At 36.5% G+C, this 72089-nt stretch overlaps 1 protein-coding gene across 1 annotated transcript; it reads right to left on the bottom strand.

Annotated features, from left to right (window-relative positions):
* Nucleotides 1-22571: 22571 nt before the first annotated feature.
* Nucleotides 22572-24221, bottom strand: LOC149253750 (uncharacterized). The gene has a single exon (XM_089456911.1). It carries the CDS (start codon nucleotides 24158-24160, stop codon nucleotides 22703-22705), a length of 1458 nt encoding a protein of 485 aa, XP_089313037.1. The 5' UTR covers nucleotides 24161-24221; the 3' UTR covers nucleotides 22572-22702.
* Nucleotides 24222-72089: the final 47868 nt, after the last annotated feature.

Raw genomic sequence — 72089 nt, 5'->3', positions numbered from 1 at the left:
GATTTACAATTGACATGGGTTACAGCATGTGCTGTGGTGGTCTTATCGGCGGACAACTGTCCCTGCTCGAGATCCTGGAAAGTTACTTGGCTTGGGTTATACCCTGTTCGCGCCCTTTGGGTTATTATTGTTACTTGGTTGTTTAGCTCTGCAATCTGTGCGATTTTTCGTTTGTATTTGTTGTATTGTCTGCGGTGAAAACACAATGCGGTTGCTGCCTGCCGTGATACTCTGGGTTTCTCTTACCTGCATGGGTTTTATGGAAATTTCTATAAATGTCGGTTTCAACCACCATGTGACTTCCTTATCATTTGGGTCGAGACGACCTGGGTGAAGCTATGGTTCTTGGTACAGATTGAGTGGCAGTCTTTTGTAGTTTGAACTGTTTTTGCACATGAAGATCTAAATAAATTGGGGTTTTTGAACTGTTTGAAATGTTAAAATATTGAAGATTGCAGTCTGTTTTGTAACTGCACGGTTTCCTATCTTAGGCGTGTATTCAAGGTTTTTCGCTTGTATAATTTATGTGTATGTTTACTTTGGTCCATAATGTTTCTTTAAGTTTGTAATTCTGTTATGGATGTATGAATATTCGACTCTGATATTACTCCTAGAACGGAAGGTTGCTTTGTTAACAACTCTGTTAAGTTCATTTAGTTAGTGTTAAGTTCATTTGCTTTGTTAAGAAGTGCTGAATTGAAGGTTTGCTATATTGGTACTAGATGTTGCTCGTTTGCTGTTGTTTATATATTGGATGAAATGTTTCGTTTGCGAAAATTATAAGCTTTTCCGTGATACTGAGGGTTTCTCTTACCTGCATGGGTTTTATGGAAATTCCCGTAAATGTCAGTTTCGAGCACCATGTGACTTCCTTGTCATTTGGGCCGAGATGACCTAGGTGAAGCTGTGGTTCTTGGTACAGGCTATGTTGTGCATGAATATGGTCTAGACGAGAAGGAATTTGAACGGTCGGCTTTGTTCCAGGTACGGTGTTATTCGACTAATTGCTTTTTGTCAATTTTTCTATTAATTGCTTTTTGTGAATTTGTTAGGCTTTTAATTTTTGCATTGTGTAGGTTTATGGTTCAGTTACTCTAGATTTATAGTCGAGTTACTCTGTGATTGTTTTAAAAAATATATATATTTAAGCTGTATTCAGTCATTTATATTTTTTGTCTCATTCAATTATATTGGAATTCAAATCTGAAATTGTCATTGTTTATTCTGTGTTTACATTAATATTAATATTAATATTATCAATTGTTATAATCATAACAATAATATTATTTGAGATGATCCCAACAAGTAGAAGTTGAGTAATGCATGCAACTAGCTCCGTATAATGATGTATCAAGACATTTTGTCTATTTAAACCTTAGATTAAAATCTCATGTTAGCTACTTATAACCAGATTGCTTCTGATATGATGTTTAACTACCTTATTCTGCTCAGAGAGAAAAAATTATTTTATTATGAAAACAAAATTACATTTATTATATATGTTTCTGCATTTCACAGATATCCTTAAGCATAGGAAGTGATAAAAGTATTGCTGGGAACATATCTTGCTTCATAAACAGTTTTCAAAAATGTCAATATGACAGCCCTATCATAGTCATTCTAACATATATCAGAGCTTTGAAGCCAGTTTTATCTCATAAGAAATTAGCTCCTACATATGTCCATAAACAGTCCCATAAAAAAATATAGATATAGAGATATGCTTAAGCATAGGAAGTGATAAAAGTATGGCTGAGAAGATATGTTGCTTCATAACCAGTTTTCAAAAATGTCAATATGACAGCCCTGTCATGGTCATTCTGACATACATCACAGGTTTGAAACCAGTTTTGTCTCATAAAGAATTAGGTCCTAGATATGTTCATAAACAGTGCCATAAAAAATTATACATATAGATATTGACATTTAAAAGACATTCCATCAGCTCTCCTTCCACTCTCTGTTGAATGACCCAAGCTCATGCTACCAAGTGTAATCTTGCTTTTGACAGTCCATCAGTTTCCATGTTCCTGTCTTTGTAAACATGTTCAAACATAATGTGTTAAATACTCTGTTTAAGCAAGTCGAATCTCCTGAAATATAGGTTGAAGTTTATAATTATCCAATGAATTTGTTCCATTCATCCAATTCACCACAATTTGTGAATCATCAAAGATCTGTAATTTTTGGGCATCTTCTTTCACATGCCACAATTGCCAACAGTCTTGGGACAATTTGCTTAGGCAGATTGTTGCTGTGTTTGCCAAAGCTGTCCTTTGAACATATTACATGTTCATCATTTATATGGATCATACCTGCAGCGTCCCATAATGATGGATCTTCTTGAGAAGCGTTATGGAAGTACGCTTATGCACTACTCGTATCTGGTTCTCAATGCCTTGTTTGCGTTCCTTGATCCTTGAATTCTGTTTAGATCCATATAGTATAACCATAGGCTGATAACGAATAGCAGGAAACTTTTTACCTTGGAATATGTTGGAGTTGCAATCTAGCACAAATCAGAGACGATACTTTTTATATTTTGACAGTTGAATTGGTGCACCACTTATGTAAAACTCATAAATAGCCTCATGGTTATTTTATTTGACAAATGCAATTGACAATGATGTTAACTTTCAGAAATATTCTTAAAGTTCTGTTGCATTTGTTCATTTTGTCTTTCCATTGCTTCCTTTTGTTAACTTCATTTTGTGTTTCGATTGTTCCCTTTTGTTAACTTGCACAAATATTCTTAGAATTATGCTCCATTTTTTTCATTATGTCTTTGCATTGTTTCCATTTCCAATTTCTTTGTTATTTATAAATATGGCTTGTTGCTAGAAATTTGATATTTGTTTACCAAGATAATGCAATAGCCTATTTTTTTAATATACATACATTTTGTTCAAAACAATCATGTTTAGTTTTTGCTAACTTCATTAATATTTTTTGCAAAGTCGTACAAGACAATTGCAAAAGCCAACTCTGGTAAGCAATTGCAAATGATGGAAGAAATAATAGATGTTGACAATTACAAATTCAGATTGCAATGCATTTTGCCTGAGAACATTGATATTGTATTAAAAAGAAATGGTCTTTTTAGACTAAATGCATTTTCATATACTGTAGGAGATTGTCTATTTGACTCGTTCGAAATGCTTCTACATTTTCGTTATACTTCAAATGAATTGCGAAATGGGTTAATAGACCACTTTCTTTTTTGCTTAAAGAACAATGACGTTGAAGCAATACAGTCATATCAATATGAACTAGCACCTGAGTTCCTATACGAGTTACATGGTGTTAATGATATTGGTACATATCTTCATAAAATGCGTTATTCTGCATCTACAAATATAAAGGAGTCTGAACGAGGTTTATGGGGTGATACCTTTTGCATACGTTGGCTAGCTAAATGGCTAGATATATCAATTGCAGTTTGGTCATTGACAAGAAAAACGAGATATTTGCTCTTTAATCAACATGAAAATGCAATTCCATATTGCATTCTCTTTCACGATGCAAATCCTGTTAGTGGTCATTATGAACCATTGGTTTACCAAAAGTTTCCAATTTGCATTTGCAACCAGTCTAATATATACCTATCACCTATTTGAAAAGATATTGAAAGCAATTGGATGCACATTGCAAATAATATGCTTTTAAATGGACTAACAATTGCAAAGCAAGTGACATCTAATTGTGGTGACAGTCTCTTTAATGCAATTTGCTATTTAGTAGCAACAGAATTCAATGCAGAGTGTTTGCGACTTTACATTGTGCAATCTTTTTGCAATGCAGTTATGCATAAGAATCAAGAGGCATTGCATTGTTTAGAGCAATACCTAGTAGTTGATGCGATACACTATACAATGAATAGCAACTGGCAACAATATCTGATAAATATGGCAATGCCATATGAAAAAGGACAAGTGGAAGGCGGGCCATTTTGTCTACAATGGATATCTGTCATATTCAAAGTCAATATCCAAGTATGGTCCTCTGTTACTAATAGCTTTGTCAAGTACAGTTGCGCTTATTCGAGATGCAATGATATTGTTAACATCTTGTCATTCATGACAAATACATCACATATTCACTATCATGCAATGATACAAGAATATGTTCACAATTCTCAACAATTGTGCATGAAAGCAAATGATGTTTGTAATCAATTGCGTCATGAGCATGTACTAGAAAAAGAGCAATGTATATCTCAAGTACATTTTAGCAATAATATTGCATTTGAGATAGCATGTCATTTAGAGCAAATGCAACCAACTAAGGATTGTAGGCTTAATTATCACAAGCTAAAGCAATTCGTACGTACAAAACGCAAATGCAATGACAAATGCAAAAAACCATTTTCTAATAAGAAGTCAAGAAAGAAAAATGCAATACAAATTTATATGGAAAAAGTCGAAGACACGCCTAGGAATACATGTGCAGTTTGCAACAAATTGCATTTTGCAAAAAATATTAGGTTCTTCACTACAGATTTGCAAGAAAAGCATATGAATTTGACGTTGAACAATAGGACCTTTAGCAATGAAAACATATGTGTTTCTTGCAAGAAAGCACTCGAGAATGGAAAGCTACCACAATTTGCAGCACCTGAACAAATAAGACGTAACATTTCATTGCCAACTGTAAATATACTTTCAGACCTAGAAGAAAGACTTGTGTCATTGAGAATTGCATTTGCACAAATCAGACAATGGGGACATAGACGGTCACAAATTGGCTTAACAGGATCAATTATCAATGTACCAGTTCATATGGACAATGTGCAAAAAGCATTGCCACAATATCTAAATGATACAATGACAATTGCAGTTGCATTGAAAAGACGATTGCAATACAAAAATGCATACCAAACAGGTAAAGTACGTCCGATTATTGTCATGAAGGCATTGAACGAACTATGTTCTAGAAGTCTTTATAAAGCTAGCAACATTTGTATAAATGAGAATTGGGCCCATGTTTTACAAGAGGATAATGAATACATTGTACAAAATTCAAACAGTGACAATGAAAGTGATACAGATAGTGATGCAAATAATGAAACACCTACTGAAACATTGGTGCATGGATTAATAGAATCACAACGCATCTACGATCTGCAAGACAAGATTATTGAAGTGGCCCCTGCTGAAGGACAACGACCATTAGGCATCTTCAAGGACAAATATGCAGAAGAAATGAACTTTCCAACATTATTTTATGGCGATGCACGTGATCATGACATCATAAATAGGTTTAGTTACCAAAAAATTGTACAATGGGAATTGTTACAAGCAAGTGGTGACTTCCAATATCATACAACAAGTTTGTTTTTCAAGACAATGCGAATAATAATTGATAAAGTTCTTTCTTGCATATGGGTGCGAATAAGAAAAGGACAACTAAAAGGCAGGAAAATATTAGCAAAAGATGTCAAGTATCGAGCAAATTTGGAAAAGTTATTGAAGTCTGACATTGGATACATAGATTTCAAAAACATTCGCATATCTTCTGACCATTTGGAACAAATTAGGAAAAACATATTTGCAATGATACGACAACTGGGCCCTCCAACTTTCTTTGTGACATTCACAAGTGCAGAACATCGATGGAAACCATTAGTAGATACACTTGTCACATTGTTTAGAAATAAAGCAAATAAAAATGCTATTGATATATTAGAAGATGATGACATTGACTACCTTATAAGAAAATATCCAGTCACATGTAGCCAATACTATAGACATAGAATTAATGCTATAAAGCGATTGATATCTCAAGATACTACATTCTTTGGAAAAATATCTGATTACTATTTTGTAACAGAATTCCAAAATAGAGGAACTGAACATGAACATGGACTGTTATGGATAGAGAATGCTCCAATATATGGAAAAGAAAGCAACTCAGAAATTGAGAAGTTTCTTGACAATTACATCACTTGTAATACAGATCATTTGGAGCCAGATGTTGCTAAATTGCATAAACATCACCATACAAAAAGTTGTAAGAAGCGAAAAAATTCAAATTGCAGATACAACTTCCCCATGCCACCAATGAAATCAACAACGATCATTGAACCAACCAATGCAGAAAATAAAAAAATTGTAGAGAAATCAATATCGTTTTTTGCATTCTTGGAGCAAACAAACTACAATGATTCAACAACACATGACGATTTCCTCCTAGAAATAGGCCTACTACAAAATGAGTACATAGAACTATTACAACATACAGTAAAGCAACCAACAATTTTCCTGAAACGAAAACCTTCTCACATTTGGAATAACAGTTTTGCAAACGGTATCCCTGCTTTATGGAATGCAAATACAGATGCACAATTTGTGCTAAATGCATATGCTGCAGCATCATATTGTAGTTCATATATGACCAAAATTGACAAGTCTATGACAAATGCATTTAGAAGAATACGGAAAGAGCATCAGAAAGATGAAATTGACGCTATGCAAATGATTCGTAAACTTGGAAATACATTACTCAATCTACAGCAAATGTCAGCTCAACAAGCAGTGCATATAGCACTTTCATTGCCATTGAATTCTAGTTCAAGGGAATGTATATTTGTGAACACGTCTCCAGTTGATGAACGCACGTTTATGCTTAAACCGCCTATTCTTTTGAAACAAGAACCTGATGATTCAGAAGATGTTATGTGCCATTCCATTGTTGACTACTACATTGGACGACCAAGTTCCATTAGCAAAATCTGCCTTGCAGAATTTGTATCAAATTACAAGAAAAATGGCAAACCCATATCTAAAAGGAAAAAACCAAATGTTATACGATTTGTCAAATATAACAAACACAATGATATTGAAAACTTTTGTCGAGAGAAATTATTGTTATATATGCCATTTGAAAATTGTGAAGATACATTGAAACAAGAATTGCCTACATGGCTCTCTGCATATACATTACATGAAAAAACAATTCAAGTTAATGAAGCCAAATTTACATATAACATCAATCCAACATGGGGTGATTTAGAGACTGCAACAAATGAGCAAATTAGTTCTTTGAATACTAACGAAATGAATATGCAAAACCAAGAGAACAATTCCCATTATGAGGAATATGATTTGCAATCGGACTTGCAATTTCCAAAACAATTTGAAATGAAGAAAAAAATCAATCTTGGATTTCAAATTACTGCCCATCCATTTTTAATGGAGAACAATGAATATTACAAACTTAGAAGAATCTTGAACAAAGAACAACAAGCAATTGTAAAAGACATTGCAGTTAAAAAAAAAAAAACCCCAAGGAACCAATTTACCTTTTTATTACAGGTGGAGCAGGTGTAGGTAAAACGCTCACAACAAAAGCGATTTTCCAAATGCTTATACGAATTTATGATTCACAAAACACAACTGATCCTATGAAACCAAAAGGTCTAATATTAGCATACACAGGAAAAGCTGCATATAATGCAGGTGGAACAACAATCCATTCTGCATTGCTAATGCCTTTTAACAAGTCTCAACTGTTCTCACTGAGCAAAGAAGTATTGGACAACTTATCAAAGCTATATCAAGAATTGCAAGTAGCTTTCATAGATGAGATCTCGATGATTGGAAGTCGGTTCTTATATTCTATTGACAATAGACTCAGAAACATAAAACATGTCCAAACAAAATACTTTGGGAACATTGACATCATATTTTGTGGTGATTTCTATCAAGCACAACCTATTCAAGACTCTCTTATTTTTGAACAACCAACAATCAACAATCAAACAATAACACATGATTTCTAGAAGGATAATGTCAAGTGCTTCCAATTGCATATGACGATGCGACAAACAAATAAGAGATTCATATCAGTGTTAAATAGAATGCGAACAAATTGTCAAACATCTGACAATATAACATACATGAATACAAGTTGCATGTGCCCTGTACCAAATGATCCAACATTTCCCTATTTATTTTACAAAAACAAAGATGTTGCAATGCATAACAAGAAAATGTTGATGCTAATGCCTGGCAAAGAAATTTTGATTAATGCAATTGACGAAAATGAGGAGAATAGCGACAATTTTGTAGCTCATCAACATACGGCTATTTTGCCTCCGCAGCTTTTGATAAAGTTGAACATGTTAGTTGAAATGTATGCTTGCAATTATGATGCACCAGATGGGCTAGTGAATGGTGCAGATGGAATAGTTAAAGCATATACCCATACAAATAAGGTCGATGTTCTATGGATTAAGTTCCATGACCCTAATATTGGTCATCGACAATCTAGAAAACTAGGTCATTTGTACACTTCAGAGATAGCACATGATTGGACACCAATATTGCGAATATCAAAACCAATGCCTATGACATCAAAGATGGCGCCATTGAAAATACGAAAACAATTTCCAATTCAACTTGCATGTGCACGCACAATACATAGATCACAAGGCTTAACCTTGGATAGGCTTGCATTCGACCCTACTGGAGTACAAGTGCATGGCCTAGTATACACAGCACCATCACGTGTCAGAAACATAGAATCATTGTATTTGCTTAACCCTCTTAAACATAGTAACTTCAAGGTCAAGCAAAAAGTAAATTCTGAAATGCAACGTTTGCACACCACTGCAAAATGGCAACTAGAATATGACTGTTCATCAATACAATCATTGCGATCCATCTTTATTCTTTCATTGAACACTCGCAATCTTCATGCGCATCTTACTGACATATGCAATGACTATGACACAATGCAATCTGATATCTTGTGCTTACAAGAAACACATATGTTGCTGTCTATGCAAAATGAATACTTCAAAAATTTCAATTGCATCTCAAGTTGCATTAAGCATGGAGTAATGATATTGATAAAGAAAAATATCATTATCCTTGAACATACCCATTTTGAAGACTGCTTTGTAGAAGCATTGTTTGCAAAAATAAAAGTTCACACATTACAAATTGCAATACTCAATATATATGCATCGCCACATGCAAACCTAAACAATATCCTCAACGTCATTGCAAAAGCCTTATACTAGTTAGATCTAAACAATATCATAGTTATATTAGGGGACTTCAATATTGATATGGTGCATTGCAATCAAAAAACAAAGCAGCTAGAAACCTACATGCAAAACTACAATCTTCATTTCCTAGTTGACAAAACTAATAGCATGCACAAATCATTGATTGACCATGTTTGGGCAAATCTAGGCAATATAAAGTATAGAATTTTCGTATTGGATGCATATTGGTCTGACCATGATATAATATCTCTTGTCCTTGACCTATGATATAGACATGAAACAGTTTACAAAATTCCAAATTTTGACATTTTTGCAATACCTCATTGGTTTTACCATATCTATTTTACTAAAGCATACTACAATATCTTTTGTGGTAAACGAAGTGATAACAGCATACATACTATGCATTCTATTCTACATTTACATATATGGCGTTCTGTATTGATCAATGCAACTTATGCCAAAGACAGCCTTTTCAATTAACCAACACAACTATCCTATCATAAATTTGCAGATATGACCTCATCTATTTATGCATGCAGATTCTGCTAGTAAAACCCTTTTCAATTGAACAGAACGACCAAGAAAAAAGAACAACAACATGCAACATAAACAAACAGAGTATATTCTTTTTGCCTTTCCTTTTCTATGGATCTTGTCTTCTTGTTCAAGTTTTACTTTTATATGTTCTTTTGACTTGTACTAAATATGTCTTACTATTCTATAACATAGCATAAATCTTGAAAAAGGAAATGAAACAATTGAAGAAATAGAATGCATAAGCCAATTAGAAAGCGCAAACCAACCACTTGTTTTGCAAAGGTATGTCTATGAGAACTACACAAAAATGGTAATTTGTATTTAGAATATTAATGTCTACTATATATGCATTCTATTTTTATTTTTACATATGTATGGTTCTATGGCTTTAATGTTCTTGTTCACTTTTTACTTCTAGTTTGCACTAAATATATGTTACTATTCTATAACATAGCCTAAATCTTCAGAGACGAAAAGAAACAATTGAAGAAATAGAATCCATAACGCAATTAGAAAGGGCAAGCCAACTACTTGTTTTGCAAAGGTATGTCTATGACAACTATACAAATATGCTAATTTGTATTTAGAATAATAATGTTCAGCAAGGTATGTCTATGACAACTATACAGACATGCCAATTTGTATTTAGAATGTTAATGTTTAGTATATATCCATTCTATCTTTACATATGTATGGTTCTATGGTTTTAATGTTCCTTGTTAACTGTTTACTTCTATATGCTCTTTGAAATTGAACTAAATATATGTTCCTATTCTATAACATAGCATAAATCCTGAAAAAGGAAAACAAACAACTGAAGAAATAGACCACATAACTCAATTAGGAAAGGCAAACCAACCACTTGCTTTGAAAAGGTATGTATGACAACTATACAAATATGCTATTTTCTATTTAAAATATTAATGTTTACTACATATATCTCCTCTTTTTACATATCTATATTTAAATGTATATATGTCAGATTAGTGTTTACTATATATATCTTCTCTTTTTACATATCTATATTTAAATATATATAAATTAGAAAATCTTGGACGAGTGAAGAAAGCACTAGTAGTAAGTCCCCCCAAACAATGCAGCAAGACGACATGTACAGGTTACATATCACAATTTCTTTATTGATTGCTTATCACAAAATACATGTGATAATATCCACATCATATTGAACCATGCGTTTGCCTGTGTTAGACCAACTGAAACAATCGCAGCCAAACTTCATTCAACAAACGTGCAAAATGATACATCAAAAAGGTATGCATATGAAACACAACACTCTAATCTATTTCTAGTTATTCAGTCTTTAGGAGAAACATAGTATTCTACAAATGTTTATAGCAATTTCTAACTAGGCAATTTTAATAGGCAAAAACAGATACTGCCAATTAAAGTATCAATTGAAGATCTCAATAGTCGTAAAATTGGGCAGCTATTTGTTGGAGACATAATGGTTGTCTATAGTGCATTCCTTAATAAAGCAAACAAATCACGTCAAGTATTGCGAGCTGATTTGACAGATGCTCAAGGAATGATGACTATAACGTTGAGTGTACCTGCACATTTGGTGGAGCGACATGAACACAAAATTTTGCAAGGCAACAGCATCTCAATTACAAACTTTAGGATATTGCCTAAAAGTGTTTATGATCGCGGTGACTGTGACAAAATAATATTGCTTAATGAATCAAGTATCATAGAAACTGTACCTGAAGTTTGCAAAGAATATCGCTTCATTCCCAATACGACCATTAGGCAATTTGCAAACAAAAAAGAAATGTACCCAATTGGCACAATCGCTGCTGCTGTTACACTTGCCAAACGAGTTGGATTGCATTACATACTCCATATCAAAGATGGAGATTCTGAAAACGACAATGCAACTGTATGTATTCAGATGTTACTTATTCCTAATTGTCAGTAGATAACATGCATCACTTCAATACATAGTTGTTGTAATTTGTCCATAGTTTTTGTAATTTGTCTTCTGCAATTGCAATTTTTCAATGCATACGAACAATGTAGTTGCATATTACTTTTTGTATTTTTCAATACATAGCAATTTTTGTTCTGCAGTTGCAACTCTTTGACACATATGAACAATTTTTCCTTTCAATGGAAAAACAATTGCAAAAAAGACACTTTCCGCTCATTCTTTTCAAAAATTTAACAAAAAAGGTAAACACAACAGAAACAATATTCAGAGCATCGAAGTCAACGTTCATGACTGAACTTAACACAGATGCACTCAACAATCTCACAAAACTAACTACATCTACCTATGCTGTAAGTATAGCAATAATAATGTTTTTGCTGCATTTGCATTTGGCATGTAATAATGTAAATTAACGTTTGAATGTTTTATAAACAGGTCGAAGGTATTCTGACCGCAACAAATCCATATTCAACTCCTTTCGAACCTGTTTGTGCAATTTGTAACTGCCCAGTGAATTCATCCATAGCAATAGCCAATGAAACAATTTTCTGTTCACAATGCAATGATAATTGCCCTTTCCTCTACAAGCATTGTATAAATGCTGTAATAGAATCCATTACAAATAACTTTGTCCAGTGCATTATCAGGGAGCCCTTATTACATGAGTTACTTCCTGATTTAAAATCAATGTCATATGAGACATATTTGCAATAGAAAGCTACCACTGTTTACATCTTACGTGACTTCAAAATTCAGAGCAAGTTCACACTCAATGAAGATAGTGAGCTATTACATGTCAACTAACAAATGGAAGGTACATCAACATATGCCTTAACATGTTTTCTCTCAAATATGTCCTCTCTTCAATTTACACTGTTATCATTTTGTTCTAACTAACCGTTTGTTATACAGATTACAAAATCCAGGAGCATGGCAGCCTTCACATCCATAACAAATGCAAAAGTAATATGAATATGTTTCTTCATATTATGCTCTCACGATAATACAAGTATTTGACTTGCAATTTTGAGTCATTTACAAAGAATATGTGACGCAACAGTTGATGAAAAAAGGCTAGAAAGTCTTTATGCATATGTGTTTGTAGTGTTTCTGTTTCTGTTTTCTATCTCAAATGGAACGCATTCTGCATCATGCTTCAAGCTTGACAACGAGAGATTGTCTTGCCAGCTTTTGTATGTATATTTTTGTCGCATCTTAAAAAGTACCATGTTTGGTTTAAATTATATCATTGAATATAGCAAATGCAACATCAGATCAACAATAATTTTGTATCTACAGCTGCTGAATGCAAACACCAAAGATTCCATAGATTGATTAAATGACAAATTGTATATTGAATCGGCTAGTCATTTCTGTCTCCTCCTATGTTATGGCTGAATGCTATGTTAGTTTTTGTTTGTTGCATAGTGTAGCTAACGATTCAGGAAAGAGGCCTAGAAAGTCTTTATACATGTCTATTTGTATTGTTTGTGTTTCTGTTTTGTATTTGAGATCGAACGCATTCTACAACATGCTTGAAGCTAGACTTTATAAATAGCATCAAACTATATGGACTTTAAAATGAATATATGTTGTTTGAAAATGCAATTATGACATAATGCATTTGGTATTATTAGTCCTTCCCTGGGACTATATGCAATCGATCAATTGCTGACCGTTGCTTGATCCGCATGATTTTTCATTATAATAGCATTATAACCTTAAGCCAAATGAAAGTTTTGGGCTCGAAAGGTTTTGTTTTACATTACCTATGTTTCTGTTTACTGTTAGCTCTACAATTTGCTTAAATTTTTTCCATGTTCCTAAACACATCTGATTCAAAGTCAAACGTAGAGTTATATTTTCGAAACAAATGCTACAGGGTAACTGCTTTGCATAAAATCTGGTAACATTACCAGGAAAGAATTTATCCCACAGACCATGTGAATATGCCATATATCTGGAGACTGCTGACATGATTTGCAGTTTACAATCTGAACAATGCTCACATGGTTTCCAATCTACAAAGCACAAAGGACACAATGGCTGATATACATTTCTGGTAGCTTCCACTCATTCCATTGGTATTCTTGCTCGGACTCAATGCTGAATTTCAAACCAGTAAGTTTATCTGAACCCATTTCATTTTTTATATCATTTGAAGTCCAAACCTTATTTCAGAAGTTTATGACTTTGTAGGTTCATGGTTTTGATCTCTCCTTGTGCATTGCCATGTTTAACTAGTTAGCATGAATATGAAGTTTGTATTTGTTGTTGGTGGGGTTCCTGTTCTGCTTGTTTAGCTTGATCTTATTTTGAAATTTTGTTGTCTAATTAGCAGCACTGTTGCAATGACTTCTGAAATGAAGCACAGAACAGCTCCCAATATTAGAATATTACCAAGAGAACGCCTTGCTCAGTGTGCTTTCGAAACTAATCAGTTGGTTCAGGTATATACAATACTGAGTTTGTAATAATTTTTTTTTCAAATTAAAACAGATCTCGTCAAGATTAGAAAACTGGAACAAGCCATGTTAGAGATCTGTTTTACTCTTATACAGCCATAAGTATTGCAGAAGAAGCCTTAGTTCAGATAACTCCTTAACATGTTTTCTCTCAAATATGTCCTCTGTTCAATTTACAATCTTATCATTTTATTCTAACCAACTGTTTCTTCTACAGATTACAAAATGCAAGAACATGCTGGCCTTCACGTCCAGAACAAATGCAAAAGTAATATGAATATGGTTCTGCATTTTCATGTTTAGCTAGTTAGCATGAATCTGAAGTTTGATGGCAGATACAGTTCTCTAACCAGTAATAGCATTGCATATGATAAAATACGTTTCAGCAGCTTGATCTTATTTTGAAACTGTGTTGTCTAATTGGCAGGGGTGCTGCACTGACTTCTGATATCAGGCACACAACAGCTACCAATATTACGGTATTACAAAGAGGAGAGCTTCCTCGGTGTGCTTTCGAAACTGATCACTTGGTTCAGGTATATACAATACTGACTTTCTAATAAATTGTTTTTGCGAATCAAAAAAGATCTTGTCAACATTGCAAAGCTGCAACAAGCCATGTTAGGCATCTGTTTTAGTCTTATACAACTTTAGTCAATCAAATACTCCTTTTAATCTTAAATAAAGTACGTTCGAATAACTTGATCTTATTTTGAAATTTTGTTCTCTAATTAGCAGCACTGCTGCAGTGACTTCTGAAATCATGCATACAACAGCTGCCAATATTAGAATATTGCCAAGAGAACAGCTTCCTCGGTGTGCTTTCGAAACTGATCAGTTGGTTCAGGTATATACAATACTGAGTTTCTAGTAAATTGTTTTTGCAAATTAAAAGAGATGTTGTCAAGATTGGAAATCTGGAACAAGCCATGTTAGAGATCTGTTTTACTCTTATACAACTTTATTCAATCAAATACTTTTTTTAATGTTAAACAAGATTTTGACACATTGTACATGATATAAGGATTGCACAAGAAACCTTAGTTCACATAACTCCTTAACATGTTTTCTCTCAAATATGTCCTCTCTTCAATTTACAATGCTATCATTTTATTCTAACTAACTATTTGTTCTACAGATTACAAAATGCAGGAACATGCTGCCCTTCACATCCAGAACAAATGCAAAAGTAATATGAATATGGTTCTGCATTGTCATGTTTAGCTAGTTAGCGTGAATCTGAAGTTTGATCGCAGATACAGTTCTGTAACCAGTAATAGCATTGCATACGATAAAATACCTTTCAGCAGCTTGATCTTATTTTGAAATTGTGTTGTTCCCTGCTCACATGAGGCAAGCACAATCTGCAACTATTTGATGCTTCTTTCTGTTTGCAAGTATTTCAGGTTTTTTTGCAAATACCATATCCAGACATCTTTGTTTTATTTATGGATCAAGATATTATTAGATGCAAAATTCAGTTGAGATGTTTTAGGTTACACTTCCATGTTATTTCAGTCTTGCATAATTTGACTACTGTTTTGACTCAACTAGTTTATTTGCATGGGCAAGTGCAGTTGATGATATAAAGTGCAACTCGTGACAGAGCATCATGATGATGTCACATGTGTTTGTTCTTTCCCAAATATTTCTGTTAGCTTACCTAAGTTGTCAAATTTTTCCATCGCATGGAGCACCGCATCAAATTCTGTTGGATTCGGATATAGATAGAAATGACTTTTTTGCAATTCTTTATCTTCTAAAACAGAACCGCTCAGAGTTCAACGTGAAAGTACGTTTATTTTGTGCTTCAGTTGGTTTTACATATATGTCTCTAAAACTTTCCTACGTGTTAGTCTGGATTCTGTGTGCATTCTGTTTTAGTTTAATTGCATTCATTTGACTCGAGAATAAAAAAAGAAAGATCATGACACATAGTTATTTAGAAATAATAAATAAAATGATGCAAGCTTTTAAAATAAGCATGATAAAGAATGTCCAAGCAGTAAGTTTACCTCAACCCATTTCATTTTTTATATCATTTGAAGTGCACTTCACACACAGTGTTGTGTATGCAGAAGCTACCTTTGGAGTACTTCGGCAAGGGGACTTAAACCTTTTTATGAAACCCGTGCCTAAAATTTCTAGTTGGTTCTTTGCATTTAATTGCCTACATCCTCAACATTGTGCAATATTTTCAGCCAATGTTTCTATTAGACCTCATTGAAAAGCACGTGCTACAAGCCTTGTTCCAGAAGTTTATGACTTTGTAGCCTCACACTTTTGATCTCTCCTTCTGCATTCTCATGTTTAGCTAGTTAGCGTGAATCTGAAGTTTGATCGCAGATACAGTTCTGTAACCAGTAATAGGATTGCATATGATAAAGTACGTTTCAGCAACTTGATCTTATTTTGAAATTGTGTTGTCTAATTGGCAGGGGTGCCGCACTGACTTCTGATATGAGGCACACAACAGCTGCCAATATTAGAATATTACAAAGAGAACAACTTCCTCGGTGTGCTTTCGAAACTGATCAGTTGGTTCAGGTATGTACAATACTCACTTTCTAATAAATTGTTTTTGCAAATCAAAACAGATCTCGTCAACATTGCAAAGCTGCAACAAGCCATCTTAGGCATGTGTTTTAGTCTTATACAGCTTTAGTCAACAAAGCAACCTTCCGTTCTAGGAGTAATATCAGAGTCGAATATTCATACATCCATAACAGAATTACAAACTTAAAAAAACATTATGCACCAAAGTAAACATACACATAAATTATACAACCGAAAAACCTTGAATACACGCCATAGCTTCACCCAGGTCGTCTCGCTCCAAATGCTGGTCGAAACCGACATTTACAGAAATTTCCATAAAACCCATGTAGCTAAGACAAGCCCATAGTATCACGGTAGGCAGAAACCGTATTGTGTTTTCACCGCAGACAATACAACAAATACAAACGAAAAATCACAGAGATTGCAGAGCTAAACAACCAAGTAACAATAATAACCCAAAGGGCGCGAACACGGTCTGATTCATACCAACGTTACACAACCGCTTGGGAGTCACCAGACCACGTGCCCTTCACCTCGAACGATGCGAGGCCCCCAATAACACCCCAAAACCTTTCCACCCCCAAAACCTTGGTTCGACTTAGGTTATATCGCTCATAAAAGCCATGCAGGTAAGAGAAACCCTCAGTATTTAACCAGAATGCCATTAACTTATAATGCTCAAATAACCATGGACTCTTGAGGGAAACGAACAGACAATACTGCTGCACCTACGAAGAAGGCAAGACTGCAGAGCTAAACAACCAAGTAACAATAATAACCCAAAGGGCGCGAACAGGGTAAAACCCAAGTCGAGTAACTTTCCAGGATCTCGACGAGGGACAGTTGTCCGCCCATAAGACCACCACAGACGAAAAATCGCACAGACTGCAGAGCTAAACAAGCAAGTAACAATACCCGAGCAAGTAGGAACTCCACCGCACACAAAAAATCGCACAGACTGCAGAGCTAAACAAGCAAGTAACAATACCAACCCAAAGGCCACGAAGACAGTAAAACCCAAAGGCCGCGAAGACAGTAAAACCCAAGCCAAACTTTCCAGCATCTCGAGGAGGAACAGCTGGCCGCCGATCAGACCACCACAGCGCATGCCGACCACAGCTAAGACAAACCCTCAGTATTCAACCAGAATGCCATTAACTTATAATTCTCAAATAACCATGGACTCTTGCACGCTCAAATAACAAGCTCAATTGTTGATGCCTTGCTATGAACACACTTTATTTACTGATCATGTTTTCTTTGTATGGTCAGATTTCTCATGCCAAAGTTAATCTTCTTGAAGTTAGACCAGGAAAATCTGAATCACTGATTGAAATTTCAGGCAATCCAAAGCAAACAAGTGCACCAATTTTGTATGCAGTTCTTGATCTCCCTCCGACATTTTCCAACATTTGCCAACAATTCGTCTACTGTCCCTCTGTTGCTACTTTTTGATTTTGATTTCTTAGAACAAAAGCAGATTCCTTGATTCAATTAAACTTCTATTTAAGATAATTAACCATAAATCTGTCTGCAAACACGAACCCCTGTAGTACTAACTATATGCTTTGTTTCAAAATTCAGTCAAATCGCAATATAAACAGTATTGGCAATTTCTCTGAGTTTGAGGACCCAATTCTTCGTCAACGGACTTCTGCCAGATTTGAAAGGTACACAACATTTGCAAAATTTTGTGAATTGCTGCTATCATAGTGGTTTTGCTGATCAGTATTTCTGTACTAATGTCCTTGGCATTGTATATCACCTTTGGCAGTGTGACAGCAGCTGGTCAGCTTATCACAAAAACTACAGTTGAAGTTGTAACATCTGAACGCACAGTTGCAGCCATTCTAGGAAAGTCTGGAAATGATCTTGTTAAAATTCAACAGTTAAGCTATAGTATAAAGAAGCATAAATTTCTGCAAATTCCATGGGATCCCCTTCAACTGAAATTTTTGAAACATGCAGACTTGGAATGAAGTGCTGTCATTGCTGACAAAATGACATTGTATTGACAGAATGACAAAATGTTACAGCACAAATCCTATGTTCTTAAATGATCATCTTGTATCTGAACATTCATCTAGTCGAATGTTGCATTAATTATTAGTTGATAAAAATTGGCATTGGCAGTTTTTATTTTGTCTCTATGGCTCTTGATTCATTATGCTAATGTTTAATGCATTAATTATTAGTTGATAAAAATTGGCATTGGCAGTTTTTATTTTGTCTCCATGGCTCTTGATTCATTATGCTAATGTTTAATAAATTGGGCTCTTTATGTGTTATATATTTGATTTTATGTAGAAAATCAATGTTATAATTCAATTTGAACAAGTTTCATAAATATAAATTACTATCTACTATATTTAGTTACTTGAAATCATTTATCTAATATTTGGGTTTGTTTGTTTCTAATATTTGATAGCCATGTTGGTCATGCTTTACCATCATTCACCATTTTCTATCTACTATATTTAGTTACTTGAACTCATTTATTTAATAGTTGGGTTTGTTTATTTTTAATATTTGTTAACTACATTGGGCATGCTTTACCATCATTCACCATTTTAATGATGATTGACCATTTTGACCATGGATTAGCGAGATGACCATGCATTAGCATCACAACCATGTTAATTATGATTAAACACTTTTTACTATTATTAATCATGATAAACATGCCAATTATAATTAAATTTCAATATCTCTGATCCAATATAAAAATATTATTATTATTTAATTATAATATCACACTCTATCTTTGATGTTTAAATAAATAATGCATTTTATGATTTAAATTACCCATATAATATTAAATACTGCTTATCCATTCATATTTAATTATAACTATTAAATTATTTATAGTTTTAACTAAGTATAAATTTCCTATAATATTTTTATTATTCAGTATTCATAATGGAAAGATTACACTTCCAATCACAAAGAAATAAAATTCCTTGAATAAAAAGATTCCCACATTGAAATGAACTCTTATGTATTTTTTAAAACAGTATTAATTGAATATGACTTTCATAATTTATAACATGTAATATCATTTCTCCCAGTTGTATTAACCTGCAATAATTAGCTTATGCCAAGGTAAGCCTTTCTTGTCACCAGGTATAAAGTTTAATAACATAATAACTTTTAAAAAATCAAGCTGTCAAAACATTATTTCTAACTAATAAATAGAGTAATTTCAAGTGGTATAGTCAATCTCCATTCTTTTATTATTTTCAATTATCCCAATTTTCATCATTCTATATGTCATCATACCTCCTATGCTTATGTTATGCCAAATAAATGAATTATATTAAACTATACTCCCTAATTAAGATAATCACAAAATAGAAAAACAACTATGTTTAATGACATCTGTTTATCTGTGATGTAAGTCCTTTCATTATACTTCGAAAAAATTTCAATAACAAACTAACTTACTTAAATGGAACACAGATATTGCAGAAAGCAAGAGTATACAACACCAAAAGATAATGAATTTTTTCTTGCAGATCATGATCAATTTACATTTCAACTCGTAGAGTTTAAATGTTTTTTTAATTTTAATCTGTTTATTTTAGTTTTTAATTTATAAAATAAACTTATCAAAATTACTTTGCTATTGTACTTAGATCCTATATTTACTAACCCAAAACTATAAAAAAGACCAAAAGTCATGTCCTTTTGCATCACAACAAATTATTAATTAGTAATTGGACAAATTCCCCAATCATTGACATTAACCTGAATGGTATCACTTATGTCCAAACATGTTACTAGATATCTAATCTTTCAATCATGGGTTCAAGACTCCATAAATTTTAAATGCTTAAGTTCTTCTTTGACTTTCGAGAATTATTTATCTAAATATTGAACACTCTCCACCATGGATTTAATTAACAAATTTATATTCATAATAATGTTTATTTGCTCATTATCATTTTATGAATATTTCCATAATATTCAAATGTAAAAAAATAACAAAATTCTATCTTTTGTGCACCATGAATTCATTATTATGCATTTAAATATATTTTATACCCCATGCTTATTAAAATACATAACTTACTTTAACACTCTCTAATTCTTCATACATTATAATGCATTATTATTACCTTTTATAGTTTTTTTCCGTCAAGGTTTCCATGATTCACTCTTAAATTTTATTACATTTTAATTATTAATCTAAACATTTTCTAAATCATGACACATTGGAAAATTACATCTAAAACTAATCTTACATTTACCACAATTCTTACTTAACAAACGCAAAGTGCATTATATTTCACTCTTTGCATAAAGTCAAAAAGTCCATACAACAATTCGCTATCCAATTCACTAAATCTTAATACAAGTAAGCATGCCTACAACACACTAGTAATGCAAACTAGCTCTGATGATAATGCAAATTAAACACAAATTAAATCTCATAATAATAACTCACCAAACTGTTCTATTAACCAGCAGAGACTAGCACCACAACACAACAGTGGCTCCTTGTTAAAATTAAAATAACCATTTTGGAATACTTTGCCTAAAGAGAAATGTTAGTGAAATTGTTTTAAAAGAAATTATTAATACTTTTAAATAAAAAAATGCAATATATTATTTTAATAAAATTAAAATGGTTGTAACAAACCATAAAACATGATTAAAAGAAATTGCTATTACTTTTAAATAAAAAATGTAATATATTATTTTAATAAAATCAAAATGGTTAATATATTATTTTAATAAAATCAAAATAACCATTTTGGAATACTTTGCCTAAAGAGAAATATTAGTGAAATTGTTTTAAAAAAATTTAAAAATACTTTTAAATAAACAATGCAATATATTATTTAAAAAAAATTAAAATGGTTGTAACAAACCATTTTGGAATAATTTGCCTAAAGTGAAATGTTAGTGAAATTCATGTCATGATTTATGGTGGTAATAATGTGAAATATTATAAATGTATGAAGTATATACACATGATTATATATATTATTTTCACAAATAGGTAGGCTGGAAATTTAGTACAGTTTGACAATAAACTTTGTAATAATGTGAAATATTATAAATGTATATATACACATGATTATATATATATGTGTATAATTTTCTCAAATAGGTAGGCTGGAAATTTAGTACAGTTTGACAATAAACTGCACACAATATTACTACAAATAGGCTTTCTTGATACGAGGTATTACACATTCTGGCAATAAAATGTTACACCACGGCTAAAATCTGGAGTCACGTTGTAATACAGACCAATTATATTTAGCGATACAAACATAAGGAGCAGTGACTCGGAAGGAATTCTCAATGTATAAAGCCTAGTTTAATTTGGACAGGTTTATTGAGATAGAGGAATTATTTGGACATTTATTTTTGGTTGGAATTTGGGTAAAAGAATTTCAACAAATTTCGTAAAAGCAGTGTTTAAATCATATTTTTGAAAGTGACAATAGATTTGTCATTATTAAAAAAATTTGGGCCGTTCAAAATTTTGAAATTTAACAACTTTAATTTAGATTTACAAAAATCTTGCCTCAATTTATCAAAATATTATTCAAATTTTCATGATTTTCATAAAAAAAAAATCTAATTAAAATATGGCATTATTTAATTTTCTACTTGATACAAATGTTATTTTTTCATTTTTTCATATAACTATAATGTAATCTGCACGCTAGTGTATGATGTAGCGGACGGCGCAGTCGATTTGCGCCATTTCGAATCCTACTGAGCTGCGCAGATGCTAGGGCGTATTCTACGTATATGTAAAAAAAAAAGCCCATAATGCTTCTAAAAAGAACTAGCCCCTCCCATTTTTTAAGCTATAATGTAATCTCACCCATTTTTAACTTAAAATAAATAAAAGAAAAGAAAAAAAAAAAAAGAGAATGCCACAAAAATTACATGAGTAACTTAAAATAAATAAAAGAAAGAAAAAAGAGAAGGGCACAAAAATTGAACATGAGCATAGCATAGCAGAATGCAAAGAAATTACATGAATGTAACACACATCTTCCATGACTATCGGCATTTCAATAGAAATTGTAAATGATTTGGCCAGTCTAGAAATATCAGATAATCTTATAGTTTTACTACTGTAGAAACATAATACAGTAACGCCATGAGAGGCAATTGTGCATAAGGTAAAACACATGAATGGCTTTTGATTCATGGCAGCAAATGCCAACTTCTCCGACCGAAGGGTTTCTTCTTGCTGACCGGCTGGTCGCGTGGGTGGAGCTTCTTGTGGCCGCCACGGTCCTCATCGAAAATTACAGCATCGAAGCCGTTGTGAGAATCGTGCGTGGAAGCATTGTGAACGACGGAAGTAGCCACGGTCTCCAATTGTGCGGTCGCAACAGGAGAAAAAGCAACGGTGGCCATGACGTCCTTGGGTTGCAGGGGAAGAGGAACGGCGTGCACCATCATGACTTCGTTGTCAAAAATCTCGGCCTCCTTCACAGTAACGTTGTCCACACTGAACGCGGTCTCGTCGACACTGCCTGTGACAACGATACTGGTGCCCGGAAGCAGAGTGTCAAGACGGGTCCCCAGCGGGAGCCGGAGGAGCTCCAGGAGGGGCAGCCTGTGGGGGACCACGTGGTACCGGAAGTCGAAATGAAGCCCGTCGGCGCCGGCGAAAAGCGTCTCGTCGCTGGGAGCAAAGACGGTCATCTTGTTCAGAAGCCGCAGCTCCGAGGACTTCATCTGCATCGCCATGGCCACGACACCGTACCCGTTTTTCTGCAGGAATCTGATGGCGTCGCTCAGCAACGAGGCAGACGTCGTTGTCGGGGTCTCGGGCGCCTTCGTCTGGCGCGCGGCGCAGGAGGAGAAATTGGCGGCAGGGTCGACGATCCTGTCGACACCGTGGATGGAGAGCGCGGCGTCGGCGTAAAGATTCGGGTGGCGCAAGGCGGCGCGGTTGGCGGTGGGCTGGTTCTTGGCCGCTACGCAGAGGCCACCGCTGCTGGTCCTGCAGAGAAAGAGGCACCGATACTCCAAGAAAGTCCGGAGCGCCGTGCCGGCCGGGAGCGCCTCCATCTGTTTCCACGTGATCTTGCGCTTGACGGCGTGGTAGAGCAGAACATTGTGGGCAAGAGGCGCCGTCTTGGCGGTCCGCGAAAAGGCGGAATCGCTGGGGACGAAGAGCGTGCCTGTGCCGTTCCACCATGAGAGCGCGCCGGCGCCGGCCGTGTTTTTGTCGGCGGCCAAGATCTCCAGCGTTCTGGCGAACAGGCCGTAGCCTGCGGAGCGAAGGATCTTGGCTATGACCGTTGAATTCTGCAAAAACAGGGAGCGTTCTTGATTATCAGAAACGTAATCTGGCAATTGCGAGCCTGCGATTTGCGGCTGTGGAGAGTGATCAGACGCCTTGGTGAGAGGAACCCACGAGAGGAGGACCGAGAGGAGGAGTACCAAGAAAAGGGTATATCGCCACACAAGTGCAGAGACTGCGAATTTCAGGATCGAGCGCGCCATAGCTGAGGAAATTACTTCGCAGCGTAGCAGGCAGTGCGAGAGAACGCAGGTAGCTTTCTTGACAAGAAGTGTGCAGGGCCAAGAATAGGAGACTACTTGTGTATTTGTATCGGAATGGGTTCTTGGTTTTCTTCGTGCAACCATGATTCAAAAACCTTTTGAAGTGCAATATGCAATATGAAGGTCTAAGGAGAAGTCGTTGGGACAAAATTGGAAGGCATTAACTCCTAAATCGCCTCACCACAAAATCTACGCCTTTATTTATTTTCATAATATTTTTTTTTAATTATATTTATCTAGGTCAGGGCTAACTTACTTATTAGTGGGAAGGAGATCGATCTATCCAACTTTTTTGGAAGTTTAATTGATCTACCTAACCTTTTTAGAAGTTTAATTCGTTCAGAATGATTTTTATTTTTCCGATGTTTTTATAAGTTCAAACTTGGTAGGAAAGAAATTTCAAGTATGTTTTTATAAGTTCAAACTGGGTAGGAAAGAAATTTCAAGTAAACCAATTTTATCTATAAAATAAATTTCACACAAATTAACTAATCTCAGAGTAAACTCTATACAAACAAACTCCACACAAACCAACTGATCTATACCTCATAAGACTAAACTCCACACAAACTAAATAGTGTACACCTTATAAAACTAACTAATTTACACCTTACATTACATACTTCAGATTCTCAGATGGGCCCAGATGCCCACATAGCCAACTTGCTTCTCTTAATGACTTGTATGTTGGCCATCCATGTTAAACAATTGAACCCAAGCCATCCTAACTGCACCCATTCGAACCATCCAAATCTTCTCAAATCGACTAAATCTATCGATCTAACTCATCTTAGTCCATCGTCCAACTTGTCTTACTCAGCTCAAATGTCCCAAGTCTGTTCGATCTGTTTGAGTCCATCTGACTACACCCAAACCAAATAAGTTCATCATATTATACCTAGATCCATATGAGTCTATTTGTTTGCACCTAAGTGAACCTAGCAATGCATCCAAGTGCATATTAGTGTATGCGCACTTGATAATTGTGTCTCTAGTGGATATGCACCCAATGAGTGTGTCCCATGATTACAATACATGAATACTTGTTCCTAAAGGCACTCTATCATCCATTGTGTTGAAATATGTAACTAGGTTCAGTCTTCTAATGATAAATGTAATCATGATTTTATGTATTTGATATAAAGTGAAAAAATAAATTTGTAATTGTCATTCTTGAGGCATAGGTTTCATGCTCAAGGGAAATTTATTTTATAGGTCAAGCACCCATTGAGTGCTTCTAGGGCTTGTCTTTGAGTCAACAAGTCATAAGAGTCATTGTCATGTATGGAAGACCCTTTTGGGCATGTTACATATTGTAAATAAAATTTTATTTGAGTCAAATTAGAGTCAAAGATCCTCCAAGACCTTGTCATGGTGCCTCAAGCAAGTCATCCTTCTTGAAATATCAAGTTGGCCTCAAGGAAGCAATTCATACCCTTGGAAATCCTATATATAGGAAGGAACTTGACCTCATTTGGACACACAACAAGAAAGTTCGATCTCCTCAAGAAGATGGAAAAGGACAAAAATCAAAGATAAGAAGAAGAAAAGCAAGATCAATTTTTTTGGATCTCTCTCTCTCACTCTTGTGTTAGGGTTTCTAATGTTGTTGGGCAAGTCGAAGTGTTGGAAAGTTGTTGGGCAAGTTGAAGTGCTAGAAATTTGTTGGGCAAGTTGAAGTGGTGGAAAGTTGTTGGGCAAGTCGAAATTGCTAGAAAGTTGTTGGGATCAAAGTTGTAGAAGAAACTGTTAGGTTGAAGTTGCTGAAGAAACAGTTGGGTCAAATTTGCAGAAGAAATTGTTAGGTTGAAGTTGTAGAAGAAATTGTTGGGTCAAAGTTACAGAAGAAACTGTTAGGTTGAAGTTGTAGAAACTATTGGGTCAATGTTGCAGAATAAATTTTTGGGTTGAAGTTGCAGAAGAAACTATTGGGTCAAAGTTGCAGAAGAAACTATCGGGGTTGAATTTGTTGAAGAAGTTGTTGGGTTCAAATTTGTTGGAAATAAATCTCATCAAGGAGAAAGGTTGACTTGGCCTTGGAGGGGTCTTTGTCAAGGGTCTTAGGTCTTGGAATTCGTCATTTGAAGATTCTATAAGAAGAGAATAATTCTTGTGGGTTTTCCTCTCAAGAGGAGAGGTTTTGGCCTTATCTAGCAACCTACATTTTGTGTCCTCTTGTCTCTTTGATATTCATTTTTTGGTAGTTGTTTGATGATAAGAAAAAACAATAATAATCAAGTAAAAAGACAACACAAACAATTATCAAAATAAGAGAAATATTTTAATCTAGTTGCCCTAGATTTCTCAACATTGTATCATAGCTATGGTGACAAGACAAGGAAAGGCAGCTTGAAGCAGGACCATTAAAAGGAATATCAAGAGAGTTCAAGGAATTAAAGAGGACATAAAACTATCAAGAAGGGATTCATAAGGATTGAGAAATCTAAGGAGTATCAAGGAAGGAAATAAGGAATATCACAGAAGACCTAAAAACCCTACCGCCACTCAAAGAAAGAAGGACTACACATTGAAGCATCTTGAAGTATCTACATCAAAGAAGAAGCATTACCACCATCATCAAAAGAATCAAGGTGATCTCCCTCTCTTTGAAGAAAGGATCACACCAATAGCGTACTTGAAGAAATACATCTCTTGAAGAAGCATTGACATCTTCAAGGAAGAAAACATCATCATCAAAATCAAGAAGGAATAAAGTTGAAGATATCACCATCAAAGGAGAATCTTCACTTGACAAGTAAGTATCCTTATATCTATGACTGAATCTACTATCAAAATGACTTCATTCTGCAAGGAGAGCAATAAATTGGTTGGGTCATCAAATTTCCTTGCATGGAAGAAGAGGACAGATTTGATCCTCATAGAAAATGAAGTCATTGGACATGTTAAGGGTTCAATCGTCAAACCACCAAAAGAAGAAGCTCATGATCTAGTGAAGTATATGAAGGGGAGATAAGGGCTCAAAGAATACTTATAGAATCAATAAAGGATTCTCTCATCCCTATGTAGAAAAATTGGAGAAATCAAAAGACATCTATGATAGGCTGGTAGAATTGTTCTCCCTAAGCACTGCAGGAGAAGTAATATCTTTGAGAAATAAGTTATATGAGATGAAGGTATCAAAGTAATAAGGGATAGCCTCATATCTTATGAGGGTGTCACAAATACGAGACCAACTGCAAGAGTTGGGGGAAATAATGTCTCACAAAGAAATGACCACCATGGTGTTCAATGCACTACCAGATGAATGGGGCAACTTAGTATCAATTGTCTATGGTAAGAAGGAAGCCACCCCATTCAATGAACTCTGGTCATTGTGTAAGATTGAAGAAACCAGGTTGAAGGCAAAAAGTGATGTAGGACCAAGTGAACAAGTTCAAGAATTTGTTGCAATGGCTAGGAGAAAAGGAGTTTGGGAAGTTTGGTCCTCATGAAAAGAAGAAGATTGATACGTCAAAGACACAATGCTATGATTGTAAGGAATATGGTCATTTCAAGAGATATTGTCCAAAACTCAAGAAGTACAACAAGAAAAGGAAAGAAAGGAATGAAGCCCATGTTATTGAAGAAGTGGAAGACCCAAAGAAGAAGAAATCAAAGAAGGAGGAAGTGAAAGATCTCTAGATGACTGAGATAATCTCCTTCACTTAGTTCTTTTTCGTTTTTGTGAAAGATAGATATCATGGTAAAAAGAATTGTAAGTATGATAGGATGCATCATATTAGGAGATGACATCATATTAGACGCATATGATTGACGAAAGAGCTTGTGAAATCATTATAGAAGCTTGACAGGATAGCAAAAGTAGAAGTCTACATGGATGTAGTAGTCATCATAGATAAGAAGTAGATCTTGGTAACCTCATTGAAAGCATAAGTAGTATATATGGTTGAAATAAAGTCGCCTAGCATGATAAAAGATAAAATGAATTCATCATACATCATCATCATTAGAAAGGAGCATTTACAAGATAAGGACAATCAATATCCTTCGTTCGAATATTCATTAAAAGGTTTACCTCTACTTGGAAGAAGCAAGTGTCTCGTTGATAATTCCACCTTGTGTGGGATCCATTGTATAGAAGGATGATGATATGGTGACAAAAGAGTGCAGCATGTCAAGATGGTTGAAGTACTTTCAATCAAGGAAAGGAAGCTGGCGAAGGAAGACTAAATGACCAAAATATGAAAAGAGGTATGTATATATTTTATATGTTAATTCATGTCATCATACAGTGTCAAATAGCATGGGTAAATGCTCTAATTCATGAGCATGATCAAAGAAAAAGGATATCTTCCTTTGGAAAGGTGCATGAAGGCATATGTTTCAAACTAGTTCACACATTTACAAGATGAAGTCAACATAATATGTCCTCATATGAATATGAGGTGGTTGACAAGATGAAGGAACTATGTATAGAAGTTCCTAGGGTACAATATGTGAGGAAAGGAAGAAGGATTCATGGAAAAGTTGCAACTATGGTCACATAAGATAAGGAATCAACATCTGATGACTAGAAGGATTTGGTATGATATCTCCATGGGAAAGGTATGAAGACCTTGATAAAGTCTGAAAAAGAAAAAGACCCTTGACATTGGAAATATTGGAGATATGTTTATGAATGTGCAAGATGTTGATGTTGTACGAAGCAGATGTCATGATGAAAGGCCATCCTAAAAAGTAACTCTGATTTGATTTTTGAATTTTGAATAACATTTGGTTGGGTTAAAACAGGGCTACCAGAAGAGAGTTATAGATGCTACCTGATGAGTCCCATTAATAGGCATATTTTGGAGATCATTGTTCCATTCCCTAGCCTTAAAACTATCCTTGTCTCACATTAATTCACATTTTTTGTTATATTATGCTTAGTAAGAGCAGTAAAAGGTGTTTGTCATAGTATGTGATCTAATGTGGTTTAATTGCAAGAAAATAAGTATTTTGAGGCTATTACTACGCAGGGGATTGGCGAAGACAACTAGGAGAGAATCTAGGAGGTTTCTCCACCTCCTTAACTCCCTAACTCAACTTGGGATCATAGTATCCTCTCTCACCAATTCGAATTCATTGGCAGCTGAGTGACTCCTAGCCCAAGTGAAGCTCAAGGGGGAAAAGATCCACCATTTTCGAGATCAAGGAGTGAATCACTCCTACTTTCAAGGGAGCTTCTATCAGCTTCCCTTTTGTATAAATAAACAAGAAGAAGAGCTCATTAGGATTCAAATTTTTTGTTCAGCTAGGTGTAGCTATTGAGCTTGAAGCTTGACATTGTTACTTTGAACTTTTATGTGATGTATGAGACCTAAACTTTTTGATAATGAGAAGTTATATTTTAAGCTTCATATGAGTTAGTTTCAGAGGGTTGAGGCCCAGAGGCTTTGGTCCCTCTTTTTGTACTTATGTTTCTTCTTGATTCCAAGCAGTTCATAGTTTCTTTCATTTCAGTAGAGATTAAGATATAAAAATATGTGGTTGCAAGCCTCTTCCTCACCTCTCTTGTGGGATAATGAGTGAAAGGATTCACAATATCCTCTTTCCACCTTCAAATTCTGTCCCAAAACTTTGTTTCATAATTCATTTTTCCTAGTATGCCATGAGCACTCATCCTAGTGCAAGACAGACCTTTGAGAGGTCCTGAGCTTGGCTAGGGGCTTAACCCAACCTCCCTTCATTTTCTTCAACCTACATCCACCTCTCCATACCCTCAAGACATCATTTTCACCCTCAAAAGCCACTCAGAATCCCTCTTGTAGCATAACATGCTCTTCTATAGCAATATAGGACCGTTTGTAGCAGCCACATGTAGCAAGCCTATAACACCACTTTCCTTCATCAGCTTTGATCCCCACTACAACTTTGACTTAGTGAATATTAATGATGACCCCCATCTATGATTTTATGATCAGGGGAAGCTCCTAGGCCACTCTAACAGTTCCTTTCCTTCACTACAAAACAAAATAGAATTAGTTATTTGATCACACGTATCATGCAAGTAGGCTACTATTTTTCAGCAAGTGTGAACTAGCTAGATGATACATGCAATTTTAATTGGTAGTTTGATGAATTATGTAAGATAAAATAGCTTCCTTTCTACAAGTAGATTTGGAAGTTTGATGAATTATGTAAGATAAAATAGCTTCCTTTCTACAAGTAGATTTGGAAGTTTGATGAATTACGTAAGATAAAATAGCTTCCTTTTTGTAAGTAGATTTGGTAGTTTGATGGATTTTGCAAGATAAAATAGATTTATTTATGCAAGTGGATTAGCACTTGTCTTTTCATGAATTGATTAATTAAGCATATACAAGTTGAGTAAATAGAATTTCCACTTTCATAGCTAGATGTAGTTTTTAATTGTACCTTCGTTAGCAATCATTCATTTTAATTTAGTAGGAGGAATGGTATCTGAGAACTTTTGATCTAATGTCATAACTGAGGGTGGAATGAGTGGAATCCAATCTGTTGTGCATGTAGCATTGTCACCTTTAAGTTTGTACGAGCCCCGTGTTGATAATTTGAGTTTAGGATCCCTTGGGAGTTGCAACATTCTTGGTGCAATACTAGGGCTCACCACTTTTTGGCGTCGTTTTCGAGGAGGTGTCTAAGTAGATATTGTTTCAGCTTGAGCATTGTTTTCTGTTTTACATACAGTTTTTGAAAAAGTGAAAAAAATAAAAAAAAATATTTTTTTCATGCCTCGTAGGAGTAGGGATAATCAAGGAAAATTATTACCAAAAACTCCCACACCCTCAAACAATCAACCTTCACTCTTCTTCAGTGACTGTGATCTTCCCTCTCTGACTACAGGGGAGTTAGAAGACCCTCTAGGTGAGAAACCTGAAATTTTTGAAGAATCTATTGGGGAAGAAGAAGAACCTACTTCACCTACCCAAACTATGGCTGAAAATAGGGACAATGAGGTTTTCCCTATTAAAGAGACCAATGGAGAGGCTAGAATGAAGAACATAAGCCCCACTATCCTTCCACACTGCCATGGCTCAACCTCTGAGGATCCTGAAACCTTCATGTTTGAATTTGTTGTTGTTTGTAGAACCTATGAATGTGCCTCTGATAAGAAGAAGTTGAAGTTATTCCCCTCTACCCTTAAATATGCAGCCTTGTGCTGGTTTATGGGGTTGCCCAGGGGTAGCATCACAACCTGGGCCCAAATGCAACAGGCCTTTAATAGAAAGTATAGGGACTACGCCCAAATAAACTAAAGAATAAATCTTTAGGATGACTCTTAGACCTAATGAATCCCTAGAATACTATAAGGAGATATTTAAACTTAGTTATAAGAGAGCCAACTGTCCCCTTGATCCCGGGTCACTCAAGCTAGTTCTTCTTTGAGGGATTAGGGAGGATATGTTGTAAACCATCAAAATGTTGTCTCGAGGAGATATCTATCACTTATCCTATGATGAAATCAAAATTATGTTCAAGAATCACTCTAGGGTTTCCAAGAAGAAGGGTCGAGCTAGTCAAGGTTTGGTCAGTTCCTCTCCCTCCACAACATCCATCAAGAATGAGATAGGGAACATGTTGGAGGATTTCAAGAATGAAATGTTGCATACATTTGCATTGAAAATGGATACCATGCAAATTAAAAGAAATCAGGAGGACGTAGAAAGGGCACTAGCTATTTTCTGCTCTAGATGCACCAAAAGATGTCCTAGGAATGAATGCCCATTGAATGTCGTAGAAGTCTGCGTAGTCTGTGAAGACAATCATACAACAAAAAAATTCCCTTCTTTTTGAGGACTAAAAATTTTATACCAACGGGTAGAAGGTGGGTCAGAGCAACTTTGTTTCATTAATCAAAGAAGGCCTCAAGGACCTCGGCCATATCAACAAGGCATGCAAGGTGCACACTACTCTTATTATAATCCAAATCAGAATGCACCTTTGCAACCTTGGTACTCTTCCACTCATTCATCTTGGTCCACACCTCCTTCTTTGCCTTATGCACCTCCATATCCTCCTCAACCTGGAAACCAACCTTTTCAGCCATATCCACCCCAATATTTCAATGGGGCAACCCATCACAAGGGTGGAGGCCTCAAGTCAGCCAACCTCCTAATTTACTGCATCCACCCAAACCTCTACCACATATCACTCATCCTACTCCACCTAAGTAACTTCAAATGCCTGCTCAACCCAATTTGAACCCAAACAACAAGCAAGCACAACAGGTCTACAGTGGAGAGACATCTTATCCTGCTTATGCTGTGGAAATCCAAGAGATTAACCTTTGGCCTGGGAGAGTTCTTCTAGATAACCACCCACCTTCTCCACCCGAAGAGCTTGAAGAAGAGAAGGAAGAGAGTTTTCCTCAAGTTAATCCACCTCATTTTCTTGAGAGGTTGATCCACCCTAGCGAGTACACCCCAGAAGAGGTTTAACTTCTGGGAGAATTGAAGAATTTGTGTGTTAAGATACCCCTTATCCAGGCCATTAAAGATGTTCCCATCTATAATAATCTCATCAAGGAGAAATGTTTCAAAAATCCTGGGAGAAGAAAAAGAGACACCCCCACCATAAATGTTGTTGGGCAACTATCTAATTTGATGCTTGGGAGGATGATCTTCCCAAAATATCTAGAGCCTGGAAGCCCAGTAGTAGATGTGCACATTGATGGCCTTATAGTCCCTAATACCCTGATTGATCTTGGAGTTGCAATAAATGTGATGACTAAGGAAACCATGCTAAAGATAAATCTCCAAGGCACTCTGAGAAAGACCATCACAGTGCTGCAACTTCCAGACATATCCACAGTAGCTCTCGAGGGAGTTGTTGAAAATGTTATGATCTCCATTGACTCTTGGGAGTATCCTACTGATTTATCCAACCTAAAACCAATTTTAATGTCTATCCTCTCATCTTATGAAGACCCTGGTTAGCCACTATTTATGCTTACATTAGTTGTAGGGCTGGGAACATGACCATTAAGAATGGACATTTGTCAAAACATATGGTATTGCATCCTCCTACTAAACCTTCTATTGAGCATGAATTACCCTTGTGGTTAGAAGAGGAGGAAGAATATGAATTGTATCACACCAACCCCTACCCAATATGTACTCTAGATATTATTACAAGAGGGGGGAAACCTAATGAAGATGACCTCATTGACCATATCCTTCAGAACAAACCTTCCACTCCCATACAAATTGATGAGTTGACGAAAGAATATGGGAGTAATCCTTAGACTGACTTATGCGCTATTGGATCAAGTCTAGAACATGTAAATATTGTAGAGATTGGCCCATCTAGAACCTTAAATACCAACCATTCTCTCTTAGCCAAATAGGAAGAACAATTGTGCAATGTGCTAAGGTAACACCTAGATGTTTTTGTTTGGGATTATAAGGAAATGAAATGTGTGCATCCTTCAGTTTGTACTCATCATATTTACATCAAGGAGGGATGCAAGCCTGTGCGCCAACCCCAGAGAAGGATGAACCCAACTCTTAAGGACATTGTGAAAGAAGAACTACAAAAGCTACTGGATGTAGGGTTCATATACCCTATTTCAGATAGTGAGTGGGTGTCACATGTTATTTTAGTTCCCAAGAAGAATGGGAAGTGGAGAATTTGTGTAGATTACTGGGAACTTAATAAGGCTACAAAGAAGGACCATTTTCCTTTACCTTTCATTGACCAAGTCCTAGATGGCCTTGCAGGGAAGAAATTATTCTCCTTCTTGGATGGATTTAGTGGATACAACCAAATCCATATCAACCTTGAAGACCAAGATAAGACCACATTCACATGTCCTTGGGGTACCTTTGCTTATAGAGTTCTTCCATTTGGTTTGTGAAATGACCCTGCTACTTTCCAAAGGGCAATTTTGAGTAATTTTTTCTGAACTTGTTCATGACTCTGTTGAAATATACATGGATTATTTCACTCCTTATGGATGTGACTTCCATGAAGCTCTCTCCAATCTGTGCAAGGTCTTGAAGAAATGCATTGAAATTAATCTCTCTCTGAGCCCTGAGAAATGTGAGTTCTTGATGAATGAGGGGACTATCCTTGGCCATTCCATATCCAAGGAAGGGATACAGGTTGACCCAAACAAAATTTCCATCATCAAAAGGGTCCCTACCCCTCAAAAGAAAAGAGATGTCAGGAGTTTCTTGGGACTAGTTGGGTATTATAGGAGATTCATCAAAGACTTTAGTAAAGTGGCTTCACCTTTGTTTGGGTTATTGGCCAAAGATTCAAATTTCTGTTGGACCAACAATTGTCAAGAGGCCCTTGAAGTGTTGAAAGAAAAATTGACCATTGCACCCATCCTAAGGGGTCCCAACTGGGCATTGCCTTTCCATATCCATACTGATGCATCAGATAAAGTTGTTGGGGGAGCCTTGGGACAAGTAGAGGATAATTTGCCTTATTCTGTCTATTTCATTAGTAAAAAATTGTCTACAACTGAGTTGAATTACACTGTCACTGAAAATTAACACTTAGTTGTAGTACATTCTTTAAACAAATTTGGGCACTATGTCACTAGGTATCAAACTTTTGTCATACTGATCATGCAACCATTAAATATTTTATGAACAAGCTTGATGTGAATGCTAGGACAATTATATGGTTGTTATTGTTACAACAATTTGATTTGACTATTATTAACAAACTAGGGAAAGAAAATGTGGTTGCATATTTTTTTGTCTAGGTTAACCTTTCCTACAGGTAATGAGGAGATGGTGGATGATCAACTGCCATATGAACACATATTTGACATCTCAGTGTTTTCTCCTTGGTTTACTGACATAGCCAACTACTTGGTTGTTGGGAGTTTCCTTCCTAATCTATCATCCAGGGAGAAAATAAATATTGTAAGGAAAAGCTCTTCTTTCACTTGGATTGGGGGAAATATTTTCATATTGGGACTATATCATATCTTGAAGAGATGTGTAAGAGAAGAGTAGGTCTTCGACATCCTCTTAGCATGTCATGATGGACCTTGTGGAGGTCATTTTGTTGCTAAAATGAAACCTTTAAATTTTTACAAGTTGGTTACTATTGGCCCACTTTACATCATGATGCAAGGAGATACATCACTATATGTGATTAGTACTAAAGGCTGGGTAAACCCACACCCAAGCATGAAATTCCCCTAAAAACTCAAGTGGCCTTAGAGCCATTTGAAAAGTAGGGCATGGATTTCATTGGGCCAATTGATCCACCATCAAGACAAAATAAATACATATTGTGTGCATTGATTACTTAACAAAGTGGGCTGAGACAAAGGTAGTCAAAGAAACAACTAAGAACAAAGTGGCTAAGTTTTAAGAGAAAAGATATTCTACAAGTTTGGGTATCCAAGGGAGGTAGTAATTGATCAAGGAGCACAATTCACATCAAATTTGATTGAAGATATCATGAGGAAACACCATATCAAGAACAAGACATCCACTTCCTATCACCCTCAAGAAAATGGGAGATTATAGGTCACAAACAGAGCATTAGAAAGCATCCTCACCAAGGTTGTTAGCAGAAACAAGAAAGATTGGGTAGAGAGACTAGTAGAGACCACTTGAGCCTACAACACCACTTGGAAAACCATCACTGGATTCAATCCATATGACTTGGTTTATGGGAAGAAGGCTTTTCTTTCTATTGAGTTTGAATATAACACTTTGAGAATGGTAGCTCAATTGGACTTAGATGTCACTACAACACAGAAAGAAAGGTTGCTCCAATTGAATGGCTTAGATGAGTTCAGAATGCAAGCTCTCCTACACACTGAAGTCATACAGTTGCAAAGGAAGGTTTGGCATGACAAGCATATCAAGGAAAATACTTTTTAAGAATGGGATTGGGCCCCGTTATATGATTCTAGGTTTAGAGATTTAAAAGGGAAGCTAATGACAAGATGGTTGGGTCCATACCTAGTAGAAAATTGTCATGAAAATGGATATGTCCAAATCAGAACCATTGATGAGGAAGGAATTTTGGGCCTTACTTGTAAATGGTTATAGTTTGAAGCTATATATAATACCTTTGTCCAGTCCACAACATTCCTAGTAATTTGAGAGCATAAAAAATAAAAAATAAAAAATAAAAAATAAAAAATAAAAAATAAAAAATAAAATGGCCTGTATGAAAACCTCAATGAGGCATCTGAGGCCAACTCTAGGGTTGAAAACCTCTCTTAGGCATCCCAAGAGGGAAAAAAAAGAGAAAAAATAATAAAGATCCCTAGGTGAAAACCTCCTCTAAGTCACCTAGGGCAAGCATGCATGTTGAAAACCTCCTCAAAGGCAACCTGTTTGTCTCAAGAAAAAAGCAAAAAAAAAGGGGAAAAATAACACAAGGAAGAAGCCTATACCATGCCTACTAACCTTTCTTTGGTTTTGCAAGATTGCACATAGTGGAAAATTTCATGGCTACAAGCCAAAATCTAGAAGCTATCATCCATCCCTCCATCCATACACCTCATATCCTTCATCTCCATTCACATGACCATCTCTCTCCACCATCCAGTGAGCAAGAAAATTGAATTTCACCTCCTCTCTGTGATGTTACAAGGACCTGCATTGCTACAGAAGGCCCTGTAATGCTACAGGAGGAGCTTGTAAAGCTACAAGAGGGAGATCCAAGGAGGAGAACAACCCAAAATACCATTATGACTGTAAGAAATGATAAAGAGGGTCCTCCAATGATTTTTCCATCATCCATCCATCACCCATCCACTCCATTTCACCAAAAATTTTCTCAAATTCTTTACTCTATCCTACCTTAAAAAAACACATAGAAGCCACTATTTTCTATTTCTATAGTGTCTACACTACTCCTTCATGACTCTAACCCTATCCTCATGACTTGTCATCATCTCCCTCAACACCATCATGCAAACTGAAGACTTCAAAGGGGGATCAAAAGATTGCTACAGGAAGAAAACTCCTCCTGTAGCAGCCTGTGCAGCCACAATAGAAATCATTGATATTATTTTTTTCCCACCACCAGAAGGGATGATGGAGCCTTGTCTGCAACTATGAAGAGACACATCATCCTCAGGGAGGCTTTCCACCAGCAATAATAAATTGAACATTAGAGAGGCACTTGCACACACACAGCTAAAGCAACATTCAAGGTATCATCAAGAATGAAGACATGCACAGGAAACAAATCAAAAGAGTCAACTCCCTTGACCATAATGATATATGTCCTAGCTCCAACATGCAACCCTTCATAGTAGTTCGATCCACATGTAGGCTCAGGTATGGAAATCCTAACCTCCCCCCTATGCATAAAATGACTAAAATGTGCCTTGAGTGAGGAAAGGTGTTTTAATAGTCTGGAGGTGGCCAGTGAACTTGGCCACCATCATCTAGTAAACTTAAGTTTAAGCTAATTTACCATGCAACGTGGAAATGTCAACTCAAAATGAAGTGGTGTCCTCGAAGAGTGGGGTGATAATCACGAGGAGAGATAAATTATTATAGTTAATGGGGACAACGATCCAAAAGAGGAAACTCATGTTAATGCCAAGTCACTAGAGTGCTCCAAGATTTTCACCAAAAGAGGATATTATGTGTTGGTCTTGAATTCATTTTCACCATCACTCATTCCAAAAAAAGGTAGAGGAAGGATGAGTTAGTGCATCAAACAACCTAGGGTGCTACCCAGGAGTTTCAAACCCTGTTTGCAAGTACAGAAGAAAGCTATAGACAATCATGCAAGTTCTATAGGAGGGTCGAGAGGAGCTACAGGGGGGGATTGGGAGGTGAAAAAGGAGTCATAGTGGCTCGATATTGTCTCAAAACCTTCATGGACACCCAAAATTGTTTTGAAAATAAGTAAATGACATTCTCCTTCCTGGTTTCTACATCCATTTGCATGAGAAGTCTTCTTGAAATTAAGAACCTGTAATAGTCAATTGATAAATAAGAGGCATTTTTGAAGTTTTTTGTGGTTCAAAGAAGAGAAAAATAGTTTGGTTCATGTAAATTCAAGCACCCTTCTTCCTCACTCCTACCAAGAAATTTACCATTGTTTCACCACTGAGACTATTTGAATTTTTTTGAATTCCACACCTACATAGCATCAAGGAGGGATAATAGAATAAATGGGTGGAAGATTTAATAGAAGGGACCCTCGACACCCGAAGAATTCACCAACGCCCTCATGTAGTGGATATATTCATAAGACACCAGTGGTTGGGTTTCTTTGAGTCATTAAAGGGGTATGATAATGATTTTTCTCATGAATTTTCCATGGCATTACAATCTCAAGAGGAAGATAGTGTCATTATCGTTATTAGAGGGTTGACCATCTCTCTTAGTCTTGAAACCATAAGCAAAGTGACCACCTTGCCTCTAGGAATTAGGTGGAGTAAAGAAGGCAAGCAAGTGAGTGTTATAGCTAGGAAAAACTTCTTCCTTTCAAAAGAGAAGTTTGTAGAAGATAAGAATGGAGTGATAAGGGAATTCTACCTTACCCTTGGGATGAGGTAGCTTACCATATCCTTAAATATATACCTTTTGAAGGAAGATTAAGTGTGGTCTATGCCTACCACTTTAGGCTACTCCATGAGCTGAGATTCAAGGCATAATTGCCTCTCCCTCAAAGACTTAGTGTCCCCCACTTCCTCCTACAGTCAATCATGGAGATGAGTAAAAAATTAAGGGAAGTAAAACACCAACATTTACTCACCATGGCCTCATCAAGTTAATAGTGGTGGATGCTCTAAACTAGTTAAGGATCCCTGTCATATGGAACAAATTTGTGGACATGGATAGGGAGACTTTCATAGAAACCCAAGCCATCACACCTGGAGAGACACCAACCTCTAGTATTGGAGGTAAAGATGACAACACAAAGGAAGAATAAGGAGCAAAAACATAGGAGGAAGAGGCAACAAGAATAGAAGAGGAAGAGAGAAAAACATATGAAAAAGAGGTAGCAGAGATAGAGGAAGGAGAAGCAGAGATGAAAGGAGAAGAGGGTGAGAAGAAAGTATAAGAAAGAGTAAGCCCTAAGGAGACTTCTCAACCCCAAGGAGTAGAAGAACAACCACATCAAACAAGTCTATCTCTAGGAGATACTGAACAAGAAGTAGCTGCAACATTAGCTACATTGGGAACTCTTGTCAATCCCAAGAGGAAGAAATCAAGAAAAGGTTCCATGTATTTTAGAACTAGGAAGAGCACCAGAATTAGACAAGGGAAACCACAAACTCCTACAAATGTTTCTATACTTATTGACAAGTCACCAAGCAAAAAGGAAGAAATAGGGCCCAGTGAAGAAAATATTGAGGAAGTCACTCCTCCTAAAACCAAAACCAAGTCACATATAACACCTGTGAGTATGCATACCACTAGATTAGTCACCTTCAAGAAGCCAAGGAAACAATATGCCTTTGAGAAAGAAGAAAAAGAGAAACTATAGGAGGATCAGGGTTTGCTACAGGAAAGATAAGGTTTGCTACGAAAGGGGCAGAGTATGCTAAAGGAAGAACAAGGGAAGATACATGAGCACAAGAAATATCTACAAAAGGAAGCCACCACCTAAAATCAGTTGGAAAATACCTACAAGAGCTCCAAGAGCCTAACCCATAACCTAGCTTGGGGTCCTACTACAAATTTATTGAAGGAGGAAGGATTATCCTTGAAAAATTTGCAATCCCACTCCTCTATGAGTTGGAGATAGAGAGAGGTAGAAACCACAGGTGGATGCAAATTGCTAAATCTAAGAATGTGGAAGATGTGGGCCTCATGGAAGAGAAGGTCATTGAAATGGGAAAGGAGTTAAGTGATTTGAGAGTAAGGGAGTCCATTATGAAGGAGAAGCCACATGCAGAAAACACAAGGTTGAGAGAGAGGCTGCAAGAGAAAGAAACACAACTTGCCACCATGACAAGTCTCTCTATGGAATCCCTGTAATGAAGATAATCATCAAAGTATTATTCTCTCTTTCTCAAAGATTAGTGGTTTCAGTTCCAAATCAATACTCTAACATAATATGGATCTCTGCCTTTTCAGGACTATAGGCAGTTTATTGATTTTTGCAACCAAACTCACATGGAAGATAGGGAAAAATTAGCTAAATTTTATATGCACAATATCACTATGAAAAATTTGAATTTTTGGGATCCCAATTCAAGTTCGAGGGATATGTAGGTGATCGATTTAGCATCCTGGATGACTCTTGAGGATACAAGAGTTGAGGAGATGAAAAAGGTAATGGCATAAGAGGAGAAGGAACCCTTGTATATCAGAGCAGAGCTAGTGAGCCATAAGGTTGTCGTTAGCAATCATAACGTCATATCGAATGATGTTGCTTTAGCACCCAGATACATTGATACCCAAGAAAAATCAATTCTACACTTTGAAGACACATTTAGGATGTTGGGAATAGAAAGTCTGCAAGCCTGCAAAGGAAGATGGCATGCCTTACCCCACAACCTACAAATCAGATAATATCACTTTCCCAAAAGGCTAAGGAATGCCTTGGAGAGAACACCATTGTACAAGAGAATCATGTAGAGGATGAAGATCAGGTCGATTGGACTCAAACTTAGTCCACCCTTACTCCTAGGATTACAAGAAGGAAGAGATGAAGAAAAAGAGAAAATGGAGTGGACAAAGATAGAAAGGAATGCAGGTTTTTATCCACAAGAGGGAACACCATCTGAGGAGACTTGGAATGTCAGGGAGGCCACCATGGCCATGAAATAGCTTCACATGGATGACTAAGTTGCTCAGAAGATGAGAAAAAAATTCAACAGGGAGGTGATGATGAGTCCCATCAATAGATATATTTTGAAGATCATTATGCCATCCCCCAACATTACAACTATCATTCTCTCACATTAATTCACATTTTTTGTTATATTATGCTTAGTAAGAGGAGTAAAAGGTGTTTGTCATAGTATGTGTCCTAATGTGATTTAATTGCAGGAAAAAGAAGCACTTTTGAGGCTATGAATATGCAGGGGCTTGATGGAGACAACTAGGAGAGAGTCTAGGTGGTTTGTCCACCTCCTTAACTTCCTAACTTGGCTTGGGATCACAATATCCTCTCTAACCAGTTTGAATTCATTAACAACCAAGTGACTCCTAGTCCAAGTGAAGCTCAAGAAGGACAAGATCCACCATTTTTGAGATCAAGGAGTGAATCACTCCTCCTTTCAAGGGAGATTCTATCAGCTTCCCTTTTGTATAAATAAACAAGAAGAAGAGCTCATTAGGATTCAAAGTTTTTGTTCATATAGGTGTAACTATTGAGCTTGAAGCTTGAAAATGTTACTTTGAACTTTTATGTGATGTATGAGACCTGCACCTTTTGAAAATAAAAGTTGAACTTTAAGCTGCATCTGAGTTAGTTTTAGAGGGATGATACCCTTGGTTTTGGGCCCAACCTAGAGGCTTTGGTCCCTCTTTTTGTACTTATGTTTATTCTTGATTCCAAGCAGTTCATAGTTTCTTTCATTTCAGTAGAGATTAGCATATAAAAATCTGTGGTTGCAAGCCTCTTCATTGCCTCTCTTATGGGAGAATGAGTAGAAGGATTCACAACCTCAGTCCAAACTTTTTGTGTTTATGATTTCTTGGAAATAGATTAGTGCTATTTGTTATGTTTTACATTTTCTTTCTATAGCTTAAAAGCCAACTTTAGTGATTAGATCAGTGTTATGGCATAAACTAGATGTTATTTAAATTCAACTCATTTTTTCCATCATAGGTTATCTCATTTTGTTAATGATAAATGGATTATGCATGTGATTGATTGTAGGGTTCTGTTGATCTGAAGGGAAGGGCACCTTTACCACTTCCATCTTGAGCTCCTTCATCTCCTCTTTCCACCTTAAAATTATGTCCCAAAACTTTGTTTCTAATTCATTTTCCCTAGTAAACCATGAGCACTCATCCTAGTGCAAGACATAACTCTGATATGTCCTTAGATTGGCTAGGGGCTCAACCCAACCTCCCTTCATTTGATTCAACCTCCATCGACCTCTCCATACCCTCAATACATCATTTTCACCCTCAAAAGCCACTCAGAATCCATCCTGTAGCATTGCAGGCCCTATTGTAGCAATACAGGATCTCCTGGAGAATTCGCCTATAGCACAAATTTTCTTCATCCGTTTTGATCCCCATTGCAACTTTGCATTAGTCAAGATGAATAATGACCCCCAACTATGATTTGATGACCAGGGGAAGTCCTAGGCCACTCTAACCATTCCTTTCCATCACTACAAAACATAGTAGAATTAGTTTTTTTATTACAAGTATGATGCAAGTAGGCTATTTTTTTTTCAAGAAAGTGTGAACTAGGTAGATGATACATGCAATTTTTATTGGTAGTTGGATGAATTATGCAATATAAAGTATCTTCCTTTTTGCAGGTAGATTTGGTAGTTTGATGAATTATGCAAGATAAAATAGCTTCCTTTATGCAAGTAGATTTGGTAGTTTGATGGATTTTGCAAGATAAAATAGCTTTCTTTCTGCAAGTAGATTAGCCCTTGTCTTTTCATGAATTGATTAATTAAGCATCTACAAGTTGAGTAAATGGCATTTCCACTTTCATAGCTAGAAGTAATTTTCAATTGTACCTTCATTAACAAGCTTTCATTTTAATTTAGTATGAGGAATGGTCTTTGAGCACTTTTGATCTAATGTCATAATTGAGGGTGGCATGAGTGGAATCCAATTTTTTGTGCATATAGTATTGTCACCTCTAAGTTTGTAAGAACCCCGGGTTGATGATTTGAGTTGAGGAGGCCTTGGGAGTTGCAACATTCTTGGTGCAATAATAGGGCTCACCACTAGTTAAAACTAGTACTCATGGGAATGGATGGAAGATCCTGAAAGAAACATGATGTGGAAAAGGTAGCTATGTGAAGAAAATCTAGATGTGGACTGGAAGATCACTTTCTGATTAAAAGAAGGATGACATGACTAATGGTTCAACCTTATGGTTCGTTGAAGGAAAGTGATGTATGGTTGATTCCCTATGTGTTAATTTCATATCTCAGTGACAAATTCCAACCATGGGACTAGATTCCTCTTTTCGAGAGGACCAATTTTGACTATTGAAGCACTCAATTTAGACAAGGGAAAGTGTACTTATGAAGAAAATCCCACATATGCACATTTGGACAGGTCAGCCCTAACAGGAAATTGGTCACCCTTGGAAGCCTATAAATACAAGTGACCTCAAGCTCATTTGGACATCACCAAGCATCATCTTCTTCTCTTCTTCATTGATTGGTTCGCACACCTCTGAGTCTAGGTCGAGGAAAGAGGTTAGAACAAGTTCGAAATTATAGGGTTTGAAGCTCACACATGTTTTAGGGTTTTTTTCTGACTCCAAGCTTGTCAAAAGAATTTTTTGGCTATAATCGCAAGCTAGTAGGCTCAAGGATGAAGTTGGAAGGTATCAACCACATGCATAACTCTTCCTCTGGATGGTTGGGCTCTAGGGCTAAATTTTGGCATGTGGCTGTAGTTGAGCACAGACAGGAAAAGTTGTCTTTGATATATATTGATGCTGGGAACATATCTCTAAATGTTATTGGGTTAATTTTGTATTGGGCTCATTGTACTCTCTACTGAACATTTTATGACAATCTAATAGAAGAATTTTCAAAGGGTTTTCCCCATAATGGGTTTTACCATGGTCTTTGACCAAATCTGGTGTCTCTTCTTGATGTGTTGATTGTCTCCTTTTTCATTTCATTTATTGTTCTATCTTCAATTACTATTGTTGATTGGAAAGATTAATTGGTATTGAAAATATTTCTATTTGAAGTATTGAATTGGGCTAAAAGTAATTGAAATAACATAGAGCTGTGTGAAGATTAATATGGTATCAGAGCTAAGGTGAAGGACAAGTCCAAAAGGAGACAAACATTGAAGCAATCATCTTTGGAAATTTGAAGGAGCCTATCTAGTCAAGTGATAGACATCTTCCTCTTTCTTCAAGGAATATAAGAAGTTGGGTGACTCATCTAACTTTGCTGCATGGAAAATCAGGTTGGAGATCGTAGCTAATAACAATGATGTTCTGGAATTAATTCAAGGAAAATTACTTGAGCCTCTAGAGAATGCTTCCATTGGTACCAAGAACAAACACAAGAAAGGTGAGTTAAAAGCAAAGAAAATTATAGCTCATGGTTTACAATATAGTTTATTTTCATATGTTGGAAATTTGAGTAAGTCTAAGGACATGTATGATAAGATAGCCAACATGTATGAAGTTAAAAACTTGAATGAAATAATCTCCTTGAAAGATCAACTCATAGACATGAATATTATTAAAGGAGAGTGTGTGCAATCCTACATTATGAGGATATCTCATCTTAGAGATTGATTGCAAAGAGTTGGAGAAACTGTGCCTAACAAGGAATTGGTGATTGTAACTCTTAGAAGTCTCTCTTCCATCTAGGAAACCTTAATTACTACTATAAGAAAAAACAATACCTTATCATCATTTGATGAGATTGTTGGAAAGCTCACTCAAGAAGAATCAAGGATGGTTTATAGAGGCAAGATACAAAAGCATCAAGGAGAGCCCAATGCATTCATCACTCACAACAAGAAGGAGAAGAAAGGAAAAGGAGGTCCATAAAATTCAAGAAAGCCTCCTCCTCGAACTTCAAATAGAAGGTTTAGAGGAACCAAGGAATCACTACACATTGAATGCTTCAATTTTCATAAGTGAGGCCATTATGCTCGATATTTCCCAAAGAAGAAAAATGGTCCACGCTACAATACTAGAAGAAACAAAAACAAGTTTGATGATCGAAGAAGAAGAGATGAATGAAGGAATGATCATAATGGAAGAGATGGAAGAAGAAGGGATGCTTCAAAACAGGGACCTCATCAAGAATTGGACAACAAAACCCTTGAAGAAGTGTTCATAGGTGTCAAGTCTGATGTTTTCCATCTCTGTATCTTTGGCCACCCCATATATTTTCATGTGCCAAAAGAAAAAAGAAACAAGCTAGAAGCCTCAAGAAGAAAAGGTACGTTCATTGGATATTGTGAAAATTTTAAAGCATTTAGAATATATATTCTTGGTCAAAGGAAGGTTGAAATTAGCAAGGATGTAACATTCGATGGAGATGTTTCCATTGTGAATGCAAGGGACATTCCTCTGCATTGTCCTCCTGTGAAGAAGAATGATGATATGGATATTTTAGATGTTCCTTCTGTGCCTGAATCTGGGACAGACATTGTTGATGATCCCATGGAGCCCATGGACCCCTTAGATCCTCCTCCAAGTGATCCTCCTATCAAGAAGAAGCCACTTTGGCTCCATGACACATTACAAAACGATGAGAGATGAGTTCTCGTTCGAAGATCATTTAGAGAAAGGAAGAAGCCATATAGGTACTAGGGATATGTTGCAGCCATGAGCACTATGAATCAAGCCAAACCTCCATCTTTGAAGAAGTCGTGAAAGAATTTTTTTGGAAGGATGTTATGGTTGAAGAATATGAATCTATTATGAAGAATGGTGTATGGGATGTTGTTCCGAGACCAAAAGGGAAATAGTTTGTGACTTCAAAGTGGTTATTCAAGATCAAACATGGAGTTGATGGTATCATTGAGAAATATAAGGCAAGGTTCATGGCCTGAGGATTCTCCCAAAAAGAGGGAGAATATTATGACGATATATTTGCACTCGTGGCTCGATATACAACCATTTGTTCAATAGTTTCTCTTATCACAAGTCAAGGATGAACCCTTCATCAGTTGGACATAAAGACAACATTTCTCCATGTCATGTTACAAGAATAAGTGTACATTGAACAGCCACAAGGATTTGAAGTAGAGGATTGAAAGACACATGTTTGCATGTTGAAGAAGGAATTGTATGGTTTGAAGCAAGCCCCTAGAGCATGGTATGCCCACATTGACAATTATTTGGTGAAGTTTGGATTCATGAGAAGCAATGCCAATCCCAACCTCTACTTCAAGGTAGTCTAAGGTATGCCATTGATTTTGGTTTTGTATGTTGACAATTTATTCGTAATAGGTAATGAGCCCCTAATGATCGAGTGTAAGAGGGAGCTAGCCTTTGAATTCGAGATGAAGGACCTTGGACTCTTGAACTACTTTCTAGGCCTTGAGGCATGGAAAAGGCGTGGTGAGATTTTCCTTTCACAAGGAAAATATTTTGTGAAGTTGTTGGAGAGATTTGGAATGACAAAATGCAAGTCCTTGCCCACACTGATGGAAATGAATTTCAAGAAGTTATGTGGAGAAGATGTTGGACGCGATTTAGCGAATCCATATAAGTATAGAGATTTTATTGGGGCTATGATATTCTTAGTGAAAACCCGTTGAGACATATGCTATGTAGTGAACATGTTGAGTCAATTCATGATCGAGCCTCTCCATGCACATTAGATCACTACCAAACGTATTTTGAGATATTTGCATGGGAAAACCATAATTTGTCTGAGATATTTTTCAGGAGATGTTCGACTTCACGGATACACCGATGTTGACTGGTTAGGAAATGTTGTCGACAGGAAGAGTACGTCTGTATATTGTTTTATCCTTGGATCTACCATGATATCTTGAATGAGAAAGGAGAAAAAGGCCATAGCACTGAGTACCACCAAGGTAGAGTACATTGCTGCTAGCATGGATAGCTGCAAAGAAAGATGGTTGAGGAAGCTCTTTGGAGAGAATTTTGAGTAAGTCCTAGACACTATAGTGATATATTGTGACAACAAGAGTGGGATTCATTTGGCAGAGAGTATCATATTTCATGACAAGTCTAAGCACATAGAGATTTGATATCATTACATTCAAGACATGGTGTAGAGAGGAGCCATTATACTCCATCATATATAGATAGATGAGAAGATTTCATATATTCTCACCAAGGCTTTGCTAAAAGGGAATTTCTTGGTCTTCAGGGAGAAGCTTGGACTGGCAGATGTGACCCCTCCTGGTAAGGGGCATCGCTAATTGAGAACACTGAGCCAACTTCCCCCCCCATTGTTTGATCTCATAGGGTGTGGAATTGAGATGGAGGGCTCCTGGGGTTAAGGGATCTCTAGAAAATAGGGTATCACCCCTATCTGTAACCCATAGGGTGTGTGTGATTCTTGTCTATTTTGAAAAGTTGGGTATCTCCCCGTATCTTGGTATATGCATAGTATACCCTAGCTGGAATCATACCCACAATCTAGTCTTGTTGGGATTGTCCCTCCCCATCTGGCCAATGAGCTATTGAGGAGGCTTGGGGGTGTGTGATCCTTACCGTTGGTAATTTGGGTATCCCACCCAAACTCAAATTATGATGAAAGTGTTCTACCACGTGACTCTTGAGGGTCATTGTTGGGAAGATCAATAGGCAATAGGATGGATGTGATCCTTACCTCTTATATAGCAAGTTGTATCTCGACCATTGATTACATCATGGGATGGTTGTGATCCTTGCTTGGTAAGTTATATCTAACATATTGATTGATGAGATGACATGAGATGAGAGTGTCTGATATGACCTTCCTCATTGTTTGAGAGGGTGGTAGATTTAGCTCCCCATTGATTCTTCTTCTTTAGATTCAAGAATTTTTCACTAGACATAGTTGAGCAGCGATGGGACATGACATGTCGACAGGTCACATATGATTATTACATGATGCAGTTGGAATTTCTCCCTAATTGAGAGGGAGTGTTAATTTTGTAGTTCAGTGAAAAATTCCAACCATGGGACTAAATTCCTCTTTTGAGAGGACCAATTTTGACTATTGAAGCACTGAATTTTTATAAGGGAATGTGTATTTATGAAGAAAATCCCACATATGCACATTTGGACAGGTTGGCCCTAACAAGAACTTGGTCACCCTTGGAAGCATGTAAATACAAGTTACCTCAAGCTCATTTGGAAATGACCAAGAATCATCTCCTTCTCTTCTTCATTGATTGGTTCACACAGGTGTTGGGATGAGAAAAAGGTATGTTTTCGCCTCATAAATAACCTAATTTAGCATTTGTATTCATATGTTTATCTTCGTTTTATGGATCAAAATAGAGGAAACAACAGCTGAAGTTGGGTAAAAGCGATTAGTAGCACATTATATAAATTTGGGCATAGAAAACTAATTTTTACTATATTTATGTGCAGAGATGTGGATTGGACGATGGTTGTTCAATCAACAGAACAACAATAACCAGTAAAGGAAAAAGACAACATATGGGGCAAGCAGGACAGTGGAAGACTGGGCAGACCAAAGCTATTTTATGATGAAACCAGATCGAGTATTACGAAATCCTCAGGATCCCCTGATCCCGAGGATTTGATTTTATCTATTTACTTTTCTAAATGTTATATAACGCTGAAAAAAGCAAACTTAACAACTAGTTTAGAAATTCACAGATTGTAGCTATTCTTTTGGACATATAATACTTTCATTTTGGTGATGTTGTAACTCTGTTACTTATTTTAATGAAGAAGATTGCGTTTAATTCATAATCGTGTTTTGAGTATCTAATAGTGGGGAATTTTGGCGACTTTGGGCCCAGTCAAGAGAAGATCTACTGCTTCACCTGTGTTATAATAATTTCTGTTTATTCTTTATTGTTTGTTATTGTTAAGTTAATATCATTTTGATTACCGTGAGGATTGACGATTTTGATTTACAGTTGCTGTTTATTCAAGATTCAAGACTTAGCTGTGTGATTATATATGCGTGATGCTCTTTCTCGAATTGGTTATGTTCATTTCAGATTGTTGTTCATTATAAGTAATGTTATCATAGATTTCAAAGCTAGAATTGATTTCTTTCTGTGAGATGCTTATATTATCATTTTTTGTTCAATTATCATAGCTCTCTTTCATGTTAAATAAGTTAGTTTCAATTCCAGTTAATATTTCCAAGTGTGATTCTTTCTATTTGTATTCAAATTCATTTGCTTGCAGAATAGATTAAGTAGAATTGCAAGGTGTGTTATGAATTCCTTTCAGAGTTGTTTGGATTGAATTTAAAGAGATAGTCATTAGCAATTGCAATGATTCCAACATAGATTGACCTCTGAATTCACTGCATATATAGTGCTGACACTCTTGAAATAAAAAGACTTTCCCTGGGTTGATAATGAATGTAGGTATTGAGATCGTTTGTAATAAGACATCTTAGTGCACCAAAATTTTGGTGTCATTTCTGGGGAGAGTGTTTCAAAGTGATTTCCTTTTATCTTGCTGTAAGAGATTTGGGTTTGAAAAAGGAGAGGTAAGAACCTACGTTACCAGCAAGTAAAGTGCTTGCTCATCAGCCTGCTTTTTAGCAAAAGCATAGAGGTTAAATAGAAATAGTTTTTTTTTTACGAATGACTAGGAATAGAAAGATAGAAAAAGACTAGAACCCCCCACCTAAATCCAAAAAACCCAAGGGACCGGTGAGCCTTGGGAGAACAACTTTTATAGACAAAATCGTAAGGAAAGTAGAGTCTCAGGCATCAGTAGGATTCCAAACTGTCATTGGAAAAATCCCTACTGTAATCCCTCAGGAAGCAGGCTCACCATCTGTAGCCTATGCTGAGATTCAAAGCCAAATTGGAGGATCTGAATAGATTATTCAGGTTACAACAAATTTACATTCTAATCCTCTACAAGAGGGAAAATCATGTAACTTAAGAGAAGGAGAGGGAGAAACCAATGTAACTACTAAGGCAGGACCTCAGCTGTCTGAACAAGGATCTCCTGTGATCCCAGATCTATGCAGTGCTGCAAAACCAACTCAGATTTCTAATCCTCCGCTCACTCAAATAGCACCCCTTGAAATTCGTGAAGGATATTGTCACATTTTCAACCAAATGGCAAATCAGCCACCTCAAGGTCAAACCTCGACATTGGAATACCCCATAGTCGACCAAGTGGCCAATGCCCCTATGAAAATTATTCCTTTGTAGAGAATCTCAAGTTTTCATGGTATGATCACGGAGGATCTGATGCCTTCCTATTCGAGTTTGATGTCCTTTGCAAAGGATATGACTATACCACTGACCCTCAAAAAGTAAAACTGTTCCCTTCTACTCTGAAAGGAGCAACCTTGATATGGTTCATGGGTCTGGTCAGACATACTATTAACTCTTGGGATGACATGAAAACTTCCTTCCTCAAAAGATACCAGGACTTTTGCAAGACTATGAAATTAAAAGATGAAATCTTTAAGATGGCTGCAAAGGATAATGAAACTCTAGAAGAATATGTTGAACGGTTTCACTATAATTTGCAAAGATCTCCTCACACCACCTTACCAAAATAAGTCCTAAGAGCTATCTTAATTAAGGGAATGAAAGAAGAATGGATAGAAACTCTAAATTTAATGGGGAAAGGAGATATTTCTCAAGAAGATTATGATGAAATCGTTCATTTTGTATCAGGTGTTTGCGAGGAAGCACACACATAGGAGCAGGAAGCCAAGATCCTATGACTAGAGGAAGCAAACCACACAGTGGAGGTGTAACATGAATGGAAATCAGTAACCTCCTGGAAGATTTCAAGATGGACATCCTAGGCACCCTCACAATTCAGTTAGATGTCCTACATGCTAAACAGAAACAAGCCTTAGCAGAACATAACTTGGCCATTTTCTGCCCACGCTGCCGGAAGAACAACAACCAACGGGAGTGTCCATTGGACATGGTTCAGACATTTGCTATATGCACCAAGGACCATGCCATTGAATAGTGTCCATCACTTCCAGGGCTGAAAGTAGTTTTCAAGGAAGCAGAAGAAGAGACAGAGCCAATATATTTAATGAACTACCGTCGTCAATGGCAGACCAAACCTATAGGTATGTCATAAGACACATCCCAGTTCTTCCCTTCTTCACCATTTAATCAGCAACAGAACCCTGGAGCAGCATGGCAAGGACAATCACCTTACTCGAATTGGAAATCCTAGCCATTCCCAATGACACCTTGGCCAACTCAGTCCTTTCTTGGTAATGTCTAGCCAATTTCTCCTTTTACTCCTGTTTTGCAAGGTAATCCCTATCCATCCCTGTGGCCTACCTCTACTTCTCAAAACCCAAACTGGTCTCCGAATTGGTAGCGACCTTTGGGGATATCCAATACACCTACGGGAACAGGTCCTCAACCTCAACCTACATTATCAACCCCTTACCCATTACACCAAAATCCTTAGCCTCTTCTGCATCATCAATTTCTAGCTCAACCGAATCTGAATCCCAATAGTAGACCGGTTTAGTTGGTGCAAATTATCAAGAGCTCAAATTATGAGATTGAACAAAAAGAATTTAATGAACTTAGATATAGGTCAGGATGTATCATTACCCCTAGGGAAAATATAGTCCAACCATCAATTGAATTGGAAACCCCACCTGTACATATATCGTCAACTGTAAATGATACATAAACAAAACAAGGAGAAGATACAGATCAACATAAAGATCCTCAGGATCTCATAGTCACTTCTCCCCCATTCCTCGAAAGGCCAACAATGCCTAAGCCAATTTTTTATCCAGATTTTGATCTTGTAGGGGAACTAAAAAAAATTTGTATTAAAATTCCTCTCCTCCAGACCATCCAAGATATTCCTATTTATGCTAAAATGATTAAAGAGCTATGTGTAAGGAAGCCTGTGAGGAAAGAGAAAACTTCACCCAACATTCATGTTGTAGGGACCTTATCTTATTTACTCTTGGGAGGGGAAACTCCAGTAAAATATGAAGATCTTGGGAATCCCATTATTATAGTTCAAATATATTGTCACTCCTTTCCAAACACACTAGTTCATCTGGGTGCAACCATTAACATCTTAACAGTAGAAACTTGTTAGACACTTGGTATTACAGCTCTGGAACCAACCACCACTATGCTAGAACTTGTTGATCATTCGGTGGTAAGGCCAGAGGGAAATTTACATGATATTATGGTTTCTGTTGATTCATGGGAGTATCCAGTAGATTTTCTTATTATAAACCCAAATAGTCGATTGGATGGGCACCATCTGATTCTAGGCTGACCTTGGATGGCAACAGCCAATGCTTACATAGGCTGCCGAGAAGGAAGCATGACTATTGCTAAAGGGGATGCTATAAAATATATCGTTTTATATTCTCCTGCCAAACCAAGTCCACCCATTGTAAAAATATGTAAACAACCACCCACATACCTGGAAGAAATCATTCTTTCACCACTTACAGTAGCAGAGGCAATTGAATTCAAGGATCAGATTGAAGATGATGTTATCAATAATTTTATCAATTAGCCAGCTAATGTGAGTAATGTCAAATGTCAAATGTTAAAAGAAATTCCTGATAATGAAGCCTTGGAAGACCCTTTGAAAGATATTGATGATCAACATATCCAGACAATTGTTGTTCATAACAGCAACCCTGTTGAAATTGAACCAAGAAAAGTTTTGAACATTAATGATAGCTTGGACAGTGATCAACAGTAAAAGCTCATTCAGGTCCTACAAAAATATAAAGGGGCTTTTGCCTGGGATTATCCTGATATGAAGGGTATAGACCCACAGTTGTGTACACATCATATCTACACCAAAAAGGATGCTCATCCTATCCGGTAGCCTCAGCGGAGATTGAATCTGCACCTCAAGGACATTGTAAAAGAAGAATTACAGAAGCTGTTGGATGTGAATTCATTTATCCCATTTTGGATAGAAAATGGGTCTCTCCATTGGTAGTTGTCCCCAAGAAAAACGGGAAGTGGTGTATCTGTGTGGATTATCGGGAATTGAACAAGGCAACACAGAAATATCACTTCCCTCTTCCATTCATTGATCAAGTCCTTGATACTTTGGCAGGGAAGTAGTTCTTTTCCTTTTTAGACGGCTTCAGCAGCTACAATCAAATTCAAATCGCCCCTAAAGACCAAGACAAAACAAACTTCACCTATCCCTCGGGTACATCCGCTTACAGAGTGTTACCATTTTGCTTATGCAATGCCCTAGCTACATTTCAAAGAGCTATACTCAACATTTTTTTTGATCTGATAAATGAAGGACTTGAAGTTTACATGGATGACTTTACCCCGTATGGGGATGAATTTGATCAAGCACTACAAACATTAGAAAAGGTTTTAGAACGATGCATTTCTACCAGGCTGTGTCTAAGCAATGTCAAGTGTCACATGATGATGATCGAAGGTGTAATCTTGGGACATTATATTTCTGTAGTAGGTGTTATCGGGAAATCTAGTGTCCACTCGGAGTTGCTAGTCCCACTAAGACTGGTAGCTGTCTTAGAAACAAACAAACTAAAACCACTTTCGTTTTCCTTTATGAGAAGTAGATAAGAGTGGAATGAAGGACACCAACCTCAGTATTGCGCTTGGTTCCTTACTCGGTTCCTCTCCCTTCTGATAGATCCTTGCTGCTTCTCCTTCGTCTACCCAGCTTCAAAGAACACTTGTGGAATCAAAGAAGCAATCAAAGAACAGAGATCTACAATCATAAACAATATAGGACCAGATGTATATTGACCACACAAATGCATATATCATCAAACATACAAGAATGTGGAGGAAAACTTGAATAGATTTATTAATATCAAGAATAAGCAAATAGGATTACAACCAATTGTTCTGACCCAACGTCACCCTCCAGCATGAAAGCCCTTCTTTCACCTCATGAAAAGCTTAGATCACCCAACACCATGATATTCCAACAAGAAACCAACAACACTTCCTTACAAGATACAAAATTCCAGCCCCTGGATCTCTGGGATGAGGGATCCATATATAGATGATTGCAAGGGGGTGAGTCAGCTTCTGGGATTCTGATTAGTGTCCTCTCTCTGATAGTTCTTGATTCCACTTGGAGATTGATGATCTCTTACTCATCCTTGGGCAAATTCAGAGAGGCAAGTGTCATAGGAGAAGTTTCTGGAAGATTCCATGATCATCCACCTCGCAGTCTGACTCTGCCATTTGTCCACTCTCACCCATCGCACCCCATAGAAGGGCTTTTCAGTATGCATCACACCTCCCGTGTGCATTAGGTGGGATGCATCGCACTTTGACCATGGAGCAAGTGAGATGGTCCAGTTTTGACTAGTTCTGAGCAGTTTTTCATGGAGAACTTTTGGGAGATGACGTGATCAGATGACCTTGTTCTTTTAGGGTATGGAACAACACTTTTAGGGACTTAGGAGCCCTTGGTTTATGGACATGTTTGATTAGGGTTGCAGTGCCCAAAAATTTCTATAACAGCAGGGATATAGGTAGATCCAGCAAAAATACAGGTAATTATTTTACTACCTACACCTTGTACTTAGATGGAGGTACGTAGCTTCCTAGGATGTGCAGGCTATTATCGCAGGTTTATCAAAATATTTTCACAAATTGTTGCGCCTTTATATGCTTTAACTGGAAATGTTGATTTTAAATGGTTTGACAAATGTGACACAACTTTTACAGATTTAATGAAACTAGTTTCGACGACACCAGTATTACATGGACCAAACTAGGAATTGCCTTTTCACATATCCATAGATGCATCAAATGTAGCAATAGATGTTGTCCTCGGCCAGGAGGAGGATAGAAAACCTTATTCTATATATTAGATAAAAAAAACTCTTACTACTGCTGAACTTAATTATACAGTAATAGAAAAAGAATTCTTAGTTGTCATTTATGCCATAAACAAATTTAGACATTATATAACTGGCTATCAAGTTTTTTTGTATACTGATCATTTCGCCATTAGGTACTTAGCCAACAAACCTATTACAAATGGTCGAGTGACTCGTTGGTTATTGCTTTTGCAGGAGTTTGATATCACCATCAAGGATCGTCCAGGGAAGGAAAACCCAGTCACTGATTTTTTGTCTCGAGTTCCAAAGGTAAATGATCCATTGGTAATGGATGACCAATTTCCAGATGAACATTTGTTTGCCATAGCAGTCAAAACGCCATGGTATGCAGATGTAGCAAACTATCTAGTAGTGGGGAAGCTGCCTAGGCACTTGACAACAAGGGAAAGAAAACATATTGTCCAGCACAACGCCCGGTTTTCTTGGATTGGCAGATACCTTTTTCACACAGGGTCTGATATGTGTATACGTAGATGCATTCATGAGGATGATATTTACGACATCCTGAAGGCTTGCCATGATGAGCCCTGCAAAGGACACTTCACAGATCGTAGGACAGGGCATAAGGTACTACAGATGGGCTATCATTAGCCCACTATTATTAAAGATTCTAAGAAATATGCCCAGGCTTGTGATAGTTGCCAAAGGATGGGCCGACCTGGTCAATCCGATGAAATTCCACTACAACCCCAATTGGTGATAGAACCCTTTGAACAGTGGGCACTGGATTTTGTTGGCCCATTGAATCCACCATTAAACCAAAAGGCCTACATACTGGTTGCTAAATATTATGTGACGAAATGGGTAGAAACAGTAGGTTTTCCAAGAGCTACAAAAAGAATCTGTAATTAATTTCCTTTTTGGGCTATTTGTGCAGTCTGGTTTACCTCAGGAAGTGATAACATACGATGGAGGGAAATTTGTATGACACAAGATTACAGCCACTCTTAGAAACCACCACATTACACACAGAATCACTTCCCTGTATCACCCGCAGGCGAATAGGTAGGTTGAAAGCACCAATAAGTTCATCGAAGAAATTTTGACCAAGACAGTATCAACACATCGGTGAGACTGGGTTGCTAGGCTGCTAGAGGCCTTGTGGGCCTATCACACCACTTGGCGAAATGCTACTGGATATTCTTCGTACCAACTGGTGTTTGGAAAAGAACCTATTTTTCCTATTGAATTTGAAATAAAGACTCTAAGAACGACTCAGGAAGTGGGACTAGACCTAACAGAAGCCCAAACCAAACGACTTCAACAAATAAATGAATTGGACGAGGCTCAAAAACTAGCCCTGTAACATACTACAATTATTCAGTAGCAAAGGGCAAAGGGGCACGACAGACTTAGTAAGAGAAGACGTTTCAAAATGGAGATTGGGCACTCCTCTGTGACTCCATATTCCAGGACTTTTCGGGCAAGTTACAAAAATGTGGCTTGGCCCTTATGAAATTCAAGAAGCACATAACAATGGTACTCTCACTTTGACTACCATTGACGGGTCTGACCATTCTTTCAAGTTGAATGGGCATCAGGTGCGTCTTTATCGCAAACCACTCACTAAGGAGTCTTTCTGCCAATGGGTACGTGAGGACCCCACCATGCAAATTTCAGCTGCAAGGAGTGATGACCCGTTAGGTTTTCTCTCGTGAAATTGCATTTTTATTTGATTGTAAATAATGTATATATTCCTTTATGGTTGATTGCAATCTAGTTAGGCATCACCATGTAAATACAAGGATTTTTCATGTCTTTGGATGTTTCGTAGGTGTTGTTCAATCGATTGAACGATTATTGTTCAATTAATTGAACAACACATTTTTGTGTGTTTGTTGTTCAATCAATTGAACAATTGTTGTTCAATCAATTGAACAACACTTTTTGCGTGTTTGATGTTCAATTGATTGAACGATTTCTGTTCAATCAACTGAACAACACTTTTTGCTGTTTTCTGTTCAATCGATTGAACGATTGTTGTTCAATCAAATGAACAACACTTTTTGCGTGTTTGTTGTTCAATTGATTGAACGGTTGTTGTTCAATCAATTGAACAACACCTTTTGTGTGTTCGTTTTTCAATCGATTGAACGATTGTTGTTCAATCAATTGAACAACACTTTTTGAGTTTTTACGATTTTGCTGTTCAATCGATTTAACGATTGTTGTTCAATCAATTAAAACTTTTGCAATTTTCCGATTTCGTTGTTCAATCGATTGAACGATTGTTGTTCAATCAATTGAATATCACTTTTTGTGATTTTCCAATTTTGCTGTTCAAACAATTGAACAACACTTTCTACGTTTTTCGATTTTTTCTTCTGTTCAATTGATCGAATGATTACTGTTCAATCAATTGAATACTTTTGTGATTTTGTTGTTCAATCGATTGAACGATTACTGTTCAATAAATTGAACAACACTTTTTGCGTTTTTTATGTTGTTGTTGAATCGATTGAACGATTATTGTTCAATCAATTGAACATCACTTTTTGAGTGTATGATGTTCAATCGATTTAACGATTGTTGTTCAATCAATTGAACAACCCCGATTTTGCTTTTTATGTATTTATTGTTTAAATCGGTAGAACGAATAACTGTGGTTTCTCTTTGCTATTTCATCATCGGTCATTGTTTTTGCCATTTTTCTTTCTCTTTTGTGTTTTGAATAAAAACCATTTGGTTGGATTTTCGCCTAAGATAAAGAAAAATAGTAATATTAAAACGATTATGACCTATGAAACCTTTTGATGGCTATCTTTAATTCAAAAGCTGACATGGTGCTTAGTTATAGTGACTGGCTGAATATCTTCCTTTGGACACATCATAAAATGGTTTATTATGTTAATACCATGTTGGTTTATCTTTCACACTTTCAAATGGGTAAACCCCTTTGATATGATGATATGGGGGGTAAAAGTATAACTTTCATTGGAATTTTTTTACTTCTTATGCCATCCTTGACTCTTAAGGAGTAAATGAGCCTCCCTCTTTTTATAATAAAAGCATCAAAATATGAAAATATGAAAATATGAAAATGTAACAAACATTGTCTTAAAGAGGATAGGGGGTCTCAACACGAGCCAACCTACCATGATCATACAGATGTAATAGGTGACATTCTATTTTGGCCACCAAACCAAGGTAATGAGCTTCTTGATAATTAAAACCGTCAGAAGGACAGGGGGTCTCATCACGAGCCAACCTGATCACTTTGTTATATCCTGGTGAATGGCACTATGATTATCTAGTTACCATGCCAGCATAGTGGTCTCTTTATAGCAAGAAAAGAGAGAATCATATGAAAATCAAAAGGAGGACTCTAGCTCATTTGAAGGGTTAAAAAGCAACCTTGTAGAGGCTATGGACGTCTGCTGGTAGAAGTGCCTCTGCTTATGGTATTGAAGTACTATGTGACATTTCCAAATTCCTTCTATCCTATTACTACCCGTGGATTTGTTTCTAAAGGAAAATTTTCCATTTGAACAGAATTCCTAAAAATCCAACATGCATGGTAACTTATATCATATATCCATTATATCATATTTATCCAATCACTTTAATGACAGTCATTAATACTTACCGCCGATCATGTGTTTGATACTTTTCCACTTAAGGAAAAAATCTTTTGACATAATGGTTTAAATCTCTATTTTAATTTACGGGAATTTCAAATCTGTTGACATGTACTGCTTTGATTGTCGTTGTCGTATATTGCGCCACCTTTATTGATTGGTTGCCTGCATTTATGATTTACCAATACTTTTTCTTGTTTTTCCCATGCTTGACGGACGTGGACGCCCTTTTCCCATTGGAGGGGGGATGGTCTGCGTATGAACAACATGTGTGACAATTTATGGATAGTTGTGTGATAATTATTAAACTAATTTCTAGTTAAAGGACCGCACGATGATTGTGTATGTGCAATACTTATCAAATTATTTCTGATTGGAGGAGGGACAACAACCATTATGGATAGCATGCGGATTGATTATGATCTTGCGTCAAATATTGCTAACGAGATAAATGACTTGACTGTATGTGATATTAATTCTCAAAACAACGTCATTTCCCTATCAATAGCCTTAACGCTCTCTGCTTCTGTTCTGAATTGCAAAAGTGTGAGATAAGTGCATGCAAGTGAACTAGTCACAGGAAAACAACAACCATGGGAGGTAGAGCCATCTGAAATGAACCCACAGTGCTCATGGTATCAGACCAGGCTCATGAAATTCTTGAGCGTGCCTACTGGCTACAATATTTGAATAAATTACAGGGATTTCATGAAGAGATGACACTTGAATTTCTACAGAATTTGCAGAATGGTAGCACCACGGTAAGAGGCAGGAACATAATGGTCTCCAAAGCAGTCATAGCCAAAGTCATTGGACTTCCAGTTGAAGGAACAAGGTGGACGGACAAACATGTTCTTTTGCACAATGTAGTCACAATATTTCAGGACCCATGCGAGCAATTGGTGTGAACAGGAAAATGCGTTTACCCTACAACCTTGAGACAACCATGGCAGGAATTGGCAGCCATCGTGTAGAGGTACATCACATGTGATGGATGATAGGATGTGGTAAATCCCCGCTAACTCAAACTGTTAGCTATTTTAAAACATAAATTACAGTTAACTTGTCATTTTATTTAAATTCCCTATTGCATGATGTTTCTCGTTGAGTTAGAAAAGAAAAGGACCCACATATAGTCATTAGTCATCATGGGTTGATCAAATTGATTATCATTCATGGGCTGGCCCAATAGAAACTAACTTGGGATAATATTGTAAATCCTACTTTGGCCCCACCTATAGAAAACCCAGCAACTGAACAGCAAGGGCCAAGAGCCACAAGTTCGAAAAGGACACAAAAAAGGAATAATTCCTCTGTGGCCTTGGGCTCGGCAAAATGAAGACACTCTGTGCGGGTGAAGTCACAACGACACACCCCAATTCAAATAAACGAGGCCAGGCCATCTCACACACCCCCTCCAAGTCCACATGATGATTCCTTGCAAGACTATGAGGAAGAGGTGGCCAAAGTACTAGAAAACATGGGGATATTTGGTGAAGGAAGGGAGCAATTCAAGAATTCTGAAGGGAAAAATTGTGCCCCCAACCAGGCTACCCCTGATGGCAGTTCTGGTCACATTCAAACCCTCCCATTTACTAATAATTTGGAAGAACAGAGGGAACTAGTCCCTTCTGTGGAGAAACCCCTTGAAGTAGAAGTGCACGCAGAAGAAACCATTAGAGAAGGAAATCAAGTAGCAGTTATTGATCCACTCGAACCCCCAGTTGAAGAAAATCCTACAGAAGAAATCGTGGAAGGTGAAAATCAACCAGGGAATGTTAGTTTTATGAAGTCCCTCAAGGATGAGGCCCACTTAGAAGAAAGCCCCGAAAATGATAATTTCTCAGGAGATACCATTCCATTAGGGTCTCCTGAGCGAGAAATTCATGACGAAAGAGACCTGGGAGGTGAAAATCTATCGAGAGATATGGTTCTAATAGAACCCCACCTTGATGTCGACACAATTCCACCTAAACAGGGACCTGAAGTAAATACAGTTGTGCCATCGTCGATCAGAAGCCTCACAACAAAGAAAACATACAAGGATAGACTCAGGAAAATGCTCAAGAAATATAGGAGGCAAAAGAAAATAATTAAGCAGCTAAGACAATGGTTGAGGGAAGCAGTTAGGGTTAAGAGAGTGAAAGCAGAATTGGAGACCATAGGGACCCAAACTGAATATTGCCCTAGGGAAAATGTTGAAACCCAAATTGAAACCTTGTTGGTTTATTCAAAAGAAACCCAAACAGAGCCATGTCTTTTAGAAGACAGTGAAATGCAGACAAAGGATCCTTGTGTTTTCCCACAGGAAACTCAAATGGACTTCCCTACTATTGATGTTTCCATTCAAACTGATACTGAAGAGAACACCCAAGATGATTGTTGCATGATTTGAGAAGCGACCGAGGCTGTTGTTCAGACTGATCCTATGGAAACACAGGATGATGAGGTCCAAATAGATGAGACGCCTACTTACATTCCCTTGGTAAGGGAAGTAGTCATTAGGAAATTGCAGAATGAGCTGGTCAAGACTCAGGAGGAATTGACTCAGCATAAAGAGGAAGTAGTGCCCCTGCGAGTACACCAAGAATTACGAAAGAAATTTGAGGCACTCACGGTCACAGAGGATGAAACTTTTGCAAATTATAAGGTTGAGAAAAAGAAGGTTGAAAAAGCACAGGTCAAGTTACAGAAGGCTAAAGAGAAATTGGAGACTGTTTGCTCTATTTATTCAGATGCCCTGTCATGCCGAGCTCCTGCTACTAACTATGCATTGTTCCTCCTAGAAAGGTACCTCCTACTGAAGATCAAAGCTATTAAAGCTGGCAAGTCTGTGGAAATCAAGACCACCCCAGACTTCATCAAGTGTTTCAGAGAATAGAATGAGCAGGTACAATGCCTCTTGTGTGAACTTTACATGCATAATTTCTTTTTAGAAGATGACAGAGACAACAATCCTGGCCCCTTCATAGGGGATATCCAATTCCATGCCTTTCTTTCCTTTGCTACTAACCAGATCAAATGGGCCAAGGCCCATAATACTTTTAGAAAACGAGAATATGGCATAGACCTGTGGGTTAGGGGAGAGCCTACAAAACCCCTGCACCTCTCTGTCCAGCACAAACAATTTATGAAACAAACAGGTGTTGTGGGCCAATTAGGGTCGTTCCACACAGACATTATACAAGCAGGGAAGGAGTACTTCCAGGAGATCAAAGAAGAAGCTTTATCTGTAGCCAAGCAGAGATGGGAAGCCTCCAACAATACTATCAGAAATAGAGAGCCATTTGGATTCAGGAATTTCAAAGCTGCCTCCTCTCGCTTACATAAATATAGTAACATGGTCTTAACCATGGGGCCTGAGTGGATAGGGTGTCGATATAGAAGCCCAATTATATGGTATGCCCTAGATAAGTACCACAATGATTATAACTTGACAGATTAAGAAGTGAACTAGGCTTTCATTGTGGTTAAAAAGAAAAATAGTTTCAGGTTGTACAAGGAGGAAGTATACCCAGCCTATTCCTTAACTCAATTACACCTTAACCATTTGATTGCATGAGGAAATGCAATAAGGTAAGCTGGGGAGTATGTTGGGATGAGAAAAAGGTATGTTTTCTCCTCGTAAATAACCTAATTTAGCATTTGTCTTCATATGTTTATCTTTGTTTTATGGATCAAAATAGAGGAAACAATAGCTGAAGTTGGGTAAAAGTGATTAGTAGCACATTAGATAAATTTGGGTGTAGAAAACTAACTTTTACTATATTTATGTGCAAAGACGCGGATTGGATGATGGTTGTTCAATCGACAGAACAACAACAACCAGTAAAGGAAAAAGACAATGTCTGGGGCAAGCAGGACAACGGAAGACCGGGCAGACCAAAGCTATTTTATGATGAAATCAGATCGAGTATTGTGAAATCCTCAGGATCCCCTGATCCTGAGGATTCACTTTTATCTATTTACTTTTCTAAATGTTATATAAGGCCAAAAGGCAAACTGAATAGCTAGTTTAGAAATTCACAGATTGTAACTATTCTTTTGGACATATAATACTTTCATCTTGGTGATGTTGTAACTCTGTTACTTATTTTAATGAAGAATACTACGTTTAATTCATAATCGTGTTCTGAGTATCTAATAGCGGGGACTTCTGGCGACTTTGGGCCCAGTCAAGAGAAGATCTACTACTTCACTCGTGTTATAATAATTTTTGTTTATTCTTTACTGTTTGTTATTGTTAAGTTAATATCATTCTGATTACCGCGAGGATTGGCGATTCTGATTTACAATTGTTGTTTATTCAAGTTTCAAGACTTAGCTGTGTGATTATATATGCGTGATGCTCTTTCTCAAATTGGTTATGTTCATTTCAGATTGTTGTTCATTATAAGTAATGTTATCATAGATTTCAAAGCTAGAATTGATTGCTTTTCGTGAGATGCTTATATTATCATTTTTTGTTCAATTATCATTTGATGTTCAATTATCATAGCTCTCTTTCATGTTAAATAAGTTAGTTTCAATTCCAGTTAAGATTTCCAAGTGTGATTCTTTCTATTTGTATTCAAATTCATTTTCTTGCAGAATAGATTAAGTAGAATTGCAAGGTGTGTTATGAATTCCTTTTAGAGTTGTTTGGATTGAATTTAAAGAGATAGTCATTAGCAATTGTAATGATTCCAACATAATGGTTCCAACATATTGACCTCTGAATTCACTGCATATATAGTGTTGACACTCTTGAAATAAAAAGACTTGCCCTGGGTTGATAATGAATGTAGGTATTGAGATCATTTGTAATAATACATCTTAGTGCACCAACAACAGGTTTGAGGTTGGGTGGAGGAAAAAGGTTCGCATAGGTCTGAAATTAAAGGGTCCAAAGCTTGCACGTGTTTTAGGGTTTTTTCTTTTTAATTACAGGCTCGTCAAAGGAAAGTTTTGGCTATTAGTGTAGGCTAGAAGGCTCAAGGATGTTGTTAGAAGGTCTCAACCGCATGCACGAATCTTCCTCCATGGATTTGGGCTCTAGGGCTAAATGTTGACATCTAACCGCAATTAGCCACATGCAGGAAAAGTTGTCTCTGATATATATTGATGCTGGGAAGATATCTCTGAATGTAATTAGGTTAATTTTGCTGGAAGATTTTGTATTGGGCTCATTATACTCTCTATTGGACATTTCATGACAATCTAATAGAAGAATCATTTTCAAAGGGTTTTCCCCATAGTGGGTTTTCCCTGGTCTTTCACCAAATCTGATGTCTCTTGTTGATGTGTTGATTGTCTCCTTTGTCATTGCATTTATTGTTCTATCTTCAATTAGTATTGTTGATTGGAAAGATTAATTGGTATTGAAAATATTTTTAATTGAAGTATTGAATTGGGCTAAAAGTAATTGAAACAACATATAGTAGTGTGAAAATTAACACTACAAAGAAAAACCTATAAGATTAAGACTCCATAATGATTATGATGAAATTCATAACATCAAAAGAAGGAGCTCTACAAGTAGCTAAAGGCACCATGATCCCCCCAAAAGAGAAAAGAGTTGTTGTTGGAAACAAGTCCCTAGTTGAGAGGGAGCTTGGACAAGTCCCTGGATAAGAGGGAACTTGGGTATATTCCTTTTATAGGAATGAATATATCTTACCTAGTTGAGAGGGAGAGATAGACACATCATTATTGTCTTCATATTGTGAATAAAGAATGAAGGATTGGGAAAGAAAATGAGACTAATTTCGATAATCTTTGAGGATGAGGTAGGGCATCCAAGCTAAGAGTAGTCGAAGAAGAAATTCCTTGAGGATGTGTTATTCCAAGATAGTAATTGTCCTAAAAGGACATACCTTGTGAAAATTCATGTGGGGTATGTGCATTGAGAGAAACTGATGATGGTGTTTCTCAGTCATTGGTCTCACCATCATTGTGCTTTGATCTTGTGGAGAGATAGAGTTGTTAGTCAAGGCCTTGCTATGTGACAATGCTAGTTAGTATGATGAGATGCTTTGGCATAATCTAAGGAAGTAACTTATTAGATGGATTACCAATCTGACTCTTCTTATGAGAATTATTCAGATTTTAGTATGATGAGATGCTTTGGCATAATCTAAGGAAGTAACTTATTATATGGATTACCAATTTGACTCTTCTTATGAGAATTATTTAGATTGAGAATGTCCAAGTACCTTTTATGGACTATGAATACCTCCCTAGTTAAGCGGAAGTGTTGAAATATGTAACTAGGACCGGTGATCCAAGTGGATGTTGGTGGCCGCCCACCTATCCCACCTAGACCCCCACAACTGTCTCTTTCAATTTTTCAGTTTCTTTAATTGTAGCACAATTTACTATTTTTAGCAGTTTTTCGGGTCTTGAACTTCCGGAGCCATTTTGAGGCCATAAACGACATTTTTTTGGGAAAACTAGGAGCAACATGGGTCCATGGACCGATGTTGATCTCCCAAAGTTGTATTCCTCAGGTAGATCTTTCTAACGAGGTATTGTGAGCATCAAACGGAGATCGTATGCCAATGTTACGACCCTAGGAAGTTGATGTACCAATTTACCCAAAATGAGGCCCATAATTTGGCGCTTCATCTCCTAGGGTTAGGTTTTTGGATGTTTAGGGTTTTCCATTGTTTCTCAACAATAAATAGGCCTTGGAGCCTCATTGTAACACAGTTCAGAGGCATGTAGCCACCACATCTCTTCTCAGAGATAAGCTACCATCGTCCTAGCTAGTTTATTTCCATTTCTGTTTGTAAGCATATTTTCAGTATTTTACATTAATGAAATGAAGTATTATTTCTACTGCATCTCTGTATTTATGTTTATATCTGTAATTTGTTGTGTTCTTGTTTGAATCCAGATCAATCAGACTTCTAATGATTAATGTAATCATGATTTTATGTATTTGATGTAAAGAGAAAAAAAATTATTATTGACATTCTTAAGGCATGGGTTTCATGCTTGAGGGAAATTTATTGTGTAGGTCAAGCACCCATTGACTACTTCTAGGGCTTGTCTTTGAGTCAACAAGTCATAAGATTCATTGTTATGTCCATAAGACCCTTTTGTGCATGTTACATATTGTAAAGAAAAATTTATTTGAGTCAAATTAGAGTCAAAGATCCTCCAAGACCTTGTCATGGTGCCTCAAGCAAGTCAAACTTCATGAAAGATCAAGTCAACCTCAAGGAAGTAATTTGTACCCATGGAAAGCCTATATATATAGGAAGGAGCTAGACCTCATTTGGACACACAGAAATCAAGTTTGATCTCCTCAAGAGAGAAGCTGGAAAGGGAAAAAAATCAAAGATAAGAAGAAGAAAAGAAGGATCAAAGTTTTTGGATCTCTCTCTCTCTCTTGTGGTAGGGTTTCTAATGTTGTTGGGAAATTCGAAGTGTTGTAAAGTTTTTGGGAAAGTTGAAGTGTTGTAAAGTTGTTGGGAAAGTAGAAATTGTTGCAAAGTTGTTGGGGTCAAAATTGCAGAAGAAACTGTTGGGCTGAAGTTGTAGATGAAACTGCTTAGTCGAATTTGCAGAAAAAATTGTTGGGTCAAAGTTGTAGAAGAAATTGATGGGTCAAAGTTGTAGAAGAAATTGCTGGCTTGAAGTTGTAGAAGAAACTGTTGGGTCAAAGTTGCAGAAGAAAATGTTGAGGTCGAAGTTGCTTGGGTTGAATTTGCTGGAAAGAAATATCATCAAGGAGAAAGGTTGGCTTGGTCTTGGAGGGGTCTTTGTCAAGGGTCTTAGGTCTTGGAATTTTTCATTTGAAGATTCTAGAAGAAGAGAAGAATTCTTGTGGGTTTTCCTCTCAAGAGGAGAGGTTTTGGTCGTGGCTATCAACCTACATTTTGTGTCCTCTTGTCTCTTTGATCTTCATTGTTTGGTAGTTGTTTGCTAATAACAAAATACAATAATAATCAAGTTAAAGAAGAAGCTAATTAAGTAAGTAAAAAGACATCACAAGCAATTATCAATGTAAGAGAAACATTTTAATCTAGCCGCCTTAGATTTATCAACACATCGTAACCCTAAAATGTGGAATACCCAATCCATTGGTTTGCATGTAGTCCAATATTCACCCAATCCAATCAAGATGTCTATGCTAACCTTGTTCATCATGCAAAGTTCATGTTTGTAGACAAGGTTTCCCATAACAACCTTCTTGGCTTTTCTTTCCAAGTTTCATTCTAAGCTTCTCTTGTTGTGTCCAATTTATGCAAGTAACCAATGTCCATGGTGTGCCCAATATATGAACAAGGGTGCCCAACTTGTTTTTGGTGTACCTTGCCAATGGACCAAGGCACCTAAAAATGACTCTTCTAGCCATAAACCTTCCATCATATCCATTTCAAGTGTTGCACCATCCAAACCTACTACTATCTCAATAATGTAACCAAATTATCATTGTAACACCTATAGGTGAGTAGGTACGTGCACTCCCACATGACACTCATCATACACTCAATCGAGTGGCTTGGGATCTAGGTGTTGCATGATTGATTTGTGACTATGAGTTGACCTAGCAAGCCCATGGCACTAGGATGAGTGTGCATTCCATGGAACACCCAACTGAGTCACCATATCACTGAGGGTGATTTGATGCATAACATGACCACATAATGCAACAGGGCATGGAGACAAGGGTCAATGATGTGACAATTCATGTGTTCAATAGTGTCGACCTGAGATGATTTTAGTTAGATGAGAATAGAGATGCATTATTATTGGTTAATGGTGTAGGTAATATCATTGGTTGGATCAATGCCATGCAAAGAGACACAAGCCATGAGTTCAATTATGGAAACCAAAATGACATGACCCTTCAGTTCACATGACCCACATATTTTTCAAACCAAGTGATGGGAATCGAAAAGGAATTCTAATGGAAGAGTGCCACAAAAAAAACTACACACAACCCAAAAACCAAATGATACAATAAAAACAAAAAAAATATTCACAAAGGATCTTGGGATCTTTGCCTCTTCTTGTTTGGCCCAACAAATACATTACATTTCTATTTGTGCTTAGAGAAATAAGGGTACATAATATCTCAAGAGATAATTCCTCTCCTAGATTTTTGGAGGAAGTTGAGAGAAATCCCCTTAATTTTAGGAACCTATCATAAATTTTTCCTAAAACAAATCGTTTCAAAACTTTACATGGTCTAGTATTTTATAGAAATATAGAAATCTATAATGATATAAAACTTGCTAGATTTAGAAAACTAAATACACATGTTTTATTTGGATGCTCCTGCATTAGACTCTCGAGAAAAACTTCATGGACTCCTGTCCATAAATTTTTCATTGTTGTTTCCTCCATTTGAAATAATTCAGGTGCATAAGGTGTTCTTTTCAATTATTTTCCTCCTGGATCCCAAGGTCTATTTGCTGGATGTAGCCTTGCTTTCCTTCTTAATTGTACTTTGGTGTTTTGATTTGGAACTTTGATTACTTTTTGAGTTTGGGTAAAATGTAATAATCTTGTATGCATAATTGACATCTTTTCATGAGTTGTTTCTTCAAATTGTATCTTGAATCAATTCCTTTATTCTTCAATTTCACTTGTAGATGAAACAAACATGTCAAAGAAAATAATTTGTTCATCAGGTAATGTATGTCATGTTTTCTCTTCCATTTCTTGTTTCAAAAACTCCTTATTATGCATTGTTAACACTTGACTACTAGTCTCTACCATTGTACCTTCATCTGTTAATGATATCAATGTATGTTTCTCGTCATCATTTTCAAAAGTGTATGTGTTGCTCCTCCCATTGCATTGATTTTCTATCATATTGCCAAGTTTGTCTACCAAAATGTGACATACATCCATGGGCATTATCTCACAAAGTACTTTAACTTTGTAGCATCCAATCTAGAACTCTACTTCACATTGCTAGTTAGCCAGTATATAGTGTCATTTCTACAGCCATGACACTTTGTATGGAGTAGAATGCATAGTCCTCTTTAGATTTAATTTTTGTACCATATTTATAGACACCAAATTGGAAGTATTGCCATAGCCAATAACAACTTTACAACACTTATCTTTTGACATACATGTGGTTTTCAATAATGCTTTTCTTTGTGAAGGTTCCTTAATCTCCTAAGAAAAATTCAACAATACTCTTATTATCAGAGGTTCTCCAACTTCTAGTGTGTTCTCATGCACCATGGACTTTTTTGATCTACCTATGTAATGTGGATGTTTCTTGTATTTTTGGAAGTGTTCTATGGACATTCATTAGATGTATGACTGGTTGTATTACATGTGTAATATCTACAAAGAAAGTTTCATTCTCTACCTCTTTGATATGGTCTTCTTCCTCTAAAATCCCCTCTTCCTGATGACTATTATGGCTCATGGGACTGTGTCCTTCTTTTGGGTGCTTTGAAGATCTTCCTCGACTACTTGTGTGTCCTTCACATATACCTATTCAACAATGCTTAAAGGAAAAATATTCCACTCATGTTGGATTTCATACCTTAAACCATTAATATATCTAGCAACCTTTTCAATGCTTTTTTCTACTTGACTAGATCTTATGCTTAGCCTATTAAATTCTTCTTTATACTCTTTTACAGACATTGACTTCTATTTGAGATTTTGCATTTGACCGAAAAAATTTAGCTGATAGTCCTAAGGAAGAAATTTACCTTTTAATTTTTCCACCATTTAGTCCCAATTGGTAATATTCTTTCTTTTGTTTCTTCGCTCTGCTTGCATGTTACCTACCATAGTGAATTATGTCTCTTCAATCTGGTAACTATAAATTTCACCTTCTTCTCCTTGGCTACATTTTCATACTCAAAATATTTGTCCATTGCACTGATCCATCAACTCTTCAACATTTATGTTTCCTTTGTACATAGGGACCTTCAACCTCAGTGTGTTGTTCCTATAATTACCTTGATCACATTCTATTTTGGAATCTCTTCTTCATTGTTAGTTTCTTCGTCTTCTAAGGACTCTTTCTAAGGACTCTTTTAGATAGCTGATGTCACCAATGTCCAATCTTCTTCTTTGTACAATTTCCATGGCCTTTAATCTTGTTCTTATGCTTCTTACTTCTTTGAATATGATTTGATTGACAATTGATCTTCTTCCACCAATTCCAACTCCTCCAACTCCTATAACTCTATTTGTAATCTTTTGTACAATTGCTTTTAATTATTTTTCCTTTTAAACTCTTAAATATTTAACAAATCCATTAAACCTAAAGCTTTTTCCAAAAAAAAATGCACTTCATATACCCAGTTGATTCCACTTATTTTCTCTCTAAATTTTTTGCATTAGAATAATGTGAAATCACTCTCTTTTCACTACATTATAAACTGAAATTGGAAACATTATGAATCATAGGAAGGATCTAATTTAGTGTCAATCTTCATAACTCCACTCCATGCACAAGTGCTTCAACGCATTTCCCATTTTAATTCTCGTGCCATACTTAAAACAACTCAGCGAGAGCAATGCAGCATACTGCTCATCGACCCACAGCGCAGGAAGCCACAATACAATTGTACGTGCAATAACTTCACATTGCCTCCTCTTTATTTAACTTAGACTTCGCAGGTCTCATTGCAGACTACGTAAATCTCAGCAGAAGTCTCAAATTCTGCGTGGCTATACTAACATGGGTTCTACGATATAGCCTCACAGTTCTGGACAGACTTCACGCGGAAGCTTCTCGCAATATTATCCACTTTACGCACAGTTCAGTAGTAATTTTTTTTGTTTTTCAACTAAAGAAATCATGAACAACTCTTAAACATACATAATCCCGCTCGAAATTAGACTGCAATAACTCAACAACAGTCTTATACATAATTCTGCATACAAGTTTATTTTACCTTCAACAATTCACTGCATACAATTGACCTCAATTTTCAGCATATACCACAGTAATGACTTTTCCAATTTAGCTCATAGATAGATAGATAGCCTCTCATACCACTATTATGGTGGGATGGCAAAGTGCCACAAAGAAACTACACACCACCCAAAAACTAAATGATAAAATAATAAAAAGGAAAATTATTCACAAAGGGGTTTGGGATCTTTGCCTCGTCTTGCTTTTCCCAACAAATATATTACACTCTTATTTTTACTTAGAAAAAGAAAGATCTAGAAATATATTAAATTCTTATTTTAGAAATATAGAGGTAGGTTAGGTTTTTGTATATTTTCAATTGATGCTTTACACATGAGGATTGGTGTCTTGGATAGAAAGAAAGACATCGAATTACACAAGTTGTTTTTTTTGGACATGGTGATTAACGAGAGAATAATACAGTCACTTGTAGATACATGTATATTAAACAATTTCTTGAAAGAAAATTTGGTAAGGGAACTTGGGGTGAAAGCAACCATAAGCAAAATTGTGGTGAAAATAATGAAATCCAAGGCCAAAGGGGCCAATGAATTGGCCTCAATTGTACCAATTAATTTTGGATTTAAGACATCTGTGGTTTATATCTTCTAATTTAGTTACCGGAGAATCCATAGTAAAAACCAAATCTCCTCATTACTATTTAATTCCTCAATTAAGCTCTTCTACTATCAAGCATTCATGAAGTTCTGATGATGGATCCCAGTTGGGATTTGAAACGTTGATGAAAAATGGTTTTCACTGTGGATTCTCCAGTAACTAAGTCAGAATGTACTAATTAATATTGATGGATGGAGTGGACATGTTGAATTCATGATTTTATAGATGAATGAATTTGATGTGATATTAGGACATGACTTTATCAAGGGGAACATGGTGATTCCAATTTCATGGTTGGATCAACCATTTTTGGTTGGTGATAATGAGATGTGGATTGTCCACATGACTATATGGAATCTAAGAGGAAGGGTGTTGTTAGTTTCTGCATTAAGCATGAAGAGGATAGCATGGCTGCCAAATGCCTAGTTGTACGACACAATGGTTAGGGAGATTGTAGAAGAGGGAGTGGGGATGCCTATTTCACCTAATATTTCTAATTTATTAGAGGTATATGTGGATCAGATCTCGAATGAATTATTGAAAGTGCTTCCACCTAGGAACATCATCAACCATCACATTGAGTTTAATCTTAGTTTGCAGCTTCCAACACGAGCTACCTATATATTTTCAAGACTAAAGTTGGAGTTGGGGCATCAATTGACATAGTTGATTAATGCAAGTTTCATTCATCCTTCACGGTCTCCTTATGGTGCCCTGATACTCTTCTAGAAGAATAAGGATATTGATGAGTTGAGGGTGTTTCTTAACTATAGAGATTTGAACAAGAAAATGATGAAGAATAGATATCCATTTTCACATGGAGTAGATTGTTTCAAAAAAATGGAAAAAGGCCAAGGTGTTCACTAAGCTTGATTTAAGACATAGGTATTAATAAGGTGCAAATTGCGGCAAGAGATGAAGTGAAGATGGCCATGGTGACGAAGTATGGGAGTTATGAGTTCCTAGTGATGCCTTTTGGCTTATGTAACTCCCCTGGCACTTTTTGCATATTAATGAATATTGTTCTTCATATTTTCCTAGACAAGTTAGTTTTGGTATACTTTGATGATATTGTGGTTTTTAATGAGAACATGGAGTAACATAAGTAGAGTTTAGAATAGGTTTTTATCAATGAGGGGGAATTATTTGTACTTGAGGAAGTTCAAATGTATGTTTTCTCAATTCGAGATTCCATTTCTTGGCCAATGGATTATACATGGATGTATATTCCTAGATCCTGTGAAGGTCAAGGTGATCGGGGATTCGAAAGAGCCATGTAGTGTTCATGGTGTGAGAGTCTTTCTAGGGATGGCCAATTACTATAGGAATTTCTTGGAGGTC

This window comes from Pinus tabuliformis, chromosome 7 (genome assembly GCF_031772625.1).
Source record: "Pinus tabuliformis cultivar Carrire ecotype Pingquan chromosome 7, CPIR1, whole genome shotgun sequence".
In the NCBI taxonomy this organism is placed as follows: Eukaryota; Viridiplantae; Streptophyta; class Pinopsida; order Pinales; family Pinaceae; genus Pinus; species Pinus tabuliformis.
Note: the sequence above shows the minus strand (reverse complement) of the source record. Positions and strands in the feature narration are given on the sequence as shown.

Coding starts and splice junctions, on each gene's coding strand:
- LOC149253750 (XM_089456911.1), bottom strand. CDS start 24,160: ATGGTTGCACGAAGAAAACCAAGAACCCATTCCGATACAAATACACAA.